The following is a 72089-nucleotide window of genomic DNA, read 5'->3' as shown; positions in this document are numbered from 1 at the left end:
TTTGTTTCTTTATAAGTCAGATTGATTTGATCTATAGTATATTTTTAAAAGAGAAAAAAGTAAGAGATATTTTAGCTTGGGTATAGCCACTTATGTTTGGCACCTCGCAGACTTGAAAATCAAGGCCAAAATACGTGTTGTCCGATTTGCAATGACGTGTGATAAAAACCTGTCAGAACAGGCGAATACTTTGTTAACTATGAACATATAACAATTTATACCCTGACTTTTGGCGCTTTTTTTTTTGTTTAGGCGGGCAACATAGATCGAAATAAACACTGTTGACATCAGGTTTGTTTCAAAACCAAACTTTTTAATCCTAGGTAGGGAATTTAAACAATGTAATAGTTTGACACATGTTTTTGCCGACAAAGATTATGCATAATGCAGTCGCTAAAATAGCTATCTTACAGGCACTTACAGGCACTTCAAATCATAATGAATTCCTTGGATCATATTTAAGAAGTAAACAATGGCTTTTATAAACTGATAATTGAAAACATATGCTATCCCGGTACCAATAACAATCCCCCAAACCAAGACAACAACAAAAACCTACCGAAGTCTAATAAATGGATGCCCTGAGAATGTTATAATTTAGTATTGTTAAAATTCTACATTTCCTCCCGTTTCCTGTATACTTTATTTTCGATTAAAACATCTTCAGATTTCGAACATAGAATTTACCCTTGTCGTTTGAAAGTCTTAAAAGTTAACGTTAATTTCTCTAATGCTGGAATTTAAAAAAAAATAGCGGGCTGTTTTTCTTCTCTTACTATACTGGTGGTGTTTCTCGGTTCTTTTGCCTCTCTTCAGATACTTTCCAGATGGGATAATTATAAATCTGTTTTACCGATCCTAAAGAACGTTAGGAAAGACCGGTGACATCCATTAATACAATGGAGGATACATTTCGTTTCATGGTTGATTGTTTTAATCTGTCAAAATCAATATGATTGTCTACGACTAAAAGTTGTGTATGAAAGAATTAACAAAATTCTCACCTCAGTATCTAAAGCCTCTGCCCCTGTGCGTAATGCATAGGATAAATCAAGTAATACAAGCACTTACCACACACGTAGACACAAGACTCTTCGGCAGTATGATTGTTACATTTGTTTCACATGAGTTTTGTTTAGCCCTACACGAATTTCTTTATATGTGGATATATTAAGGTGCTGCTATGGTACTCATTTACATTAACTGATTATTTGTCAAAAATAAGACTTGATCAATACACGTTTGATCTGTAAAATAAAACTTTTATTATACTGGTTTTGTCTTACTGCCTCTACACACTGCTGATATAATTTTCTCAGATGTGGGAGACAGACCTAGACGAGATCATCAACATTTCGTTATCATAACTTCCTTTAACATTATTAATGAGGAATGTTCATTTTAGATCAATTAATAAACAAATATGGCTAATTGCATACATATAATAAGAAGCGACCTTAATGTCGTCTTCTATTGGTTATATTAGACAAATCATTGAACAGATCTCTCTCTATCTCTCTTTATATATATATATATATATATATATATATATATATATATATATATATATATATATATATATATATATGTCCGTGATTTCTGACCAGGCGCGTACGCAATGCCTTCACGATTTTATCTCATTCTAAGTGACTTTATATCTTTAGGGTCATCAAACGGCTGCCTGATAGTAAATACAGGATTAGCATGACGAGACACTTATCACACAAAAGCTGGTGATTAAAACGGTTGAAATTTCATCACCTTCAGTAGGATCTTTGTTTATCATTTAATCACCAATTAAACACATTGTTGTTCTTTCTTAACGAAAACTAATGTCATCTTAAGTTCAGACAAACTCCAAATTAATTTGACGAGATTTTAATATATTCACAAGATACTAATTAGCAAAACTTTTCAGATTTACAGGACACATGAGCTTCCCCTCCGTTCTTTCTCGCTCCCTCTCTCGGTAAGTTGAGCATATACACGCACACACACAGACACACACACACACACACACACACACACACACACACACATATATATATATATATATATATATATATATATATATATATATATATATATATATATATATATATATATATATATATATACATATGCACACACATACACACACACATATCTATCTATCTATCTATCTATCTATCTATCTATCTATCTATCTATATATATATATATATATATACAACGTGATTGTGAAGAAAAGTTGTATTAAATTTTTTCTCTTTCCTAACACGTTGCGGTTCGTTTATGGTGTACTTTGATACTATTTTGGCGTACTTCGTGCATCCGTTCTCCAGTATCTGTTAAATTTATCATGCTCTCATACTGCTCCAAATGGCAGGTAGACACCGATGGGGCAGGATGGAACTGTATGTCACCCTTGAAAAGCATAGTCGGTGCCAGGAATCCTGGTCTGTGAAATCCACGTGACCTAAACGAGAAAGTAGGAAAAACGGCACAATGGCGATCCTCCTGCCAACCGCAAGAATGTCTTAAATGTATCTGATTTCCATCGGCCTCATTCCATTTTCTGGTTGTCACTGATACATTGACTAACCATCTTTGTGGCTAACCCAATGCTGACTCAATAGGATTCAAAATGGTGAGCGTTAAGGCTACAAGGTCAAAGTGACCTTCTAAGTTTTGTATAAAGTTCAAATATGGAAAATGGTTGCCTACTTAAGTACGTAAAGAGTGGTCCTGCAATAGTTAGCCTATATGGATCGGTACGCTTCCAAATAGGCTATAGGACAAGTGCCTTGGGGGGCGGGGCTAGAACATACAACATATATAGGGTTGTCACGAGCTGAAGTGTCGAAACCTTAATGCAAAAACCTTTTCAGAAATTGTGACGAGAGAGTTGCATCAAATTATCATTTTGCCTATTTTTATCTTTTAAGAACAGGGTGACAATCCAATTAAATCTCATCGAATACATGTTACGCCTAAAATGTTCTGAAATGCATTTAGGAAAGTGTAAATTGATCTAGTACACCTTTGGTAAAGAACATCGTGTGCATAGCTTTTTGAATGACTTTAATGCGTTTTTGCTGATGGAAAGAGAAAGAAAATCTGCGTCTCTTTAGTTAGTGCACAGAGCCAACTGCGAAAAGAAAAGTTATTTTTGAAGAAGTCTTTAGTAAACACCTGAAATCATTAAAGTTAGCAGTGAGTGAATTAGTGTCAGAGACAAAAATCTATCTTAAATTGTATGGATCAATTATATGTAATTTAAATGTATGGTCCATTTCAATGACTTTGTATCATTGGACTTTTTAAGATGCAGAATATTCTTTGTTGATTAAGCGCGCCATGGAAAGGGCATGATTGGTTATCATTACTAGGGGAGAGAATTCAGTCGTGTCACGGAATGGTGTAAATGTTGTTAATTAAATACATGTACTCGGGTTTCGTTTCTTTTTCTCTGTACAACGATACCCGAGGATGATTATAATATGGTCTATGTATTTCGAAATCGTGAGTACGATTCGTCCTGTGCCACACGTGCAAGGTGCCTTTGATAAAGAATAACGAAAATTCTAAAGGTATAAATACGTTACTACATGTAAAGGACCTTTACAATACTAATGATTTTGTCAGCAAGCGGCCTGCTTAAAGGATTCGCACAACTCCAGCTGTAGGGGTAGGTAATGTTTTGGGTTTTAAGTGATAACTAGTGTATTACCATATTTGCCTTTGCATGTTTGTTATAGTTTTCTTTACATACCATAATGCGTGCATTTTTTATTCTTGTTGCGACGTAGTGCAGGACTTACATTGGTAATGTAAAGCTACATTTTTTAAAAGAATTGTTTACTATTGTCTTATCAAGCAGGGTTAGGTTTACTATTGAACCTCTGTTTTGTAATTGCCATTATAATATAATCTTTTTAACTTACCATGTATAACGTCCTTACGTTATGTCTGTATCAAGTTTAGTACACTGTATCGGGTATATTTTCAGCTGAGTTTTGATGGTAGGAATATCCGGGGTGTCCGGTGTTGTCAGAGTGTAGAAACGTCCGTGTGTCCGGAGCGTTTAAGGTGCCGGAGCGTCTAATGTCTAGCGTCCGGAATGTCAAGAGTGACTAAGGTGACCCAGCTGTAGAGCCGTCAAAGGACCAGGGGGACCGGAGGGTCTAATATTTCAAGTGTCCGGAGGGTCTAATGTTTCAAGTGATCACAGTATTCCGAGGGTCCGGAGTCTATATTGGTTGTGAAATTGATTCGGAGGAGCTGTGGAGCGGATATGGTGCACGGGTGACGGAGTGCATCTCCACACATGTAAAATTAGCTGTATGCTAATTTTGGGTTAGTAAGACCCAGTGTATTATTCAGGACTGGAAGGATAGATTGTATATCCGTTCTTGTTTAGTGACATAATTTCGCTACCTGAGCGAATACATTTTTTTTTACTATGTGTAAACGCTTACATTGTTTACTATTTGAGTGAACTATATTCATCTTTCCATTATTGAATCATTTGTGAAATCATTTATCCTGTGTTTTAGGGTTACTGACCTAAATTTATTTGTACATTTTTTCCATCTTTGAAACTGTGCGTTTTTTGTTAAATAGATCCAATATTTGGATTATAAATACGCACACATCTTCATCATCCACTACTCATATAAATCGCCACATTAAACCGTATATCTGTGTCGTCAAAACGTGTTCTGTTAATCCGAAATATCCCACCCGGTTATCTTGTTACAAGTCGATGTGTCCAAAGTGATGTTCTTATATAGCGACCAAGCCAGCTTATATATGTTTGATTACTTTGTATAGCAGGTATTTAAATAAACGTTCCAGCGCACTATTTAGATGGGCATAATTGAAAAAGCTGGAAAGTGATGTGGGTGTCAGATCGCATAGGTTGTTATCTCTTAGAAACTCGAAATGTTTTGGCGCGAAAGGATATCAGCAAGTTTTTTATGGAAACTAGTGCGTTTTGCCTTGGAGAAGATATTTAACCTAAGGCAAGAGAGTACAAATTTCCGAATTAACGATATCATATGTGTGTCCTTAGGAGATGTTAACAATTTAAACTAAGGCTTAATTCTCAGTTTTGAATGAGATCCATTTACTGGTCAAGTGCCCCAGACTGCAACTGTCAGAATAGTGGTGTTCATTTCTAGGCGACTGATATTTCGATATGCCCATGTATAATTCCAAAGTCCAAGGAAATACTATGTGCTTTGGACCACGCTGTATCACACAGAGCCAGTGTTATCTGTAGACCAGTTTAAAAGGCCATATTTGCTTAAGCTGCCTAGAAAAACAAATTTGTTCAGCAAAATTAATAGTACCTAAAATGGATCGCAACTCTTTGAGGGTTATTTTATTTGGAGCCAGATATTAGTGGATGAGTGTATTACATTGTTCTTGATTGTCAGTGCGAAGACGAACCTCCGTTCTCACCAAAGCAAATTCGTATCAAGGATGTTGATGGAGTCGTTGTTTTATCCGTAGGCATATGAAAGTCATTTAATTTTGTTATCCACTGAAGACAAATGATAAAGGTCTCAAATATTCTGCAACTTGATCTAATACCCATGCGTAGGCTTTTATCGATGTAATACTCTTTTTGGAACCAAAACAGATGAAATATGATATTGGTAGGGACAGATAGGAAGGAATGCTAATGTATGTGACATATGTGTTAGAGATAAAGAACCCCTACCCTGTAGCTTTGTAAACTTAATAACATAGTGATGCCATCGCACTGATCTGTTGGTTGGTGATTTTAAAATTCCTTCGTTAACCGAATCGCCTTAAGAGATACATAGAAGATGAATCATTCTGAATGACCACTGGTTATTTTGTAAGACCAAACCAATGGTGAAATGTGTAAATAAGAGAATGGTTTGGTATGGAAAGGCCTTGAAAAGAGCGATTCACGATTCAAATGTCCCTTTAAACCCCACGCCAAATCACTTTTGTAAACTCAGAAGAAGGCATTACGGTAGGCATGATCGAATCAGTGGAGCCAATAATGCAAGCGACCAAGTTTAAAAGGGGTAGTGAAATATTCATCTGGAGTGCTTTTTATTGCATGGGGCTGTGGTTCGGGGTAATTGGAATTGTGTGAAACAAAAAGACTGATTGTCTAGTCACAGCTGTTGCGGGCTGTATATATATATATAATCTGAAATGGTTTCGTAATTGGCGTGTTACATCGGATTAGTGAGTGCTACGCTAAACATTTGAAGTGCTAAAACTTGCAGGAACACCGTGTGCGACTAACTGTTGATGATTTCCATTATAATGCCGCCTACCAGCCCGTTTCTCTTCATGTTCAGTGATAGTTTGAGCAGGAGCGGTATGGACCACTGGGTTTCGCTTAATTAAGATACTAGTAAACCTGCTTAACGCAAGAATCCAATTTCATATCGTGCTTTTGATCTTCTTTATTTTAAGGACAAATCTCAGTTCAGGAGTTGTTGTCGTTTGGCAATGAGAGTTTAGGTTGTGGACCATTTTACGCTGCATCACTAATAACAGATCATACTGATCTCCAGACATCTGAGTGTTGAGTCAGCCAGGGTACTATTGCGTTCACAAATTAGAAATATGTGGACCACCCAAGCTACTGCTGTGTGTGTGTGTGTGTGTGTGTCCAAATTGAGGACTTTTGACCGCCGGTGGAGTTGTCGTTCTGGTACTCTTGAAACTATGTTCTACATTGGACCTTCACCTTCGGGCTGAACTTAGGTATCTGTTGCACTTTATATATACTTCAGTACACTAGAGCATTATTAAGTAGATAGAAAATCATCACAAATATTGCAATATTAAGTAGTTTTTTTACGGCAGTGAAGTGGGGAACTGGATATTACAATATGCACGCATACAACATTTTAGTCCAGTTGTAAGGAACCAACTGGTGAAAAATAAAATCCACCTTTAATGATATCGAAAATCATGGGTCACTATAGTAAGGTGCAGAACCGAATTACACCAATAAGAAAAGAAGTATAAAAATGAAGGCCAGTGATACAAAATCAACTGATTTACATCAAAACTTACCGGACTATTTTGAAAATCGAGGTTCACTCCAGTGAGGTGCAGATCCCAACATCAACAATAATCAAACAAGTACATAAAGAATAATTACTGGCCAGTGGCACGGAACTAGCGGAAGGGTTTGGAAGGTTTTGTAGCCAAACAAAAAAGTACGAAAATTTGATATGATATATATTTACACGAGGAAAGAATGACACAATATTTCAAGGAAAATTGAATGTACACAATGAAAACTGCGCCAGTGGAAATCCGCGGATGTGGTGTTTGTGGGCAACGTAGCCGTTGTTAGATGTATCAGTCATGGCGGAAGAGGTACTTGTACGGGTAGATTGGGAAAGTAGTGCGCGCACGATTGAAGAATATTCCTTCTGCTCCTTTGAACGTTTTTAGAGTCGAACGCCATAATCAATGAAATACTTTTGTGTCCTGCGACCTGCATGAATTTATTTGGTGGCACTCAGGATTTGGTACGTGTGGTAGCTGTTGTTTTTCTGACTGAGTGATTAATGATGTCCCTGAAGTTTTACGATTTCAGCAGCAACTTTCATCAATGTCCTTAATGTAATGTGCCCCAATGGTCTTGGTAATCACACAAAATAAGGATTGTTATATATTTTGAAGACACCATATTTCACAAGATTCCATTCGATAAAACAATATAATTCCGAGTGAATAAAAGTGTAACGTCTACGTGAAGCACAACATGCTCAAGCACCTGCTGATTGATACAATGTATCAAAGGTTAGTGACATGCTCTTTCTTTCTCTCAGTTTGTATTTTGTCTTGCAATTTTTAATCTATTGATGTAGATCTATTCATAGGTTCTTCATTTATTACCGGTGTTGGCAACATTAGATACTTTTAAAACATTTGTTTTGGATTATATATATATATATATAAAGTGTATGAAGAACTAAAAAATCATCAGTCTCACAGTCGATTTTCAGGTACTGGTGACAGGAATAGATGGCTACTGTAACTGTTAGCCTGTGGTGGCATCGGCGGCTGTTGAACTTTCTGAAAATGATGATAGGATCCATTTCCTTCTGAATGTCAGCCAAATATATTTCAGCACCTTGGTTCTGAAGTCATCCCATTTGCATCCATCCGTAGTTTTGCTATTCCTTTCATGATACTTCAGGTATTTGTCCCCAGTGGGTGCGATTTTTAAGTGTATGTCTCCAAACAGCTCGCTATAACTGTAAAAGACTGCATATTACAATGCTTTTAGAGTTTTAAAACGTATTTGTATGCCTTCAGAAAGCTTTTGTTCATCTTCTTTAGAGTGCACCCCCGTAGCATTAGCTAGACTTCTTGTAAGTGAATTTTCAAGCTCAATATTGTCGCATTCATTGCTTGTCGTGCTCTGTACAATTTCCTATCGCAAATTAAGTGTGTGTATCCATTATCTTTGAGATGTCATTCAATATAATCTTTCACTGCTTCAAGCGAGGTAGGTTCATATTCCGAGTCGTCACATTTGTGTATAGAAACAGAATGTTTACTAAGATAGTCATTCAGTAGAGTTGGGTGGATTTTATCTATTGTCTTGGGTTCTCTCTTTACGTGCCACAGCAATCGATGAACATTTCTTTACATCTACTTGCATCGCCGTTTCGGTAACTTGCTTTTTTCAATGAAATTTTTCACGTAATCCTGGATTTTTCTGTAGATATCATGCTTTCTCAATTATTTCGTCCTTAAATGTTAGAAGAAACACATATATTTCTTCTAGACTGATCTGGGTTAATACGTTGGAAAGATTAAACGGTCAGCGATTGTTGCCATGTTATATGTTACGGTGAAAACAGAAGTTCTTTGAACGTAGGCACGTGCTTACAATATAAAGATGCGGCAAATAGTTTTACTTAACTCCGGTCTATACTGGTCTTTATAGACATATACCAACAATCATTATGAATTATATATTAGATAGGTGGTTATTGACCGGCTTTGATTGCTAACATCTATATTAGCAGCATTTTGAGTGATTTTGCTGAAGCTGCTTTGCCCAAGAAGTGATCTGTCCCCACGAAAAGTTTGAATGCAAGTTCTAGCTTTCTCAAAAATGGAGAATTTATTATCGTGGTTTCAGAATGCAAGATAGGTTTATCTCTCGGCCTCAAATCACAGAATCGCCTTAGATTGTTTCTGTTATGTACTTTCATAAAGCGCTGCAACATGGCACAAACGAATACAGTTTATATTTACGCTGCACGAGAGGTGCTTTTCCTAAAAGAATGTAACCGGCATCCTCTGACGAAATCGAATCTTCCAAAATAATTTTATTTTCCTGCCAAGAAAAACTATATCAGGTTTAAATTTACAACCGAAAAATCGCGCCTGATTATTTATCGACAGTCTTCGCCCCTACGCCGTGGATATTGTTAGTATATTTTTATTGGGTGCTTAACTATTGTTCATGGCTGTAAGCTGGAAACAATATGCCGACACTGCTAGCAATTTTATATGATTGCAAGTTGTAAACAACATGTTTATCTAGGAAGCGTTCAATGTCAGACTTGTTTAGGTTTGACTCATTCATAATTCATTCCTGTTTTAAATTAGTATGATAAATATTAAAATATTAATTGCAATTACTCAAGTGTGAATTCACGTTTGGGATTTATACCCACCATATTCGATTTTGTTGAGCGTTAACAGACATTATGAACTGAATGATTTGTGAAACATAATAACTTTCCAGACTAGTAAAATTCATTCGAAACATTCTGTATGCTTTTACTTGGGATTTGATTCACAGTAACGTGTCTCTTGCATTTTTACTTTGTTTTACGGATCAGTAATTTATTTATTGAATATTTGTTTGCTTTCTGTATGTTACGAAAGTTAAGACCTAGTGTCCTTGCAATAACAACTATCGACTTACGCGGAATATATAAGAGTACACATTTTGCGTCTTTTCGACACGCAATGGATAGGTAAGGCTATACACCCACCTAATATAATTCGTCATTTTATGAAAAGGGAATAAAATGGTAGAGTTTCATAGATGTAATACCCGTAATATTAGCTAATGACGTGACAGGGAAGGATAATTCATTTCAGTAGGTATGAGCTATCTATATATACAATGATTATTTGTCGTGAATCAATAATGGAAAATTATAAATGAGCACACTTCAAATAAATTTATGATTTGGGGCGAATAATTTTAAGATTTTGCTTGCCAAAGCTTGCAAACGATAGTACTTATTAGACTCGTTTAATACATTTAGTTAAAATACAAATGCCAACTAATGTAACATCAGTTATTTATCATATATACTCCAGCCCAGTTGATATATGTTGTGGTGTTCCACAGGGGTCTGTTCTTGGACCTGTTCTGTTCATTCTATACACTCAGCCGCTCTCAAGTGTCATAGGTCATCATCCAGTGGCTCACCAATTGTACGCTGATGACATCCAAATATACAAATATAGCCACCCAACTGAAGTTGATGCTACCATCCAAGGTGTAGAGAGGTGCATTTCTGATGTGAAATTATGGATGACATGTAACAAGCTGCAGATGAATGATGAAAAATTTGAGATCATTCTAATTACAACACAAAGGCTTTCTCATTCACATCCTTTACCTCAAACAATAAATATCAGCAACACCGACATTAATTTAACACAATCAGTACGAAACCTATGTGTTACTCTGGACAGTACTCTAACATTGCACCAACATGTCATGAACATATACAAGGCTGAATATCTTGAGCTGAGACGCATCAGCTCCATTAGCAAATATCTTTCAGCTGATGCCACTAAAACACTTGTGTTTTCATTAGTACTTTCAAGACTGGACTATTGTAACTCAGTTCTGTCTGTTCATCTCAATATCTACTCCACAAACTTCAAAACGTTAAAAACACAGCTGCTCGGATCATACTTAGAGTACCAAGATCAAAGCACACCTCCACGCTGCTCTGTACCCTACACTGGCTATCCATTCGATCCAGAATCAAACACAATCTCTGTGCTACGTTTCACTGCCGGACTCTAGTCCAACATACCTATCCGACCTCACACCAGCAAGATACTTACGCTCCTCTTCTGACAATCGGTTACTCACTATTCCCACTATGAAAACAAAGTATATGGACAGCGTTCTTTTGCATACCAGGGCCCAGCAACGTGGAATGAATTGTCCACTGAACTTAGACACAAAGACACAGTGATGACATTCAATAGTGCTCGGAAAACTCACTTATTTCGACTGCAAGAACAAACTTAAAGACCTAATAATGTTTCCTACCTTAAATATTCTCAGCATATTTTTTTTGTGTTTCCTAATTTCATGGTGTTTGTGTTTGTACTCATATTATTATATATGTTTATTTTCTTATAGGTGTTGTCTAATGTTGTAAAGCGTTTAGAGCTTCTAAAGATTAGGCGCTATACAAAGTCCTCATTATTATTTTCATTATTATTATATGGCATTGGCCATTATAGCGTCAAAACATCGTTGCATCGTAACGTAACACTTAGCAAAGTCACACAGCTACTTAGCCGCTAAGTCACGTTCTTTTACGTCATGTAATAAACATAATATTAAATGACTATTCCTTTGAAAAAATTCTTCAGCAGCGTGTAATTACAATTTTACGCTGCAAGGTTCGAACGATTTCTTACCATATTATCACTCATTTGAGATTCTATATTTATCTTCTGATTAGAGGTATTACATCCTTGAGGGGGAAGGTCGCCAATGAATCGGAATGGGCAGCTCAAAATACTCAATGCTAATATGATTAAGGAAAATGTTACTTTACTAGACGGGGTTTAACTTTCCATGGGCCCGTTGAAATCCATCTATGGTAGTCCCAGACCGTTTGCCATATTTGTCTTCTTTTTAGATGATGCTAACATTAAATAGTTTCAAAATATATGAATATAACCATGAATCAACAGAAAACTATTAGTGTCGATATGAGCAGTTGCAACCTATTCATTCTTTTCGCCAAGATGAATTCAATTTAAATAAATAAAACAAATACGTAAGCAGTTTATATATGGGAAATTAGCTTTCTAGGTAAAATTAAATATTTTTTTTAATAACGATTTTAGTTTTACCCATTTAGGTAATACTCAGCAAAGGTTCCTGTCTTTTTAAATCCCAAATATATCCTTAAAAATCAACAAAAAGTATATTAAAAAACAAAATCTTCTTCTCTGCTCTCTTTCTAGCCCTAACATGAAAGACAGCCAAGGTAATACTGAGGCCTAATTCTGTGATACAGACCATACTAATACTAAAGCAGCACATATTGTTTCATCCAATGCAACCTAGCTCATTTTTAGAACAATTTCAGACACAAGAACCAAAACTACAAATTCGTGCAAGTACATCCAATTAGACCAGTGCCCTGGAATGGGCGGACTCCTGCCTGCAGATAGTCGCCTGACTTCCTGGTCACTACCGCCCTAGCCTCAGTCGGACACAAATACCTAACATAAATAAAAGCAAAAATAAATGAATAGCGAGTGACACTATGATGTCAGAGTCCTTACACAATTCTGTCAAGAGCCTACAAGAACTACACAGTCCAGCAGCTAGTAGAAGAAGCTAACTACATTTTTACGCTACACAGCTACCAAATTCGCGAAATTACCCGAGTGGGAAAAGGACTGCGGAGAAAGGCAAAGAAGCAGAAGAAAAATATGGAACTTTTGCTTAAAAGCCCTTCTAAGGGCTGCCAATATTGTCCCTTATCCAGAGAAACATTTTGGCTTGGTATCCCGTTTCGATAAAACTATTATGTACACTAACTTGATCCTTCAATCCACCACTTCAAACTTCAAACCTTTTATGACCTAACAGTGACCAAACGTTTAATATGTCGCTCAGACATATTTGTTACTAAAAATGTGTAGGGCATCTACAACGTACACTATGTACCAGAATGTTTACGATTGTTAGGACGTAAGAAAATTTTACAACTTGTTTTCATTTGACCCAATTGCACAGGTGGCTAACACATTATTGACATTTGTTATTGTCCATTAGTACAGCTAGACTAAATTTGACAAAGTACGGGCTGGCGTTTTTGACAGTGTACGACATCCATGGCCTGGCTTGCCGAGTTCCTTGCCCTCTTGCCTCTCTCGGACATTTTATAACGGCGGAGATGTGGAATAATTTCCACCTGCCTAAAGCTAGGTGTCCCGATGTGACGTCATCGTTGCGACCAATCGCAAAGGGCGCTACAAACTGTCTGGGTTGACACTTAGCACAGTCAATAACGGACTGAAATCCACTCTTTGTTGACATGAGTGTGTGTTGGGCACATTCCCATTCACGAAAGTCCTTCATTCAGGTCGTTAGAAACATATAGTCCTACGACCTGACGGCTAAATTAGCAGTGCTCCTTGAGCAAATAAACGCCTTGGGGATGTGGCACTAATTCCTTCCCCCAGGAACATTTAGCATCCCGCTGTGCGGGAATAAACCCGTCGCACATGCCCTTTGGTCGCACACGACGTAAATCAAAGTAATAAATAAATAATAAATAATAATTTAGGCAAGTTGTTATTCACATCAATAAATTATAGCAAATATCACATGTCTCTGGTTTCAGTAATGAATCTTCTATACATGAATGTTCAATTAAATATAATAATTTAAATAGCGTAAAGTCCAAACATAATTATCTTTTTATAGATGCTGCTATGGGTTGTCATAACTCATGACATGGTGGCAGGGATAGTTACCTAAATTTGTTAACTTACGGATATGTTTTGACTTTTTCAGCTGATATTGGTTATTAGCTAAAGATATGGATATATTTGCTAAGTACGTGCCTCTCTCTTTTGTCTTTCTTGAATCTGATATGAGGCATATACACCTCCCACACCTTTGCACATTTAAGAGAAACTGCTAATTTTATTGGTACAGTCAGCTACTTGTGTTAATATTTTCTGTTTCTTTACACGTATGTAACTAAGTTTTATGCATTAGCTTCATTATATTGCCTTCCCTTTTCTACATATAGGTTTGTGTTGTATGCAATACTCAGTTGCTAGGGAGGTAAATATTTTGTACCTTTAAGTTAACAATATTTGCATCATGGCAAAGTAGAATAATTTATGCTTAACTTACTAGATAAGGGAAAATTGGGGATTATTTGTCTTTTCGTGCTCTTTATGTAGGAGTCAAAGTCTGTACACCTCATTTAGTGAATGTTATTCATAGTACAGTACTTACGCAAATGCATGTCACCATGCATTAATAAAAGTAATTACATCCAAAGAAGATTCACTTCTGAGAAACCATAAATAAACATAATTGTGAATGGCGGATGCCACTAATGGAAAGGGTTTACAAACAGTGACTGCATATTGGAGGCCTATATTTTGGGCGAGAAGAATGAAAGGTTTAGAACACCGACTTGGTATCTACCTTCAAGACCTCACTGTGAAGCTGACGTGAGAGATTCAAACCTGGGCTATTATAAGAAATTTGTCAATGTTATTTATTCATCTTAAACAATCTAGATTCATTTATGAGAGCGAGTAAGCTTAAAATTAATTGGCGTAATCTTTTTGGACAAAATGGTTGTGTTAAATGCATTCTTTGAGGTACATATGCAACTCCGTTTATGCCATATGTATGTGCATTGCTTGTCCATTGTTCATCAGTCCCGCAAAATGAACTTGCATACAAATTTAATGTTACTTTGCTTCTTTTGAATGGTGCACCAGGATTTCTTTGTACCAAAATTTTACTTTCCCTAGTCGAAATCAGAGTTTGTTTGCCTTTATCAACTAAAGAGAAAGGCATATGATCTGTGGTTGAGGATCTTCACAATAGCAAACATATTTTCACATTTATGGGATTAAAAAGTCTAAACTTGCATGGATAAACATTATGATTGCTTGGTCAATCATGCTGAAGGAAGCAATAGCTTGAACCATACCAAGATACTCATTCTGATCTGAGTGCATGTTTTTAACGGACAGATGTAAACACATTTAGCTTCCACATGAGGTGTAGTTTATGGAAAGTGCTTATTGAAAGCCAAGGAGTTGAAATGACATTTTAACCTTGAGCTAAAGATTTCACTGTAAATATTGTTACTGTTATTTTGTAGACACCTGAAATCATCAAAGTTAGTTCTAAGTGAATCAATGTCTGAGAAGAAATTTACCTATTAAATCGCATGGAGTAATTCTATAGAATGAAATATGTATGTATGATCAATTTTAGTGGCTATGTATTATTGAATTTATCTGATATGTTACTCTGTAAGCGTACCATGCATCAGTATATCAATATTTCAACATGGCCTTATTCAATTTAATCATCTTTGATGTGATGTGATTTGGACTTTGAACGTAGCTTTAGCAACTTTTTAGTCATATCGCTACGATATCTGCAGTGTGACAGTTTATCGTGATGTCTAGCACTGTGGCATCATGCCGCAGACAGGTAGCATGATGTCCCACCCAGTCTCATTATCCTGACACCATGCAGACCAGTCCTAACACTGACCTCTTAATGATGAGCGAAAAGCGAGGCAGCTGTTAGTACCATTTTTGTAAGTCTTTGTTATGACTCGGCCGGGGATAGAACCCACGACCTCCCGCATCCGAGGCGGACGCTCTAACCACTAGGCCACCGGAGCGGTCAGTCACTTTGATACCTCCTGATTAGCTAGACTGTAGTGGTTACCCCCCCCCCCCCAACATACACATGCGCGTCATTGCTGCCGCTGTGAGCACCACCATAACAACAACACTATTTCTTTTATATCCAGCTAAATTTACTTCAAAGGTACATTGTTTACTCGATTTTGTTGTTTCGTGTTCTTACGTTAGCTAGAACAGTTCAGAGAAAGTTTTTAGTTTTGTGACTGACTTTAACTAAGACAGCATTTCTGTAATTGACTTGTACAGATCTGCAACTCAAAATAAATTCTCGGCATTCAAGCAGCATTATAAATATTTTTTTGACCTTGTGATATAGTGGTAAACAAACATAAAAAGCATATGAGGTTGCACACCATTTCAAATCTTTGAAGAAGTGAAGTTAGTAATAACTGCCAGAGCTCGAAATGCAATGCATTGTGCTTAAATTTCGTCAATGTTTTAGAGAATAATATCATTATTAGCTTTGCACACACATTTGTTTCCCTAATATCATTTTGCTAGCTAATATCTATGTAATCTGTACAGAACTTTGGACAAAAGCTATGTTGAACCAAAGAATTAAGGTAGCAGGGGATAGTTTCGTAAATTGCCCCCTGTTAAATTTGTAACTTAAGGCTATGGTGTGACTTTTTCAAGCTCTTATTATTTGATAATTAACATTATGGAAATGGTTGTGGAGTTTGGGAATTGTGTTTATCTTGAAATTGATGCGAATCTTGTACACTTCTCTTAGTTACATGATAGTATGTAGACAGCATAATACGAATTCTCAGCTGGAAGGTACAGCTAGCCACCCATAGCAGTAGACATGCGGGTTCAGGATAAGTAGAAGAATTCAAAATCAAATTCAACTGACACTATTTTAAATTGCATCAACCATTGTTCTACACAATGTTTTGCATAATTATCACCAGGGAAAAAGGCTTTTGTTTGTAGTTTGAGCATAACATTATGTCCAAAAAATGACCATCGGACATGAAAATAAATGCAATTATAACTTTGGGGTTGGTGTGCATAAACCTCTTTTATTAAGAAGTGCCATTGATGTGTCTGGTCAGGTGCATAGTATTATAATGCTTTGTTTAAATATTGCTATCCAGTTATATATACCTTTAGACCTCATTTACGTATTTTATTTTGTATGATTTTGTGTATTAGGATGGTAAATGCGGCATTAAATGTATACTTCAAAGCGGTCCCTTGCACCCTAAACACGCTTAAAAGCAGTCTCTAGAGTTGTGTACTCTCATCGATAAACAAAATCTGCTAAAAGAGTGTAAACGTATCAATAGTTGCAAACTTCGTATTTTTACGGCCACGATACGGCATACGGGTCTTTAAATAGGTTAAAGAGACCTCATGCTGTAGTGTAGGTCAAAATGTGTCTTATCTTTCGTAGATATTAGAATCGACCAATTAAAGTCCCGTTTTAACAAGGAAGGGAAATTCGCCACTCCCGCAATGGTTTAATTGAAGTTGCTAAAAATGCAACAGTTCAAACATGGCAAATGCATAGAGTACCTCAGACAGGAAATAACTTTACATCACCATAGGAACCATACTTGATATAAATAGCAGGAACGAATGATCTCTTCCAGTAATACGCTTCACACAAACCTCTATAATTAACGTGTTTTTAACTCTCCATCACAGAAATGAACTAACATATATTTTAAATTTGCCTCACATTCGGAATCGGGAACCTCTGTGAGCAAGAAACTCATTTCAGTATTCAAACACTTTGAACGCCTCTAGGTTTAAATAAATGTTTGTTTCAGTAATTTACATTCTGAATTGTATATAATGTTGAACCCTTAAAACAAATGTATTAGTCTCATAACATGAACTGTTGTATTTATCCGATTCCGAACACACTGAAAACAGAAATCTTTTAATCTAGAATCCTAACACGCTTGTATATTGTATAATTAAAAGTCCTTTAAAGAGCTTAGCGAGTTTCATTAACCCACATGTGATGCAACTATCACTTAATTTACCTAAGTGTAAGGTGTGTTGTTTGACCCTAAATTTCGTGCTAAAACTAATATGAGGTAAACGGGGTTTGTAACCGTTAGTTCTACCAAATACGCCACAAATGACAGCATTTGGTAACAATAAGTGAAGTCAAAAAGATCAGAGCAATAAGGCTAACAGTAAAGGTTCATCGATAGAAAACGTAAAATGCATATTTGATAGAAACACATATCATATCAATTTTGAAATAGAAATGCACTGGAAGTAATAAGTAAAACGCTCAGAGACACACTTTGAATATTAACTGTAACACAACTGGTTAAAATTCTCTAGAAACGGGAGCCGGGTATGGATATTGATGACAATTGAGGATATCAAAGTCCTGCCAAAGTGACAAGTTCTTAAAACAAAACACAAGAAACGAACAAAATCAGTTGCATTCATTACGCATAAGGCTTTCGTCCGAGGCTTGCTAACAATAATAATAATAATATGGTTTTGATCCTGCTACATTTCTCCACATCTCAAGCTTGTCTAAAAACGTCGTTTTCTCAACAGTTAAATAAAGAATAAATAACGGAAAGTATTATTATTGATAAAGTTCCGTTTCGGCATTTGAATATTTTAATATATTAACACCAAGGGAAAGGATGCTCTACTAATCCAAGATCTCAACAACATGATATTGTAAGCACACTCATCGATTTTTTTTATAGCTTTCACATACATGGGAGTATATTCCATTTTCTCATGGTCACGGAATTTAGCTTTTTATAAATAAAGCTAATGTTCGCTTCAGCTATAATCGACTTTATCAGTGCTCAAGGTCTTTGAAATCAATCAATCAATCATTCATTCATTCATTCATTCATTCATTCATTCATTCATTCATTCATTCATTCATTCAATCAATCAAAGCATTCTTTTACATTTTTACTCAATCTTATACTGGATTGTAATAAGGTTTACCTTCTCCGCAACTTCGGTTAGTTCCATCGTGATCTTTTATTTCAATTTATGATGCCATTTTGAAGTTGCCACCACATGATTCCTCAAATGATTCACGTGGCTTATCGGTACTTTGAAACGATAATGAAATATTCTTGCAAAGAATATATGAAATTAACACTCATAATGTGTTTGTCCCTAGATACATAAATCACTTTTGCGGAGATATATAAAACACTTTTGACCAGAATTGAGGTTTGGTCAATTAACATATATAACATCTGCAACATGACCTGACACTCGAGTGCAAAGGTGTGTCTGTTTACGCGTTTCTGACAGGGCATTCTTTCCACTAAATGAAAGGTGATACTTATCAGTCACGCGCTGTCGGTGGGAACAGAACCATATGACCTTATCGCTGTGTATAAGGTAAGCATCACACACTGGAGAGGACCAGTTTTGCATTAAACGCTAATAAAATCAACTTCGGACATATACAGGTAAGTACCGTGGTAATTAATTTCTGCATAACCATTTTGATTTGGAAACATGATACGACCACCAGAAAACAATACTAGTACTAAAGACTCAAAATTTCGATAAAACTCTCGGGTCAGAAAACAAAATAATTTAAAAAAAAATGGACAATTTGAGACAAAAACCTCGAAATAAGTTCGAGTTTTGTCTACGTTTTGTTCTATTTTCTTGAACTTTCAACTTTTCTTTATGGTGTACGTCATCGTAATAGGTTTTCGCATAATCAACTCTTATATGTCACATAGTTTGAAACGAAACCAGGAAAAGTTGTTTTCTATCAAAAATTAAAAAACGTATGGTGCTTATTTCGCAACTAATTCCATTTATTTGAACCAAGATTAATGAAATATTCTGTATTTATTGAATTCGCGAAATAATGTTTTTCAGCTCATCTCTTAAAATATATCACAATGCGCCCTTGCTAAATACGAATAATTTACAAAGAAAGGAACTATATAAAATACACTTTGCCAAAATGAACTATGTCTCTGTTTTATGCTTATAATTTGTTAATATCACATTATTCTCAATTCTGGAACATGATCCGTCAGAGCGACAATACGTTTTACAATGTATTTCGCTGGACAAAGAACTATTTCTGTTCGCTCACACACACACACACACACACACACTCGGGGAATTCTAAACCGTTCATTTTTTGTCTCGGTTCGGATATACTTGTATGACTATCCTATGGTCGTTTGGTTGCCATGCTACCATATTTCAGTACTTCATCATTTACGCAACATGGAATCATCCGTTCTAGAGGCATATTACATGAAATTCTCGACAACTTGTATCTGTTTCATATAAAAAGAATATAAGAACCACGATGTTTGACTACTACATTAAATGTTTACTTCTTGTATACGAATCATTTATACATTCTAGAATATGGAAGTGGACGGTACAAATATTCAATGTATGGATTGGCACGGATACAAGAAATTAAATGTGTTCGAAATAGAACAACTTTCATTGGCACGTTAAGATGATGATGATTATCGAGATGGTGGTGATGACGATGAAGACAATGATGATCTTCCTACATTTCCTCAAGTAATCATACATTATTATATTTACACTGTAACTGTTGTAAGAGATGAAATATATTAAACAAAAATGTTGAGAGATGCATAGCCGTTTGTAACGGCTAGGTTCACGATCTTAAAAATGTTCAATAATTGTCTTTATTTATATTTCTTTAAGTGAACTCATGGCGCAATCTATACTAATTTGTGGTAAGTATTATTTCTTTAGAATTTGGATTAATAACTAAAATTTCCGAAGCTGGGTACAGAATGACACCTTCTACACAGATACAAGTCGATACATACATACATACATACATACATACATACATACATGCATCCATAGATACATACATACATACATACATACACATACATACATGCATCCATAGATACATACATACATACATACATACACACACACACATACATACATACATACATACATACATACATACATACATACATACATACATACATAGATACATACATGCATACATACATACATATATCACATACATACATACATACATACATACATACATACATACATAAATTGAGCTGTCACTTTTAAATAATCCTTAATATAATCAAAGTACGTTGGTTTTCTGTTGTAGCGTATGTCAAATCAAATAGCAGGAGAATGAAAGATAGTTAAGAGAATTATAAAGGGAACATTGACTTTATGAATACATTTGAACTTGTCAAACGCGCAGCCAGATACCATTCTCATTAATAAAATCATTACAATAGGTATTTAATTTTGAAACCAAATTTTGTTAAATAACATTTAACTACTATATTTACGTTAGGATTCAACGATACAGATATTTTCAAATATATTTTATCGAAATAGCAAGGATGATGTAAGTAATTAACGTCAAGTAGCAGACTATTTTCGTATTAAAATTATTTCATTTTTCTGAATAAAATCGGTTTCAAAAAAATTAAACCTGGTCAATATTTGGAAATACACTATTTCGTTCACAACTCGAAAACACCATTCTCCTAAGCAATGTAGATTTTAAAATATTTTAAGTTTCTCTTCATTCCACATAATGTTCAGCAGGAGTGTATTATGTTTATTAAATGTGTTTGTTAAAGGCAATGCAAAGTGAAAAATGTTTGTGAAATCAAACCGGTCCACCAACTGAATATTCCACACGATCTACAAATATGCCTATCCCACTGTAAGATCAAACTCTTTGTCTAAATTTTGTGGGATAGTTAAATCTTGGAATAGTGCCGTAGATACTTGAAAACTTACTCGCTAATTAAACAAATCAACTGCAACAGATTCTGTTTCAAAGCCAAATAACTGTTTTTGCACGTTGATACTTATATCTGACAATTAAGAATATCGATATAAAAGATCTCAGGAAAAATATCAAAGACTGTACAAAGCCATCAAGATTGAATAATTCACATTGTGAATATTAAGAATACACATATGTTGTGTCTCCAATATTTACTCATGTATGTTTCGTTGTTCTTAAGATAGGAACGAAGAAATCTGCACAGAAAATAACTCTTTATGTTAGACTATGTTATTTGTCAAGTAATACGTACACATGATTCAATATTAAAGAAACAAACAGTTGAATCCATTTCATAAACGATTACGTTAAAATAGAATATATCTTGTATTTGAACAATAAGACCAAATAGACTAATTCTGTTTCGAAATCAGTTAAACGGAAGACACTAAGATTGTACCTATTGTTAAACATCATGCCACCCATGTTTTGATGGAAGCCATTTGTTCACGTTAATTTCCAAAATGTATTGATTTCAAAAAACAGAATCGAATATAGTTTCAAAAAAATGCAAAAAATTATACTGGGAAACAATCTCATCCTCTCCGTTTTTCGGTTTCGTTTTTGAGAATATGTACGTTTCTGGATGCCATAGGGCCATTCACTGAAACTTGCTAATACTAATTAATTCGAGAATATTAGAACAGTTGATAAAAGTCCCAAGATCAACTTATCGTAGGTTTTGCGCTTTTGTTCGTTTCTTCTTCAAACAAATTGCTGTAGTAAGGTTCATCGTCTTCCACCCCTGTTGATTTTTGTTTTGACGATCGATTATTGTGGACAACAGCAAAGTTTGTTTCTGTGTTCTAGATTACAAAAGTATATGGTTATTTTTTGCATCTAGAAAATACATTTCTTGCAGGCCGAACATATGCCCCATTCAATGTTTCTCCTTTCCCATGTAATTTTGACAATTTTGTGCATAATATCTTTCGTTTAGACGATATCATCTTTTCAAGGAGTTGCCTTTCATGTCGATATTGAGTGTGTTCTAGAAAAAAGCATATTATATTATAATTCCTATACTTTCGAGCAATTGTATTTAAAACAATAAATTTATATCCCTAATACTAAATATCAGATCTGTATACGAGATTCATATGATGGTTCTACGCTAAGGTGCTGCAGTCTCATATGTTGTGCGGTCTTCTTTACTTTCGTTATGTACTCTAAGGAAACGAACAGTGGATTATTACATTCCAATGAAATTTGCATGTTTTAGTTTCCTTTTGAAAGAATACTCCTTTTATATGCGAAACAGTGATCGGTCTTAAACCCTGGTTCGGTGATTGGTCTTAAATCCAAGTGTAAATAGATTTTCAGAATACGCAGGAAATGAAATACTTCATTTTCTGAGGTAATATTTCCTTTACGTGTTTCTGTGGAATATTCAATGGAACAACTTATCTCTCCTTTGAATTGCTCACCGTTTTATAATCAGTTGTGCAGGTTATTGATCCATGACAAAATTCAATAATGCGATATGTATTGTGGCTTTAAAACTTACAATTGTGTTAAGGGTGATTGAATCAGTTTGTTTATATATTATTTAGTGTGCTTAATATCTTTATATAAAGTTGAGCATTATGAATCCTCTCCCCATTGCTAGATGTAGAATCACCTAATTTGACAATCGTTGTTGAGACGTTTCCATAGTGATTTTACCAACCGCAGTTGGCATTGTTTCTGTTAAAGGTAGTGTAACCGTTTTTGTTGTAGAATACAACTCACTGTATTCAATCTCGAAGCGATTAAGCAGCTTGTAATCCCATATTTTTAATTCGATCCGCGGAAACTATTTGTTTCTGATGATATCAACGCCCCGCATTATAACTTGCTTAGCAATTGGTTCAGCACGTGAAAACAATCCCGCAAGTACCTTTAGAGCACCTGTAAACAATCCACGAATAACATCACTAAGGCCAGTTGCTTAATTTCGCGTTGTTTATTCGCGTTTTCAGCACGAACAGTTTTTACACGTTTATATGCGAATATTATATTTACATACCAAGTCGATTTCTACTGTACAATGCTATCTCCATTGTTTCACCTCGCAAATTTACAGCTTGCCTGTCTTAACCGTAAGAGTAATCGATATCAAATCACCTGGTTTGACCGTTGTTGAAAACTCAAACAGTATTTAACCCCGAACTCCCAGGTCTCTGCTGTCATACTACCACTGACAGCGCCACAGGTTAAACTGATCTGCGTAGCTTAGCTGCTTCTGACTATGTCAGGAGAGGTATTATATTCAGTACATTTAGATCACTGTCGAAAAATGTATTTTTGGAAAGATCTTTTGGTCAACCAAGAGCTCTTCTCAACTACTACAGTCAAATGTTAGCCAACTATTGCGATGGTGGAGGTGAACGTGGGATCGTCTCCATGTATATAGATTTTATAATTTTGACTCGTCAACACCGACATTTTTTGTTGGACTTCATCACTGATTGCTATAATATATACACATGTAGGAAGTTATATCAAACTCCAAGATCTTCCTCTTTCTTGTGAAAACACAAGTACATTATTTTCGTACCACACGCAGCTTCTTATTCGTGTCAGAACTCACCATCGGTGTTGTAATCGTATTAATATCTTCAAAACGTTCATGCATCAGCGCACGATATGTATTTCTGTCCAATATGTCATTAGTGATTAGCTGCTTAGAAATCGATGGATTGCTTTCCTTCATTACCTTTCGAACTTTAGCCAATGCATGTATGTCAACGTGTTCCTCAAACATCTCACCAGAGGAATTTTTAGACCCAGGAGGTTCCTTATAAACCCACTTAGTCCCTACCTTTTTGTAATTCTGTAAAGGATCTTTGATCACTAAAATCTCTCCATTCTGGTGGTGAAAGGAAACTTGCGGAGATGGTGTCTTTCAAAACCCACATGCGACATTCTTTATTAAAATGTTGTTGTTGTGTTTGCATCAGAGATACTAGGGTAGTACTAAAGGTACCTTTTATAAATGGCTCGCTCCTCTGTAAATATTATACATTAACATACGTCTTCTATGACTTCTATGACTTCCTCGATCTCCTCTGACAAGTGTGGAATAATCTCTACAGTTGCTTTTGTTGCTTTCATGATGTTATTGGGGGCGTTTATTTATCTTTTGAATTGGACCTGCGTCATCTGTTCCAGTCAGCTCTTTTACTTGTTTTAATGCACATCCCGTTGATTATTTTTTTAAGTATTCTATTCACGTTCAGTATATTTTATTTTTTATTTTTAATGTGCAAATGTTTGTTTAAAAACAACTGTAAGGTCTTCACATGCAGTCAGTAGCGGCTGTAATATATCGATGACAATTTTACGAATTTCAATGGCACTGAGAATTAATCCTTGATGTTCACATGCAGCGTCGAATCTCATACTCTTCTACTTTTTTCGTTGTTATAATTATTAAATAGACGAGTAAGACACGTGCGTTTCAGAACCCGCTCCACATTCATCCCCTCTACTGGAAGGTCCAGTCAAATCAATGTTTGAGAAAACTATATGGGTTCCAGGTGATCTGATCAAACATGTCATAAAAATCATGCCATGTACGGCACACCATGTCCTATGAAAATTTCCAAGACCATGTGGATCAATGCCACGAAATATCATCAATATGCTTCAGTTGTCACGGATTACTTGAGGCAAATATGTATAGCATTGGGTCAAATAGCATATATTGGTGTTTAGTGTCGATATACTGTCGCGAGATTGACTTGATTTTAAAGTATCACTTAGTAAAGTACGATAAGATTGTTTTTGTTTGTATCCAAGCATCTGTGATACGTGACTCGTTGGTAGTGGAAAAGAAACAAACGGTGTTGTTACAATACTTGTCACGCAATATTTTTGAAATGACTGAAAACAGTACAACACGGTCGATCATCAGGTGACGGCGCTATCACATACAACCGATCCTACGTCAACCATCGTAAAACCATATTCATGAACTCACTACCAACGATTAGTGCACGAACTGAATTTGGAAATATATCACCACGTTTGGACAATTTAGGTGTTGTTTCACGGAAATGTAAATGACGGAAAAGTCTTTTGTTTTCCTACAAAAGTATGCGAATTTCCTGTTTCGTGACGATATTGAAGAATACAGTATAACATGCAGTTATGTCTTCATATTGTCTGCGATATTGCACAAAATCCAACAGGAGTTCAAACACGCAACAGACGAGGAGCGATTATTGGAATATGTGTTCAATGTGGAGCAAGGTAATTCACTTTGATTAAAGAACGGTTGGCGATAATGTCGCGGCTGCATGAAAATTTTAGTGGAAACACTATCAAGTAAACAGATCTTTGAAAAGAATTTCCCAGGATACAGATACTGTAGGCCTGGTACGGTTGCATACACATGATTCTAACAACCAACATAAGCTTGGTGAAGTGACTAGTAATTGCTACTGATGCTACCTGTTATCAACAGTAGCTTGTTTTTATAGCATCAAAAGATATCCATGCAAGTCAACGTGCTGCAGTGGATCTGAACCATGACTTAAATGCAATTGTGTGATGTCCAATTGATGGAGGAAAAACAGCAAGATAGATCATCAAATGATGTATAAAAGCCAAAATTGCATTAGAAGTTATACCTCTTTTAGCCAAACTTTTACTCATTGAAAACACATAATACCGATATAAACAAGCATGATTTCCATGAGTCATTTAAGCTCTGAATAATTTAGTCACACGCACGACTGGATAAAAACCAGCAAACTGGAATCTACAAACGACTGACATTTACTCATAAATTTACTTATAAATTGATTTTACAGAAACCGCTATTGCAACGTCTCGGAAAAAGGTTTATGCATTTGTATGTACCTGAAGAGTTAGAAGGTGGTAAACTTCGTTCTACTAACCCTACGTGATCCATCGATGTGCCTAAGATTTGGCTTCGGATTTATACCTTACATAAACCAGCAGGTTTAGGATGAAGGAGTAGCAGATTCTCAAGGACGGGCAATTGTGTGAGAGACATTGCACGTCTTTCCGACAGATATCGAACTACCATCAATTTTTATAACTGTACAAAAGCATCACAGATGATATACGCGAATATAAACAATGATATGTCCTGCCGCAGAGTTCATATTGTCCAAGGCATGCACCGTTACACTTGTTTCGTACGAATACCATTGGGCTTTCGATAAATGTAAATGTTTATTCAGCTGTAAAATCCACATCGGCGGGTTCATAAGAAATTTCGCAGCCTTTGCCAATTTCTTCAGCCAGATTAAGTATGGATATCACTCACAGCCGTTTTATATTCTCCTCCACATCAATTAATACACTGTTATTGAAGCTGTGCAGATATAAAACTTTGCACAGTCCATTATTTGGCTTTATATTAATTCCATATTATAAATCAGGCTCAAATCTCAAATAAATAAGCTTGATTGGCTTTGATTCGACATAAAATGTTCCAAACATTGATGTAACTTTGTCTGCAAAACCCGTTTAAGATACATTCCAGCTTACTATCACTAAAAACTAGCCATTATTGAGTATTACACAAACTAGAGTACGACCAGAACATGTGCGTATGTATGCAATTACATGAATATTTTAGAGCGTTGGTATGTTTACTCATTAGTTTCAGCTTCCTTGCTATTAATAATTGCTTCAGAAAGTGTTTCCCATGTTTGATTCCCTCCTCGTCTGCTTCGTTGCACCACATTTCATACACATGGTGAAAATTAAAGAGTTCTGCATCTGTTCTTATATAATTACACCAAAAGATTTGATTGATTGATTTACTCAAGGGTATCTTCATCATTACAGCTGAAACAATCTCTGAAAACATCATCAGATAATTCAGTTTGATACCTCGCTTCAGATGTAGAAGTCGAGTCACTTAGCTTCAGGGACTATATTTTATTCGTTGCACAATAATATACATAGTTTTAAACATTTACTACTGTTAGGTTTGGTCTAGTTAATTGTGTTCCAGTTGTAAGTTAATTCCCAAGTTAATCAATTTATCATTGTATTTCGGGTATTCGCTGAAAACGAATATAACGTCTTTCAAGCATCTTTGATAAATCGGTATGATACATTCGAACGAAAGAGCGAGGTAATTTATTCTGCAACATCCTTTACATTCCAGAAGTTTGATAGATTAACCGTACATTCACTCAAAATATTTTTAGAGTAAGTCTGTATGTGCTGTGGCAACTGTTTAATACAAAACGAGATCGAGCAGTCCGAACTGTGCTTTGTGGGTTCGTTCTTGGAACGCGAATAATTGTAAAATGCTCTATATGAAGTTTTACGGTGAAGCCAACGTTCGAGGTATATGTCAGTTACAACGATTCCAGTGGAATCACAGATTAACACATAACGTGCCAACCGAGATACTAGAAGGTTCAGAGGTCAATATAATTAGACACAATTTAATGATTATGCGTGCCACGTATCCGTATCCGTTGTCGCTTTTACGTCATCAAATTGACTTTCTTGTTGTGTTTTTCACCAGAGTAGACTGATACGTCACCCCAAATATTAATAAAACATTTTCTCTGAAACTTGGACTCTACCCAATAATGTTTTATTGGATAGCGGGACGATTTAACTTTCAAGTGAAGCGTCTGTGTTAATACAGATCGGACAAACCACCAATTTCAAGTTAGAAAATGCTTACGAAGATATCGAAAAACATATGGCATTTCAAAGTAATATTTTTGATATTATACATATCCGCAGTCTCGTGTATCGGTAATCACACCATAGTCATAAAATAGTAAATTTACGACTAACAGATATTGCCAGCGAGTTAAAATAAATATTAAGGTATCTCCCTATATTATCAAAATAGACTTTGCTATAACAGGTGTAAATTGTAATTTAAAGCTGTCTCTTTATTGTTATCTCCAGTCAGCAAAAGTCAGAAACAACAAACTACAAACAAATACAGATTATGCCTGGTTTGCAATAAACAGCATATAATAGAACATACTTTGTATATCGCCATATAAAACGAGATGATCATATTCTCGCGGCAAAAGATGTAATCACTATATCGAATCTCAGATGAATCCGATGTATATGAAATCAAATTTAATCGTATTTCGCATAGGAAAACGCAATGTTCTCAAAACTGAATGTGTTACATATTTACATATTCTTGTATATTCAGTTATTCTCTGAATAGACAATATGCACAGAAGCAAACACATCCACACCCAACAATACTTTACTTTTGACTATAGTGATTCTACCGCATCTTTCCCTTATTATAGCAACCATCTATTTGTAACTAATAAGCCCCACTTGCATCAGCGACTGTATGGTTATTCATTCGTCTGCTCTTTTGTACATCGCTATTGTGTTTCTCAAATGTTACTGTTTTCTGTAAACTAGTTAGTCTTTTAATTTGTTTTTCATTTATAAGAATGCTACTTTTAAACTGTAAAGGTTAGCTTCTGATATTTATTTCGCTTCCGTGATAAGACAACGTGTCAGTTATTTACCTCAATTGGCTATAAACTTCAGTATGTTAAAATATCAGAAATCGGACATACATTATTGATGAACCTGATATGTTGTGTCTAACTAGTATTCATCAAATGAGTGGAAGCATATAGAGATACGGGAATAATTACCTTTCGAGGTATATTTACAAAATTAATGATCTTTATCAACCATAGCTTTGCAGTGAGCGCAAAAAGCAATCCCACGGTGGATTCCATATAACTGTATCAGGTGAAATCACATAGGTTGAATGCGTAGCTAAATGAGTACTCTTACGCTGCTATTGAGCTTGCGTAAAGCAATGTTGTTTCTCAAAGCACAATTCAATTTTTAATGTCTTCGGTAGTGTGATTTCAGCTCTATCAATAGTAAGGTTTAATCATAGTATCATCGTATCGAATTCAGTTCTAAATGCATCTATATAAATGTTGACGTTTTTTATTAATAATTAAAATCATTTTTAACAACAATGTGTATGCCATGTCGGCCTATTCTGCGCGCCGGGTAATTCTGCGCAACGATACGTCATTTCTGTAAACATTTGATCACGTGATATTTTGGGTCAAAACTCCATTTTGTATCCAGAAAGAAGAATCGTACATTAATTTAGAAAAGTAATATTCATAAAGTGTGCAAAAATGTCCCACATTTAGACTCGAAATGCACATGAAAATGTGATTTCTAAATGGTAACGTTAATACCCGCTCCATGACTTTCTTGAACATGTAACCCAGAAAATCCGATTTACTATGCATCTTTTAAAATCATACAAAAAATTCATTATATAAAAGATGGAAATGTGTACCTTAAAACAATACTGCATTTTAATCCAAGTTTCCAATTTTGCAAGTTGTCCCACACGTACAAAATCGTCTGCTACCCAACGTGTCTACTTGCCGCTAGAACATAAATTCTCAACAAATTCCCCGTCGTGTAGTTCGTTTCTAAATTATGTAGTAATTTTTCCCCATCAACAAGACATTGTAAACACATTATATCCTATTCATTGTTGTTTCTCTTCTCGTAATAGCTTATTTTTCATAAAATGTTGAATTTTACTAACTTGTTTACAAGATCGGTTTAGTTTGCTTAATACCTCTTGCCATTTATTGGCATGTTTTCGCGGAATTTTGTAAAACTAGCTATAAACCCGACCTAATTACTCGACTGAACTGCTGACAGAAACAGTCCAAAGTAATATATTTCATTTCTATAGCAAGATTGATAAGCATTACATCTTTTCAAAGATATGCGCATAATAGGCCGAAACATCGCGAGTCTAGAAAACGGGGTGGTGGTATCTACTGTGTCCAAAATTAATATAATTTTGAATATAATATTCTGATGACAATTGCATCTTTTCAAATATTAAGCATTGCGTTATGCTTCAATATTGGAAACGAAAACCTTAGGTGCGCAGAAATGCCCGACAGCAGTGTAAGTGTTTCCCTAATTTACAAATACTATTATTTACCACGTCAATGTTTTTAACATTTTCTTGGTCAACATATAGGGATCAGATCAGGGATTCATTTCGTAGGAACTTAGTTTGAATATATTGAAAAGAAACATAATCTTTGATTTATATTTGAATGAAAAGCAAAGTTGATCCCGTGCATTAAATTTGTATCGTGTTTCTGCCTTCATGAACAGGTGTCCTGGAAAGTGTTTTCTTTTAGCCTTTAATTGCTGTGACTGGCACAAAGAGTTCATATACCTTTTTATTCAGGAGGCACCAAAAGGACAAATGTCAACCTTAAAACAAATGTTGTTAGTTATATCACATATAGTTAATATTATGAAGTTAATAATGGCAAAATTAAAACCATTTACTAGCGTATGTGTAGATCTAAAAATGTTAATTAAGCAACATTATATTACCCTTCCGATAGACTAGGTTGCCTGTCTGAAAAATAATTTCTCGATACTTATGTATTAGTTACAAACTGTGCCAATAATTAGTAAACTATTTGCAAAATTAAAATAAAAAAATGAATAAAAAAATAAATTACTTACTTTATTAAATTCTACTCGAATATAGATTTTACATGAAAACTGTTTAAGTCCACTCGATCTATCTTGATATCCAAACACACCACTGTAATAACCAATAACCAAGCATAATGCTCTGCATGTGCAATGTTGCATTTGAATTTCTTTGAAATAAAAACTCGCTTTAAATATGCCCGCATACTCACACACACACACATATTGATTTAGGTTCTTTTTGTTTCATTTATGGATGTATATATGCATTTATCTTCCTTCTGCATGTGCATTTTCCAGGTATTTTCCTTGCGTGTGTGTTTATCTCAGTGGAGGCACAAGGTTAGTATACAGGCTGGGACTAAAAACGACTAAAAATGGTGGGGGCAGAATGAATTTTCTTTATCTCATAAACGTTTTCAAAAACGCAATGGCAGATATTCAGCCGACACAAATACACTTAAGTTATATGATATCAATATTTGTTTCACCTAATTGTTGCAGAGATAACATTTATATTACATGTATAATACAATTACATTGATGATTTCTACACCAGATCTAGTTAATAAATGTAACGATTGCATTCTTTAGATCAGCACAGATTTAATGATCTTTTGTACGTAAATGTTAAACAACATATTGACAGCTCGATATTGTATCAGAATCTTTCCTTCATAAGATTTAATTCATAAAATGCTTTTTCGATGTAATGTTCACATCAAGAACTGTAGACCCAGAATGTGCTAAAGAAAATCATTAAACGAGAATAACAATATGTATCTACATAATATGATACACTCAGGCACAATATGCTGATTATATATGTTTTGCAAACGGTAACTATGGCACAGGTTGGCTGTTGTGGATTCGGATAGTCTTGCTTGATTCAAACAGCAGGTATTTATGGAATATTTACATGTGTTTCAGACAAAGCAAATCGCCAAACAAAATATTCGCATGTTTAACATATACTATGCCATATATTGTTTCAAAAATGGAGCTGACTGCGTCTAATTTTAAATAGTAGCATCGAAGCCAGATGAAGTGCTTGCAGTCAGGAAAAGAATTCTAAACACAGGAGGCACAGTGAATATTGGAGCTATTAGATGTTTACACCACATGATGATTATATAAGCAAGAGTGATTTCTTGCTTGAATCTATATTCTTATTGGTAGGATTTTACAGTATCCCATGCTGCCCAAATTTACTGGTGGTAAGGATTAGAACAATCATCTCTAGAAATTTAAGACAAGTAAACAGATTTTTATACAGATTCGTTCTTCATACAAAAACGTTAAGAAAACAGAACAATAGTGTTACATATGCGTGAAAATAGATGCAGATATGTTCAACCCTAAACACAATTAAAAAAGTAATGCATTGAAATTTAATTAACTCTTCCAAACTATATTGGTAGATTATTACTTGATGAATGCATGTATTTAGCATGCATTTCACAAATACAATAGCTATTTAAGGTTGTATAGACTCACAGAGGAAACAGCTAATGGAAACAAAGCAACAAAAGAAAACATACTAGCACAAAATGAAGAGATGGTAAAGACGGAGACACAGAGAGATACAAACAGAGAGAACAAGATTCTTTAACATTAAAATAATATTTCTAAGGAAAAGAAAGAAAATATGTATTATAATTTTCAAAGTGTTCAATTTATTTCATTTAAGCAGCATATGTAGGCAATTTTCCAACAGTTTTATAAATATTGTTTTCAGCATACTACAGTGGAGATTACTGTGTATTGAAAAGCTTCAGTGAATGTTCCGATAAGCATGAGTAAAATATATAATTGCATAGTTTCCATGTGCAAAAAAGAACACAATTGCCATCCGTTATATTAATTCTTGGCAACACATTATTTCAAGCTAAATACCAAACGCAGTACCTTAGATTACAAATCCTTCAAATTATTATTTGCATGATAATTTTCTACAAGTAAAGATTTATCCAATCCATAGTTTCGATGATATGTATTTCACTCTAACTGATTTTCAACTTCGAATATACTTCCTATTTCTAACAATTTAATAAGATTGTTTGTTTCTGATTTCAGTTCATTTAAATTTCAACTACGTTTGCTAATTGTTATGTGGTTCACATTATCTACATTTTGAATTCGCCTATGAAAATAGTTGTAGCCTACCTAATGCTGAATTCAATGCATCTACCTCATGTGAACAAAACGTTTAAAACTAGAAAAAAATTGTTTTGAATTTTTAAGTTACATATCATGTTAAAAAATCTAACTATCAATATCCCAAAGAATCTTTGAAAGATAATTTATGCTGTTCCAAATAAAGTTAGGATTTTGATGTGGTATGATTTAGATCCATAACTGTTAAAGTTGAGAACAAAGTTGGGGTGTCGAAATGAAAGAGTGAGGACACATCATAATCAAAACACAATACAATATCTTGCTCTCCGAACCATAACAAATTGGAAGGTTTGTTTTTCTTGTGGCAAAAACGATAAGTTAATGCCGAATTATATATTTTAATACATAACAATTTCAAAGTTTGAAAAACAGTATCTAAGTCTGGGAAACGAGGACATCGTTTACAAAAGTATTCATTAGTCACTATTGTCTAACATTTTCTCTTTTGCCATTTCAACATTCCAGAGAGTCTAAAATCAAATTATCAACCATTGTATAATCGCTTCTGGTACCTTAATAGGCGATGCAACATATGCCTTTACATACAAATAATTACTTAATCAATCCGAGTTTTCCGTATTGATGATAAATGTGCATTCGAAACGAATAAATATTCCTTAGTTTATTTTAGATTTTAACTATCAAAGTAAATATTTAATAGTTTAATGCACATTGTTCCATTAGCTGGAAAGAATTTAATTTCTGTTCTCAAAGATTCAATCTATATTTATCTAGTCAATTCTTTATGCACTTTACGATCAGAATCATTTCAAAGTATGACAAATACTGTCCAAACCTTGTAGAACTGATTCAATATCTAATAGTAGTGAATTTGTATCATCAGCAAATGAAACACAAATCATGTGTGCATTATATAAACGTATTCCTTTTGCAAAGCGTGAACAAATAGACAAAAGAGACAATGGTGTTCTAACAATAATACATAAATATGGCAAATCTGGGTTTCCTTTTCTTACTCTTCTTGCTACGTAAGAACACATGATCTATACCCAAATCCGCCCCCCCCCAAAAAAAAAGCCCACAAAAGAAACTAAAGAAAACAACAAAACACAAAAATATCAGACACCCTCCACAAGAAAACACCCAAAGAATACAAAAACCGCGTTGCTATTTCTTCTAAGGTATCTCATAATATACATACCCTATACTGAAATCCCAAGTTGAATCTAAAGAAATTATAAGGACAATTCGTTTGTTTTGTTATATCCATAATGTCTAAGATAGTTTTACTATTATATCCAATGTAACGTCTTTGTACAATGTCAGTCTGATTTTAATGTATTAGATATACTAGAATTTATTTCAAACGAAAATCAGAGCCCCTGGAATAATTTTACGTTTATCGGTGAGATTGAGAGTTTATATTTCTTAATTTTTATAGTGTAACCGTATTCAATTTAGCCGTCAAAGTTGGTATAGTCCGTTTTTGTGACGCACATATTTCTCCAATTCTATAAATATGTCTTTGTAAGAACGTAATAAATTAACAATTGTCTAAAAAGACTATAACATTGACCTGGGAAGCGATTGTTTGAAGGAAAAAAGATGGGTTTTTTTGAAAGATTTACGGAACACGTCCAAAATTTGATTTCTGTCACCAACACGTTTCTTGGTCTTCATTTCAATAGGTAAACCATTTGAGAAAAACACATACGAACAAGTATAGCGATCGAAATTTGATTAGTAGAAAAATGAAGAAACGATTAAAAGATGTTTTTAAAATTAGTACACTACGTGTCAATATTTGTCTCATAATAGCAAAACGTCAATGACAAAAATAAAGTAGAATTACATACTCATCATTCAGACAATCCAAATGTTTGAATAATTGATACACACACACACACACACACACACACACACACACACACACATATATATATATATATATATATATATATATATATATATATATATATATATATATATATATATATATATATATATATTTGCAGGATCTACGCTGCTGGAGTGTCGCATTTGCAGGAACGCTATATATCTTGAGGATTGCAAAGAAACGCAAATCTGCTCACATGATGAGGTATATACAATGCATAATTTTAGGGTTTGATAGAAATTTTACGCCCTTAATCGGATGAACAAACCTAAAATAGATTTTATTTGTAGCGATTTTCTAAAACTTAGACCTCATCTATATAGCTCAATAATTTTAAGAATATACTACTGGCTGTTGTTGTTACTATGATAATTCGTTATAATACATATAGCAGGAGATTAAACCTTGTACTTCCCTGAATATTCGGTTCTCAACGCAGATCAGTATGACATAGATAGCTACAGATTGTGACGTAGGCAAGTCACGTAAAGCAAGACAGTAACCTGCAATCCCTGTTCCGGTATGTATGCAAGTGCATTTTCGTGTTCTGACGGAGAGAGAGAGAGAGAGAGAGAGAGAGAGAGAGAGAGAGAAATAATAATAATAATAACAATGAGGACTTTGTATAGCACCTAATGTTTAGAACACCAATAAGATAAAAAACATAATGATATGTTTACAAAAAAAACCCCATGACATTATGAAACATTAAAAAACATGCTGAGAATATTTAAGGTAGGAAACATTATTAGGCCTTTATGTTTGTTCTTGCGGTCGAAATGAGTGAGTTTTGAGAGCTATCTTGAATGTGATCACTGTGTCTTTGAGTCTATGTTCAGTGAGCAATTCGTTCCACGTTGCTGGGCCCTGGTATGGAAAAGATCGCTGTCCATATGACTTTGTTTTCATAGTGGGAATAATGAGTATACGATTGTCAGAAAAGAAGCGTAAGTATCTTGCTAGTGTGTACACATGAGTGAGTTCTGATGGGTATGTTGGACTAGAGTCCGACAGTTAAACGTAGCACAGAGAATAAATTTTGTGCTTGATTCTGGATCGAATGGATAGCCAGTTTAGGGTACGGAGCAGAGGGGAGGTGTGCTCTGATCGTGGTACTCTAAGTATGAAGTTTCTGGAGCAGATATTGAAATGAACCAGTCCAGTCTTGAAAGTACTAATGAACACACAAGTGTTTTAGTGGCATCAACTAAAGATATTTGCGAATTGAGCTGATGCGTCTAAGCTCAAGATATGGAGCCTTGCATATGTTCATGACATGTTGGTGCAATTTGAGAGTACTGTCCAGAGTAACACCTAGGGTTCGTACTGATTGTGTGAATTTAATGTTGGTGCTGCTGATATTTATTGTTTGAGATAAAGGATGTGAATGAGAAGTCTTTGTTGTGTGATCAGAATGGCCTCAGTTTTATCATCATTCATCTGCAGCTTGTTACATGTCATCCATGATTTCACATCAGAATTGCACCTCACTACACCTTGGATGGTATCATCAACTTCAGATGGGTGGCTAGATTTGTATATTTGGGTGTCATCAGCGTACAATTGGTAACCCCCTTATGATGATCTATGACACTTGAGAACGACTGAGTGTACATAAGGAAGAGAACATGTCCAAGAACAGAACCCTGTGGAACACCACAACATAGATCAACTGGGCTGGAGTGTATTCCATTTGCAGATATAATTTGTGTCCTGTTGACCAAGTAGGACTTGAACCACAGTAAGGCTGTACCATGAATGCCAAATACATGCTGGAGACGGTGAAGTAATATATCATGGTCTATTTGCCAAATGCTGCAGACAAATGAAGGAGAGTGAGGACTATAATCTTTCCGCTATCCAATGCAGAGAGAATGTAATTAACTACTTTTAGAAGAGTAGTTTCAGTACAGTGGCAAGGGCGATATGCAGACTGTACATTGCTGAAAAGACTGTTTGAATTTAGATGAAATACAAGTTGGGATAGAACAGCCTTTTCTAAGATTTTTGAAATAAATGGTAGATTAGAATCTGGGTATTAGTTCTTTAAATCGTTATGATCTAGTGTTTGTTTCTTCAGCAGAGGCTTTACAATGATAGTTTTGAAAAATGGTGGGAATTCCCCGGATGAGAGAGAGGTATTAATAACATCAGTTAGTGAAGGCAATACTGGATCTAAGCACTCAAGCAGCAGTGATATTGGAATTCGATCATGTTCACATGACTTGGTGCACTCTTCATCAGAATTGTACGTACGAAATCCATACAGACAGGTTCAAATGTTGCGATTTGTTGCCGCTCAAATTCTGTATCCCAACTGTATGGTGACGACGAGTCAATTGAAATTGTCATGTCAAGCTTATCTCTAATGATTTGTACTTTGTCACGGAAGAAATTTGCAAACATGTCCGGAAGGTCGACTGGAGATAAAATAGTTGGAAGTGGTGTAGATTTGTTCCTTGACATTAGCTTGTTAGTAATCTCGAAGAGCTCTTTACAGCTGGAACTTTCCATGATCTTAGTAGTGTAGTTTGCTGATTTCGCTGCAAGGACTATATTTGTGACATTCTTCTTAGCGACTTCATAGATTTGCTTATGAATAGTGAATCTGGTGGAAAGCCAAAGCCTCTCAGCTTTAGGGCGGTCTCCTTTGGCTGCGCGAAGCTGGTCCCTAACACTGCTATACCACGGAGAACACTTTTGAATTGATACTTTGCACTTGGTAGCTGGTGCATGTTTGTCAAGCAATGAACGCAGGTAGTTATCGAGTTGTTCTGCGGTAGGAGGTAAGCTAGTTGTTAAGTTAGCTTGGATGTCGTGCATTAGTTTGGTTCGATTTATAATACGGAGGTTTCTCTTAGTTGCAGATAAAGTTGGAGGGTTAGGGACTGATACGTCAAGACGGCATATAATGCAGAGTTGATCTGATGCAAGGTCATTGGATACCAGGGAGGACCGTATAATGTTATCATCAGGTCTATGAAGAATCCAGTCTAAAATGTGACCGTGTTTATGGGTGGGTTGGTTAACTGACTGTTTCAGGTTGAAAACATTAATGGAACCTATGAGTATTTATGTATTTGGGTTTTCGGGACAGTCAAAGTGAAAGTTGAAATCACCAAGAATAACCAGGTTGCTACCAATCGAATTTCCATAGTCCAGGAGATTCGGAAACTGCTCCAAAAAGAGAGAGTCAGCCAGCGTGTTTTTTTCTACTAGGAGGAGGGCGATATAGGCAGAAAAATGGACTAACCTTTTCTTCAGTGTGAGTGTGGTTTGGACTAGTTCAAACGATGTGTGGTCGAAGTTGAATGTTGTGGTGTGGTTAATACGTTTTATCATGGTGTTCTTTGCGATGATAGCAATTCCACCTCCGCGAGATTTACGGGGGAACGACTTGATACAAATAAAAATACAAATAAGGAAGACATAAAGCATAATGTAATTCACAAAGGTTAATTTAATACCCCTTGTTCGTCCTTACTTCTATAATAGCAGTACTATATAGTCCCATAGAAAAATCAAATTTATGATTCCTCGATTGCGGATGATTGCATACACTCCTTTTCATTTTGTAAAATCTAGAATCACCAACTGAAACATTGAACAAGCAGTGTTGTTACATTTCAATGAATTTAAATTTATCCCAAGGCTCTAGTCTGTATCCATGTCTCTTGTTGAATGCAATCTCGTTTTTATAAAAAGAAAGTTCCTTTTAACATCAGAAGATATTACTAGTCAGGGATATATATATATATATATATATATATATATATATATATATATATATATATATATATATATATATATATATATATCAGATTAAGTAATATTTGCTTGCCTCCTAGCTGGATTCTTGGTTATGAGTATTTGATGCTCTGAGGTCTCAGCTGCTTGGGATGAGATCCAACGTTTGTCAACATACTATTATACTCAATTTCAGGTTGTAATGGAATTTTCGTTTCCTAAATGAATTACTTCCTTGTATCATGTATCATAAATTTTATGTCTTTGGAGAAGGATTTTCTGTCACAAATTAACAATTACAAGTGTCGCATAGACCAAGAGAACTCGAATATTTTTTGACGAAAAATAAGGAATATGTTTCGTCTTTAGACACACACCTACAATCTTGATCATAATACGTTCGTAAATGCTGATGCATACATTGTACAAAATATTCTGCTCTAATACTTCACACTAGCGTTTCTTGCAACACTTAAAACTGAATGGTCACTTTTGATCTGAACAGAAAGCTTAATGTTGTTCGCTTTACAGTTTATTAAAATGTCAGAACAACATATCGTAACATATTTAAAGCTAAACGAAGAACAGTCTGAAAACCGTTTCTGCAAAATTAATTTTTTGATATTAATCATATTTCTGTATAAGTTTACGTAACCGAATTTGAAAAACGCACAATATCACATTAATTAAATTGCAAATTTTTCGTGCCTAAGTTTTGTTTTGGCTCATTTCATACATATTACAACAATGACCATGTGGATAAATATATAGATGTATAATTTGTGGCGTCTACCCAGGATTCCATATCAACTAGGATGTTTCAAACCATACATATATTCAACCATACAAATACACATAAATTAAAAATGCTTATTTAACTTCATGTGCACGAATGTATTCATGCATAAACACACACGAAGCATTAGAATACTAGATTGACCAACGAAATGTTGGACTGATATTCTTTTAAAAACAAGGAATATTGCACAACGGCTAATAGCATATGCGTTTCCACTGCTAGTTACAATACTCTTATTATTCTGCAGGACTGCTACATAGAAGAAATAATCACACCACAGCTTCAGATTATGTTCAATGCTGGTTGTAGATCGAGAACGGTGAGAAGTATAATTTGTTTTACTCTGTTGCAAATCATAGGGAAATAAACGATTTGTCATTCATAGTTTCGCGACCCCGATTACTTGATCACATCGAGTTGTCACTATTAGAATACCTAATCTTTATGAGACGTGAAGCGTCGGATCATGTCCATATTTATAAGCTGACACCCTTACGCGACCTATCGAAGAAATTAGCATTACTGTGATAATCGTATATTTGTTGTATTCATATCTATTTTCAGACATTTATTATTTTTATAATTTCAAATTCGTTATGCGGGAAAAACACCAATGTTAGCAAGCATTGAGTTGCGTAAATGGATTGAACTGTATAGGAATGGTTTCGTACGCTGTTTCAAATGAATCTTTTTCTATCACATCTATAATATCTATTTAAAAATCAATGACTATTTTATTGTTTTTATTGTTGTAATGACAAAATGGTGGTTTCACCCTTCAAGATGTTTTACATGTAACATAAAGTTTATTGATTAACCTTGCCATGATAGCTTCTTTTACTGTTATTGTTTGTATTTCATCGCAAAGACTAATATTATCGTTTTCATACTTGTCGAAATGACGCAAAATTCGTGTTGTTACTGGGACAGAGAACTAGTAGGGTATATACTTCTCGTTGTACTAATATTTAATTTCATATATTTTTCTCATGTATACAAAATGTTGAATTGTTAAAAAACATAATGAGTTTTTAAAACTGCGTTTTCATTCTTTTAAAAGATTTGCATGGCATCAAATAGTCACACCAGAAAAAGAGCAGATAACGGATTTCTGATTGCATGTACTGACTGCTGCAATACATCCAGGTCTGCGAACTCAACTGAATGCAACGTTAATATCTGTGGGATCCAAACAAGTATGTCTACGTGTTTCATTGCATCTTTAACTATCAAGTGACTATTAAGTGTTTTCATAGGGTATATTTAAATGCGAGGGAAACTCTTCATTATTGGAAATTGTGGTTTCCACCCATTATTGAAACATTTCTAGCAAATGTCCTCACTATATTACGGGACCTGATTATGTAACTTTGGAACAAGTAATGCCCTTGTTATCGTAGGATCTGAGACAATAACGTCTTTACCCACCCTGTGATTCCTAATTTGATTGCATCTTGCAACAGATGAAAATGATGATGGTTTATTAATTAAAATATTGGACCAGGCTAATAAATCCTGAATTGTGTATGTCGAAACATGACTTTGGGTTACAACTAATTTCTATATGACCATTATCCTAACAAAAACAAAATTATAAGTAATGTGTCATTTTTCAATGTGAAATATACCTCGATTCCAATGGAAATAGTTTCACACAGTGTGGCACTATGATAAATTTCACTTGTACCATTGAATATGTACCAGGAGTATATATTTCTTTTCAAACTTAGGACATTTATTCTGTGTCTAACTGTTCTAAAGCACACAGTTTGCCCGATGTAAAATATAAAATAATAATGTTTATTCTAGACTGTGTATGAATAGATCAGTTTGAAGAAATAACAATAATTCACCGAAGTGATATACGATAAATAAGTTTTACACTGTCCATCAAAACACGTTGATAACGTATGTTATGGCTAACACAATATGTGGCCTCATGTCAGGTATGGCCGCCTCCCATTCAGACGAATTTAGTTCAAATCGAACAATATAGCACATATACTTTTTCTGCAATGTTTTAACCTGAATTGGGAAGGATAATTATGTTATTATTGTATTTTGATGTGCACATGTACTCAAAACACAGAAGGGCTTAAGCGGAATACCGCCGACACCTCGCTGTCTGTAATAAGACATCTGCTAATTAAATTTGTTATACATATTGCTAAACAATAGGAATACAATTTGCCTGCTTCTATTTAGTACCGGAAATATTTCGTGTTGTGGGTAAAACACTTCATTATTGGAAATCGTTGCTTCCACTCATTATTGAAACATTTCAAACAAATGTCCTCCCTATATTACGATATCTAATTAAGTAAGGCCTTCTTTTACGTAGGATTAGAGACAATAACGTCTTTGCCCATGTTTTCCTCCTTTGTGATTCTTAATTCGATTGTATCTTGTAACATATGAAAAAGATGATGATTTATTAATTAAAAAATTGGACCAGGCTAATAACTCCTGAATTGTGTATGTCGAAATATGATTGACTTTGGTTTACAACAAATTTCTATTGCACCGTTATCCTAACGAAAACAAAATCATTAGTAATGTGTCATGTTTCACGATCACACATTTTAGGCTAGGTAAACTTCCAATATAGTCATTAGGTAATTCTATCAAACTGTAAACTGTGGAAAGGGAGACGATTTAACACATGCTTGTGTGTTAATTTATTAGCTTATCTCTTCTCATCTCTTGCTGCTTAGTAAATAGAAGTAGCTTTTACATTAGAATGTCTTTGGTGTATTTCTTTTGATTTTGATAAATGTCTTCAGTTTTAATTGTTATTGCTTACAATAACCAGGAAAACAAATTCCAATTAACTTGCGACTCTGACATTAAGCACATATTAACATTCCGAGCGATATATTGCAGTTTTATTTAACTTGTGTACTTTTATGGCCCAATATGTTGTGGGGCCAAATGTGTTATGAAACAGCTTATATCTTATTACAGAGAGCGATCACAGCAACCAGTGCTATTATTGTGGAGAAGACGACGACGCAAGGCAATCAGCTGTCTCTGATCCAAAGAAATGCCGAAAAATCAAATTCTGTGCGGACGATGAGGTAACTATATAAAATCAAAAGTCAAACATCGTCATCTTCAGTCAGCATGCTAGACTAGTAGATTAATTCTTTGATTGTTTTAAATATTACTTGACTGAAAAAAGAAAAACAATAATAGGTAACATATGTGCATGCTTGCATATGACATTATATTATTAAAATTGATAAGCACATGGAATACAAAGCCTACATTGGGAGTTTTATATATATATATATATATATATATAATATGTATAATCCTCCTAGAATGGGATCGTCGAATTTACAATTCGGAAGTTAGCTCTAGTATAAGGAAACTAATTTACAAATTTGAAAAAACACTTTTGTTTCATTATCTACGAATTGAAATGTTCATTACAATTAAATTTTGTGTGCGATAGGTGTCCATTTTCATCGTATAAAGTAATTGATAACAGTAAACAGTACGTACAGAATTCAAATGTATTACCGAAACCATTAGTCAGGAATCAAACCATTTTCTCTTGTTGAAACGATAGAAATGCTTAGACCATAGGCGACGTTTTGTTTGATTTACAATATTTTGCACCCTTCTGTATTTATACGACATAGTTTGTCACGGTCATTGGATTGCTGTTTCTAATAAACTTAGTTCAATTTGACACAGTTGTAAAGACATGGGATGGACAAAACGTACGCAAATCAAAATGCAACGTGGTTTGGTGATTCGGGGCTGTGATTGGGGATTGTTTCTGCAGTATTGCTTTGCTTTACCATAAATCATCATGAAATTTATCCAATTGAATCTAATTAATGGGTACATCAAAATTTTAACATTTTACATGACATATTGTTAAGGTTTATTGTTTTGCTTCTTCTTTGTGTATATAAACTTTCAAATCTTAATTCTATAGAGAAGTCCTCCCTTTAATTGTTTACGGTTAACTGCAATCAACCAGTTTTTTGTGCTTTCGCTACTTATCCTGTTACCTATTGTTATACGAAAATTACATAAATACGAATTAGATCGGATTTGTTGTCTATAAATTTCAAATTGTATCATACTATTTAACATCAGTTTTGATTTGTTACAGGCTTGTCGTGTGACAACACAAAACACCGCTGGAGTGCTTACCCATGAGTTTGGTTGCCAAAAGTTGCTAGTGAGTAAATGTACCAAAGGAATTAATTCATTTACATGTGAATATAGTAGATCAGATAGGTGTCTGGCATGGAAAGACTTCACGTTTCATAACTTGTATATGATGTTTGTTGTCAATCTCAGTTTGGTGAAAATAATTATGCCAGTATTGTAATATTGTTCAGGTATTTATCAATTTGCTAAATAGCGATGTTTCGAGTGGATACATTTAAACAAGCAGTAGACTTAAACATACTTAATTCAATGCACATTGAAAAGAAATAATCTTGATTTAAAATATGTGGAGACTTTCCTTAAATAACTCCTCAATCAACAAGTATAATAAATCGATTATTTAAAGAGTATAGCTGCTGAGTCAAAGTTAGCAACCGTTTATACGATTTTAGGTTGGTGTGCTGCTTATAGTAATAGGCTCTGCCAAATTGATATCCACTAATAATTAACCGTGTATATAACGTTTTATCTCATATTCGGCACAGTTTACCTATATTATGAGCAGTTTAGTATTTTGTATATAAGAACATGTGATGATATCACTTTATGTGATTCGGAATGGTCCCTATAAATAAATGACATTTTTGTGCAATATTCTCCTTACTGTTTGGTTGCGATAGTGCTAATTATCCTCGTTAACATTTCGTTTTTATTGTTGCAATAAACTTTTTCCGGTCAGTTTTCAAATTGATTAACCAAAGGGCATTCGGATAAATGGTCATGTTTGTATGAATATGGCCAATTGACCACACATGGGATCATTGGAAATGAAACTAAGGTTTTGGACAATGTATATAAGTCTGAGGGATGCATGTAAGATGGGATACACCCTGGGGCAAGCGTGGCATAATTATAGGTTATAGGCGTAAATACACATAACAATTCTAGCTTAAAATTTGTCTTTTCAATTATTGTTTAAATCAAATAATGCAAATATCCCATCAGACGTATATTACATTAAATATTGAGTTTCTTTAGGCGGTAATCATTCCATAACTTAATATCCAACAATTTGATTGCTTAGAAAAGTAACATACTTTAGGTGGACACCTTGAAAACACTCTCATCTATCTATACAGATCTTCTAACCTAACCCGAGTCAACCGATAAGACGTTACAAGCATTTTTTTGTATATGTTACGAATCTAGACTCTTACAAAAAATAACAGAAAAGAGTGAAGGAAAAAGCTTCGTAAAATTTAACAAATAATTTATTCCCTAGAATATCAAGTGAAAAATGAATAAAAAGATCTTACGGTATTACGAATCAAATCCAAAAATAATTCAAGAATTCAAAAATAGAAGTACTAGTAAAAAAAGTCCTGAATGAAACTGAGTTCGAATCCCGATGAAATCCAAACAGGAAGACGATGACGACTGTTATAACCTGCGAAGTCCTGTAGTGTCAACACTCTCGTGTTGAATCACAGAAAATATTATTCCAGTTTTTGAATTCTGTATAAATTTCCATAAATATCATTGTCCAAGAATCAATATATAGCACAAGTATTTCCAAAGAAAACAATCACTTGAATTCAAAATAATTTGAAAAAAAAATAAAATAATTAGCCCAAAATGGTCACAACATTAAACACCTTGGCGTCTCAAGTGTTAAGGGACGACTGACAATTCTTTCTTAATGCATCATTAATAAGTCTAACTAAGACACAAAACAGATACCCGGATGCGGGTCAACCTTCTAGAAATGGAAGTTTGTTACATGATAAATATCACTTAGTCCATGCATGGCCTTGACTTGACTTAATATTTTTTACTCTGAGAAAGAATCTAATAAATAAATAAAGTTTTTTACTAAAACTGTCACTGATTCTGAATGAAGGTCAGAAACTAGATACACTGTTTCTGTTATTAAGTGTTTACCAATAAATATTAAATAATCAGGTCAAACAGAACTGAACTTTATTCTTAAAAAAATCAAGTCCAATAAAGGATATTACATTGCAATAGCAGGTAATGAAAGAAATAACATATTAAAACTAACAAGCAAACATTTAAATTAAATCAAACATACATACCATTTGGATCAACTCACAAATGATGTTTTTCCGTGTCAAATGTTATTTTGATGGACAATCGCTCTTAGAAATATAACTTGAAAGAAACCTATTTTTAAATATTTATATTTAGAGAATTGCGCATTATTAATTGTAGTAGCGTCTGGTACTGTACTTTGCTCACAACAAACAAAAACTGCACTGTCATAGTCAGAAGGGACGAAATTATTTCTTCTTCTTTCTCTGAAAACAAATTCCATTACAATCGGACCTATGTGATAAACATTCCCAAATGGACAAAGATTTATTATACATTTATTAAGCTCGTTGAATAATGTAAATTTTTTACTAGCCTTACCCAATCGAGATCCTCGATATAGAATTTATTTGGTCAAACTGCACTGGTTTAATATAATTGTTAGTTTAATTTTGAATGGCGATAACATTGGAATAATATTGAAATATCATGACCAATCTAATAATGTAAAATCCCATTCGTTCTTGGCCATTATTGGGACATCTTGCCTATTCATTTTACAGTTTTCAAATCTAAATCTTTTAAAATATTTGTCCCGACATTTATGTATCATAACAATTTTATCAAAGAAGGAACAAACAATAAACAATTACAAATATATGAAATGTAATACAATTTACCAGGCGCTTAGAGTGTAATGGTTCCATTACTTGGCAATCATGACAGTTCCGTGAATGGCATGGCTAATTAACTACAATAATATATATGTGCCGTATCCTCACCATAATTTGGATCATTTTATGTAACAATAATTATATTCAAATGGTTTACATTAAATTTATTTTCTTGCTATTTAAAACGTATGGTTGAATACTATCGTGTTGCCTAGGTAAAATAAGTTGCATTACTAAGCACGACGTAATTATAGCATAGCCAACTTGAAGTTATGAATTAAAGATTACTATAATTTAATCTGAATATCTGATTAGAGAAGAAAACAAATTTTGCAGTTACCCGGTAAACCGATGATTAGTTGGTGAAATATGCACACAAAACGTAACAACTTCACTATGATTTTAATACATAAAACAAACATGAAACACCAGATGTATAGAGGGTAGACTATGGCACTCAGTTCCCATTACAAAGCTTGAAAAAACTATTAATTTCTTTCTGATTTAAAGCTATTTTCAAGCAACGTATAAGCCTAACCGAATCTGACATCTAGAGTGCTCGGTTTGGTGATCTTATTATGTCGAACTATATTTAATAGGCACAAGCTATAATTTGTACCATCATATTGACAATATTAGCAGGGCCTGTACGCAGATTTATAGAATTCGTTTTCGAATTGTTATTTCAATTTTAGAAATAATGTAATTTAAAGATGATTAGTGCTTTGTAAAAACAACCGTACTGAATGACAAATGTACATCACTTGTAGAGGCTAGGTGTTTGTTAATTTCAGGCCTGTGATAAGTCTGATAACATTGCTTTATATCTCTTATGCAGATCAACGTTTTACGGGATTGTATGACATTTGTATTGGCTGCCTAAATGTGTAACATATTCACCTCAGTATTATACTTTGTCACATTTACTGATCCTTTTGACTAACGTAGCCTAAGTTTATAAACTATTTTGTTAATTAGCATATAATGTCTCTTGAACCAAAGTGACACTTACCTTTGAGTGTAAATCGATATAAGGTATTATAGTCAAACGTGGATGCTAAGAAGCTCTCTATTACACTTATTTCAAACAAGGACAAGAAAATGGATATTATTTTTCCATATATTTTTCCTTGTTACGAATGGTTGTCATATGTTATTTCAAATCTGTATTATCTATAAATGGGAAAATGCTAATCAGTATATGTTCAGAATACACGTTTACTGAATGTAGAAACGGTCACATTATGTGACGGCAGATTTATAATTTATAACATTTGCACATGTTTCGAAATGTTTTCGGTCAAACAATATGTTTCTAATAATACTTTTAGAAAAAATACATACGTCTTCAATCAAGGATCCTTACTTTCATTGAAAGATGCAGACAAACGTCGTATGGGATTATGATCCACGTGCAAATTTAATCCTTAATGGTCGTGTATATTTGCGAACTTTTCTAAGTTTCAAACAAGGTTTCTCAAGTACGAAACAATTTAAGCGCCTTTTTAGGTTGCTGAGTTACACCAAACTCATCTTTATATAACAAGTGCCTAATTATTAATCCAAGAGGCATTCTGGACAACTATGACAGGGCTCCCTGTTATAAATATCTCGTATGATTGTTTTCAAAAGCGTCTTGAGGCGTGTCTATGTGACATTAGATGCTATACTATTCTGTGCATTTATATTGTGTAAAATATATTGACCCACATAAAGTAATTTCATTATAAGCTCTGAACTGTCAATTTTAGCAATGCAAACTACTTACGATACTGGCACTAGAACAACGTGAACACGTCCCCACTCACGTGAATCTACAGCATCTTATAGAAACGGGTGACATAGTGATCAAACCAGGAAGAAAAAGGCAATTAGATATTTGCGACATTTGCTGTGGAGATGGTCTTTGCAATGATGCTGATTGTGTCTCAGTGAGGAGTAAGTACATATAAAGTGACTATATAAGGAATTGTTACTGCATGTCCTTTTAAAGAATTGAAATTGAAAGACAGCAGGGTCTACTGATAATTATTAATATACGTAAAACTCTAGCTCTTCTTTAACGTAGTGTAGGCAATTATTCCTATCCGCTGTCATATATGATGAAGAAAGTTTCTATACCTTACGCTTTGTTTTCCATGGGGAATGTTTCCAAATTAGTAAACAGTAGTAACATGTTCAGATATAAGGTACACATCAAATCGTATCCCAAGATTTGAAACGTCTATCCGAATCTACTTTCCCCTAGCGCAAGGATATTTGGCACACATGCAGGTACCTTGTTTCGTCTGCATTGTATGATGTATTGTTGCAAAAGTTTATGTATTCGCCTGGGCTATGTTTGTTGCTTTCAAAACTTGTATCCAGCATTAATTTAACTTCGAGCTTTTACTTCTAATACCGTTGATATCATCGTTACATTTATTGTTTTGTACTACTAGTATTACTACTACTACAACTATTACTACTTATTATTATTTTTATTATTATTGTTATTATTTATTATTGTTATTTATTATCATTATTATTATTATTATTGTTTCTATAAATAGTAGGCGTAGTTGCGGTAGTAGCAGTAATAATAGTTGTAACATTACCATAAGCAGAGGCAGAAGGTTTATACACTATTCATTCATTAACAATAATTTTCTGCTCTTAATATCATTAATGACCAGTATTTGATAGTAATGTAAACTTAATGACAAATATTAAATGTTATATTAGCAATACATTACTTATACTTAATTATATCTTTAATTATATCTTATTTTTATTGCAGAACGACTTGCCACATTTGCCAAAGCAAACAGGTTTAATTACACTACCTTAAAGATCATTCCATGAGGTGAATGGGACTAGAAAAACGTTTCCAGTTATCTTGTCTGAAGACGCTATACGTAAATAAACACCCTATATTTCAACGAGTTTGCTCCGTTTTCGTTTGTGAAGGCCGTTTAAGTCATGAAAATAAAGTATACACTATTCTATAAGATGTATGACAAAAACAATTATCGTAATGAAAGCAATATAACAAATAAATAACAATGAACTGAAAGCATTGATGTTCATACACACCACTGTGATATTTATTCATTATCAACAATGTTTCCTGCAAAATATTGAAAAGTAACAAATCTATAGATAGTTCTTGCGTACCAACATATACATACAATGATATACACTATGTTTTGCATCAAGGAGTGATAACCCCAAAATTGCCTTGTAAACTGCGAAATTTCCTTTTAAATTTTAAATATAACCAACGGAATACTGAATAATGATGAATATCCATTCTGAATATGCTATTCACATTTTCATTCTGACCGGGCTATTTTATTATTGTGCATGAATTCATTAGAAATTGTGACCAATATCCGCAAATATATATAAATATCCAGGCAGTCTAGTACCCACTGACAGTAAAATCAACATACACGCAACATAAAAAGTTTGTTGCGAAACTCTTTGTTGATATCGTCATATTGTGATTCAGTTTGATATGCACTAAGTTAAAGGACTATCCACAGATATACAAACTCATACACGCGCTCACTGACAGAAAAGTTCTTGTTTGTTTAATAACCTCATAAAAGAGATACATGTTTACAAATAATATTAGAAAAATAATTTTCTTGTTTGAAAAAGGGAGAATTGTTGGCTCACAAGAATAAAAAGCAATCTAATGAAATATCAAATTATTTGACCACGTAAAATGTATGACTGACTTTAAAGTTCGTACGATGAAGACTGTTCCTCTAGATTAATACATTCATCCTGAGCTTGCTAGATTTGTAGGTAATGTTAAAATGACTATATGTTGTCCACCCTCCAGTCTGTCTGTGCGTGTGTCTGTCTGTCTGTCTGTCTCTCCCACTGCCCATTATTTATTTGTTGCTGGATCAAAACTGTTAAATAGTTTCAAACGTTTTTACGTCGGGTTAAGAATTGCCATTCATATAATTTGTGTTGTACGCATTTCCCCGTGAAATTCGCGCAAAAAATTTGACTCTTACTCGAATAATGTTCCAAATTTTAGTAACTATTAATTTCAAAATAACTGCTAAATTGTTTAAAATATTTGCCCTGCGACTTATAACAAAGTTTTCTATGTGTTGGAGTCCGATTATAGCGAAGACGCTAAAACCGATTTCTTGAATAAGATGTTGATTTCTATTATAATTGAAAAATGATTAAATCTGATACCAAACTCATGCCCATACATTCATACAATGTATTGAATACAATGATGCGTACTGAGTTAAACAACCTATAAAAGAAAATGATATTGTTCATAATCTGAATCAGTCATAATACATAACTTAAAAATATGCGCAAACAACAAGTATTAATGATAATAAATTAAGCATGACTGGCTTATGTGTCTATCTCCATATATGATCAATATTTTGAAATGAAACAGAAAGATAAAGAATGATTAATCGATCACGTTTGCTGAGCAAATTATGGATTTACACAGCTATGAATATGTGACTCACCAAGGGTGAATAATATATGAAATGTGAACAAGTACAGATGATATCTGATCCACAAATAGGACCCACACAATTTTCACTCAGATATGGATAATGAGTACATTGAGATTTTCTGTCAAATAGAGATCCGGAATACTTTTTGATTTTCACTCAGATAGTGGTACTGATACAACCATCCTGCGGAAATAAAAATATGGTACATATAACCCGTGGGGTCCACTCAAAAGACTATAAAACGACTCCGCATAACCTACCAATGTTTGTCTGTCAGATCCCTGAAGAACCCTTCTTGTTCTCTGCAGATCATTGGATGCAGAAGCTCTGGTCCCTGAAAACGAAATAACGACCGTCCTCCATCAAATCAACATTGTCAAGAACCCTTCGATCCCCGCGACTCTTCATTGAAGTTATAAGCCCATAGGTCAAGATCAGACATCCCAAACCAGACATTTAAACAGACAGGCAAACCAGCCGAACATATCATGATTAAAGCGTGTATGGCATGCGACACCGTCATGTACAAATAAGATAATGCTCTTTACTCATGCGTCCACGTGGAGTTGTTTATAACATAATAAATCATATCATCGGAACTACTATACAATTGTATCATCATAATAATCAGGTTCATTGGTGAATCTTCATCCGACAAGAAGAATCTTACAGAACGTTATTAACTCTAAAAAATTCCATTATTTCAGGCGTGCATCATTTAAGTAAATTCAGTTCCTCTGTTCAGTTATAACCTGGGCAACATGTAAACATACTATTGTGCATGTAACAACATTGCGTTATACGATATAGGTTCGATTATCTATTGTGTCTACTGAGTGATTAAACGTAAATTCTAAGCTGAAGGGAGACAGGGAACTCTGGGAAAACCCCTCTTAGATCGTCGAACTAATTTACGCTTTCTCACACACTAAGAGGAGGAATAACACTGATCGGTAAAGGCGATCAATCAGCTAAACCGGGTCCCCTAAGTAAAATTTAGCATAAATATTTGAATGTCAGTTATATCAACCAATTGTCTATAAAAAATACATTAAAAAATACAATTTTATAATTAACGTGAACATTTTAAGATTTTGCTCCTTTAAAGTGGACAGCTTCCTCACAAATTCTTTCGTGTTGTGACGTTACTTTCTACCTGAAGTACCTTGGTTATTTAGAAACCAACGACCAGTGAACTCGGGTTATATCGGTTTTGCTACTGGAAACGCCTTGCTCGTGAACCGAACTCATTTTATTTTAAATAATGTAGGACGTAAGTAAACCACTGTCGGATAAACCTGTACGCAGAAACGAATCTCGACTCCATTTATCATTACATAAAACATTATATATGCTAAATTCCGTGATAAACAAGAAATGAAAGTTATGCCTTTAGTGGAACTAGTGAAATCAGATGAATATGCAGTTAATAGGAGCAAAATATAACATAATTTACTAAGCAATTTACAATTTTGTTACCACCGGTGTTTAATCATTTATCTACTTGCGCCTAGTATTATTTCACCGGTGTTTCCGTGTCACAATTGTCTTGTAAATACTCAAATATATATTGTAACAAAAATAATATGTATGTATGTATGTATGTATGTATGTATGTATGTAGATAGGTATCTAGGTTGTTGTTGTTGTGTGGTGTAACGCCATATTTCAGCACACGATAGGCTATGCATGGCCGCCATTATTAACGGTGGGGGAAGAACCCAGGAAAACCCCGGGAATAACCACCGACCCACGAGAAGCTACTGGCGAGCTTTCTCACATACCCACGTTAGCCGAATCGTAGACTCGAACCCACGCAGACAGAGGTGAGATGGCAGTGATCCGTAACGGAGAGCGTTTTAGACCACTCGACCACTCGGGGCCCCAGGTATCTAGGTATGTATGTATGTATATAACGCATGTAAGTATAGTTGTATACAGTTATGTATGTATGCATATGTGTAGTTAGGTAGGTAAGTAGGTAGGTATGTATACTTGTATATATGTATGTTGTTGTTGTTGTTATAGGGTTTAACGCCATTTTCAGCATAGGATAGGCTATACATGGCGGCCAGTATAATTGGTCGAGGAAGAACCCTGGAAAACCCCGGGAAGAACCACCGACCCACGAGAAGCTACTGGCAGGCTTTCTCACGTACCCACGTTAACAGGGCCTGAGACTCGAACTTACGCAGACAGAGGTATGATCGCAGTGATCCGTAACGATGAGTGATTTAGACCTCTTGGCCACTCGGGGCCCCTATATATGTATGTAAGTATGTATTATATGTATGTATGTATAAACGTATGTAGGTATATCTTATATGTCTGTCTGTCTGTCTGTCTGTTTCTAATCTCCCATTCATATAAAAAATCTTAGATAAGATTGTTCTATCCCAGCTTGTATCTCATCTAAATTCAAACCGTCTTTTTAGCAATGTACAATCTGCATATCGCCCTTGCCACAGTACTGAAACTACTCTTCTAAAAGTAGTTAATGACATTCTCTCTGCGTTGGATATCGGAAGGAGTACAGTCCTCACCCTCCTTGATTTGTCTGCAGCATTTGACAAACAGACCATGATATATTACTTCACCGTCTCCAGCATGTATTTGGCATTCATGATACAGCCTTACTGTGGTTCAAGTCCTACTTGGTCAACAGGACACAAATTATATCTGCAAATGGAATACACTCCAGCCCAGTTGATCTATGTTGTGGTGTTCCACAGGGGTCTGTTGTTGGACCTGTTCTCTTCATTCTGTACACTCAGTAGTTCTCAAGTGTCATAGATCATCATCAAGTTTCTCACCAATTGTACGCTGATGACACCCAGATATACAAATCTAGCCACCCAACTGAAGTTGATGCTACCATCCAAGGTGTAGAGAGGTGCATTTCTGATGTGAAATCATGGATGACATGTAACAAGCTGCAGATGAATGATGATAAAACTGAGGCCATTCTGATCACAACACAAAGACTTTCTCATTCAAATCCTTTACCTCAAACAATAAATATCAGCAACATCAACATTAAATTCACACAATCAGTTCGAAACCTAGGTGTTACTCTGGACAGTACTCTCACATTGCACCAACATGTCATGAACATATGCAAGGCTGCATATCTTGAGCTGAGACGCATCGGTTCCGTTAGCAAATATCTTTCAGCTGATGCCACTAAAACACTTGTGTTTTCATTAGTACTTTCAAGACTGGACTATTGTAACTCAATTATGTCTGGTTCATCTCAATATCTACTCCAAAAACTTCAAAAAGTTAAAAACACAGCTGCTCGGATCATACTTAGAGTACCATGACCAGAGCACACCTCCACGCTGCTCTGTATCCTATACTGGCCATCCATTCGATCCAGAATCAAACACATTTTTTTTCTCTGTGCTACGTTTCACCGACGGACTCTAGTCCAACATACCTATCCGACCTCACATCAGCAAGATACTCACGCTCCTCTTCTCACAATCGTATACTCATTATTTCCACTATGAAAACAAAGTCATATGGACAGCGTTCTTTTGCATACCAGGGCGCAGCAACGTGGAATGAATTGCCCACTGAACTTAAACACAAAGACACAGTCATCCCATTCAAGAGTGCTCTCAAAACTCACTTATTTCGACTGCAAGAACAAACTTAAAGACCTAATAATGTTTCCTACCTTAAATATTCTCAGCATATTTTTTTTGTGTTTCTTAATTTCATGGTGTTTGTGTTTGTACTCATATCATTATATATGTTTATTTTCTGATAGGTGTTGTCTAATGTTGTAAAGCGCTTAGAGCTTCTAAAGATTAAGTGCTATACAAAGTCCTCATTATTATTTGTATTATTATTACATGACATTGGCCATTATAGCGTCAAGACATCGTTGCATCGTAACGTAACACTTAGCAACATCACACAGCTACTTAGTCGCTAAGTCACGTTCTTTTACGTCATGTAATAAACATAATATTAAATGACTATTCCTTTGAAAATATTTTTCAGGAGCGTGTAATTACAATTTTACGCTGCAAGGTTCAAATGATTTCTTACCATATTATCTCTCATTCTGAGATTCTATATTTATCTTCTGATTAGAGGTATTACATCCTTGAGGGGGAAGGTCGCCAATGCATCGGAATGGGCAGCTCAAAATACTCAATGCTAATATTATTAAGGAAAATGTTACTTTACTAGACGGGGTTTAACTTTCCATGGGCCCGTTGAAATCCATCTATGGTAGTCCCAGACCGTTTGCCATATTTGTGTTCTTTTAAAATAATGCTAACATTAAATAGTTTCAAATGACGGATTCAACATCGTTGTTTCAAAATATATGAATTGAACGATGAATCAACAGAAAACAATTATTGTCGATATGAGCAGTTGCAACCTATTTATTCTTTTCGCCAAGATGAAATCAATTTAAATAAATAAAACAAATACGTAAGCAGTTTATATATGGGAAATTAGCTTTCCAGGTAAAATCAAATATTTTTTTAATAACGATTTTAGTTTTACCCATTTAGGCAATACTCAGCAAAGGTTCCTGTCTTTTTAAATCCCAAATATATCCTTAAAAATCAACCAAAAGTATAATAAAAAACAAAATCTTCTTCTTCTTCTTATATATATATATATATATATATATATATATATATATATATATATATATATATATATATATATATATATATATATAATCGTGTAAATCCATTTATGGAAGATGTGATTGGGTCGACGTGATCCCGCCAAATTTGGTGTTTAACACGCTGTTAATGGCCATTACATATAAAGTTTCGTTTCACATGTTCTTTCATGCATCCAGTCGCAAGGCTTGCTCGCCAGTAACCTGCTTAGGGATTATACTTGCTAAGGTCCTTTAGCGTAATTCAAGCCAATTTCGTTCTGCCGTAGAGACGTGTTTCTTTTCTTCTGGAATATTTTTTTTTGTTTGGATGTGTTATTATCAAGCTTAGAGGTTTTCTTAGTTCAACGGATTTCTTCCCGACAGACTGCCCTGAATGTTGTGTTTTGTTTATATGTTCATTTTGCATTCCACATTTGTTTCACTTTCATTTTCTTATATCCTACGCGACACATATACTGAGCCATTCCATTTGTAGCTTGTTACACCGTCAATTGAAATCGCAAACAAGCACTAATTTGCGTAATGCTTTTAATATTTCGCGTCATTCGGGAATTTAAATTGTTACTGCTCTAGGTCTTCAATTATCTAATAGAAAGAAAGTAAAACCAATAATGTAAGTAAAATCAGCAAGCAATTTATTTCTTAACAATATAAAGCGAAAAGAAACTTACATCCAATCCTGAATAATCCTAAATATCCTAAATCCAGTCCCAAGCTAGTGAATGTACCGCGCTAATTCCAATATTCTTGTCCTGATTTATCACAAAATAAATAAAACAGTGTGTATAAATCTAAAATAGTGACTAATCATTAGAATGGTTCCAGTGAATATTTAAATAAATAATCCCTCTTAAATTATATCCGACACACTAAAAGAAACCGGTTTTTAGATCTTTTTTGTGTACTTGATCTATAATGTAAAAGAATGTGAAGATTTCTAACAGACCAATTCTATCTATAATGAGACTGACCTTGACCTATTGATACATGAACATGTTGCCTACAACGTTGATTCATGGACAGAACGTAGCTACGTCAGCATGTTGTTTAAACTTTCCGTCATGGACAACGGTTAAGCATACAATATAAATTAAACATGCATAACAATATGGACGGGGTTGGGATTAGGGCTGCGGAAATATGATCAGGCACGATCTTCCAGTTCTACGTAAATTTAAACCTGACATATTTGATCTCTTGGTTGGGAGAAACGATTTTAGTTGGGATGGTTCGCTTCTTCAGAGGAAGTCGTTTAGAAGATTTCAGGATTAGTCTGTCTCTTGCAAAGTGATTGCCAGGTCAACAATGCATTACTTTTGCCCTGTTAGCGCCTAATAAGGCATGCCTTGGGAGAGAATTAATGGTTTAGACGATCCAATATACGTATCTTGTTTAGCAAAGGATGATAGCACCGTTTTAAATCGCTCAGAGAAGTTATTATAGAAGCATGCAATCATGTTGCTGACCTGTAGAATGACAACAATAAACACACACACACACACACACACACATATATATATATCTTAGTTTCATAAATTATTCCTTTCTAGTATGAACTTATTAGCTAAGATTTAGGATGATTACACATATTTGAAAATATAATTTAAGGTGGACTTAACAAAACCCAGTGCTTCGTTGTACTTCTTTTTTTCTAGTCACATAGTTATCTTTCCTGAAATATTACATCATCCGTACCACTGGGTCCTGTTTCTATTATTGGGACCGCAACTCTGATTTTTTTCTATGTGTATTGTTCATAATTGGCCATATGTTTGTCTTAACTTTATCAGGGATTAGAAAAGAGCACACGAATTGTGACTGAGGAAGATCAGTGGAAGCAGGACTCATTTGAATAATTTATTGATTAGAAACGTTTTCTCTATATACAGCTGTGGATATAAACAAAATTGTGGCATGAACAATGCCACGATAGACCGCAGATGGGATTGAAGCGTAATCGTTTGGCATGGAGATTTTCCTGTACGATATGTGACAAAAATCCAATGTTCAGTACCTTTCTTCCCCAACATGGAAACTGTAATTTAACTTACTGGCGTTAGTATGATGAAAACTTTCGACTTTTAATGGCACGAGGTGCACTCGCAATATCATATTTATATTTTATTTTGTGTGTGTGCGTGGAATCGGGCTTTACTTCGATAAATGGATATTAGTGGTATCAACATAAATTTATGTGGTTGATTTATCGGGCTAGTTCTTGGTTAGTTTATCGGAATAATACTTGAGTAGTTAAGTGAGGCACATTAGGGACAATGGGACTTAGCATTAAAAAGACCCCTGGGTCAGATTAGGGACAATGGAAATTTAACATGGAGAGAAATCGTGGGTCACTTTAGGGACAATGGGAATTTAACATAGAGTTTGGGTCTGTCTAGGGACAAGGGAAATTAACATGGGGAATAGAGTTTGGGATTTTTTTTTTTTTTTTTTTTTAATTTTTTTAAATTTAAATTTAAATTTAAATTTAAATTTTAAAAAAGGGGTAGGCAATGGAAAGGCTATCTCTTTTCGAGAAATATGGCTGGCCCTGAAAAGGGCCTTTGGGTTTTCTTCTTCTTCTTCTTCTGCTTCTAGTTTCTTCTTTTTCTCCACCAAGTTCTTATTTTATCTCCAACACTCTTTCTCTTCTTTTCTTTCTTTTTTTTCTCCTGCTCTTCTTTCTTCTTCTCTTCCTCCTCTTCTTTCTTCCTCTTTTCATTTTCTTCTTCTTTTTCAATTTTTTCATTCCATGCTCTCATCCTTATCCTTTCCTCTTCATCCTCCTTCTCCTCCTTTATTTCTTTCAACAGATCACTGATGATTACCTTCATTTTTCGTAAATTGTTTATCTCCATCTTCACTCGATGGGGACTATAAGAATAGTGATCCTCGTTTAGGTTAACCAACATTTGCTCTATCATTCCTAAATTGTCGAGGACGTTTTGCAATTTTTCCATTTTGTCCATTTGGTTAGAAGCCATCTTCTTTTTTTATTCTTTGCAGAATGGTTTGAACGACGAATACTGTGGGTTCTTATACGAAAAGCGCGGACGTGAAGGAAAACATCCCCCTACTTTTTCATTTCATATAATAAAACCCAAACTATACTTTCTCATTTCATATAATAAAAACCCAAACTATACTCTCCACATACGCTAAGAAACAATAAACAAAATCCATAATCTACTATCCACACAATCTTACGTTAGCGCTTACAAAACCCAAACTATACTCTTCACTTACGCTAAGAACAATAAACAAATCCATAATCTACTATTCACACAATCGTACGTGAGCGGGTACAAACACAAACACAAACACACAAACACAAACACACAAACACAAACACACAAACACAAACACACAAACACAAACACACAAACACATACGCTAAGAAACAATAAACAAAATCCATAATCTACTATCCACACAATCTTACGTTAGCGCTTACAAAACCCAAACTATACTCTTCACTTACGCTAAGAACAATAAACAAATCCATAATCTACTATTCACACAATCGTACGTGAGCGGGTACAAACACAAACACAAACACACAAACACAAACACACAAACACATACGCTAAGAAACAATAAACAAAATCCATAATCTACTATCCACACAATCTTACGTTAGCGCTTACAAAACCCAAACTATACTCTTCACTTACGCTAAGAACAATAAACAAATCCATAATCTACTATTCACACAATCGTACGTGAGCGGGTACAAACACAAATACAAACACACAAACACAAACACACAAACACATACGCTAAGAAACAATAAACGAATCCATAATCTACTATCCACACAATCGTACGTGAGCGGTTACAAAACCCAAACTATACTCTCCACATACGCTAAGAACAATAAACTAATCCATAATCTACTATCCACACAATCGTACGTGAGCGCTTACAGAACCCTAACTATACTCTTCACCTACGCTAAGAAACAATAAAGAAACCCATAATCTACTATTCCCACAAACATACCTTAGCTCTTACAAGCACCAACACACAAACACATACCCTCACACTATCTTAAAAAAGAGTTAGTGTTTATAATCACACTACTCTACCTACACACATTGGCAAATCGATCGTTATTTCTTTTCTAGAGTATTGGGTAGCCCTGAAAAGGGCTGTTTTTTTGTTTGGAACTTCATGGACACCTGGTTAATGGTGGCACCTTCCAGGCCTGGCGCCGCATACACATCTTGTCCCCCAGTTACTTTTTACCTTTTTGGGGGAGAGAGCAGAGGCAGGATATGTCGCTTCAGAATCCCAATTTTCGCTCTCTGGGATTCTGAAATTTCTTCTTCTTCTCTCCTTTTCCTCCTCCTCCTCTTCTTTGTATCTTCTCTCTTCCTCTTTGTATCTTCTTTCCTCTTCTTCTTTATATCTTCTCTCCTCCTTTTCTTTGTTTCTTCTTTCCTCCTCCTCTCTTATCCTTCCCTCCTCCACAATGGCTTCCGCGGCCAGTTCATTTAATATGCGCCTGGCATATTCCAGATGCACATGAAGTTCCAACAGTTTCTCCAGTCTCGTGTTCATTTTTGGTGTTGATCAATCAACAAGGGTAGCTGGACTGCCGAACGAGTTTCAATTTATAGTGAAAGCGCGGACGTGAAGGAAAACATCCCCAAAAAACATAAAATTGATCTTACCTACATCATGACCAAAAAACAACAACGCGTGGACCTAAAAGAAACACTCACTCACTTTTTATACTACCCATCACTATTTTAAAATTTTTTATAAATCACTTCAATAGACTATCCACATACGCAAAGCAATCCAATCTAACCCCAAATTTACACCTCAAACACCAAAAAAACAAAAAAGACATCATTTTAATCTACTATCCATACCAACTTACTTAACCACTTACAAACACAAACACACAAACACATACCCTCACATTTTTTTTAAAAAAGAGTTAGTGTTTATTTTCACACTACTCTACCTACACACATTGGCAAATCTATTGTTATTTCTTTTCTAGAGTATTGGGTAGCCCTGAAAAGGGCTGTTTTTTTTGTTTGCTATGGCATTCTTTTTAGTTTCTAAGAATGCGATGTCCTCTGAGGATAGACTTTCTGGCGATAGGTCTGCTTCTTCGGAAAGAGAAGAAGAACTCTTTGGTGTCGATACGACAATCGACAAAGCCTCTGTCAACTTCAGGTTGCTGCTGCTGCTCTTGTTGTTGTTGTTGCTGCTGTCTCTGAAGTCTGTACTTCTCTGTCCATTCTTCTTTTTCCCTGTTCATTTCTTCTCTGAAGAGCTCTTCTATCAGGTCTTCAGTGATTTTTAACATTCTCACATTCTCTATTTCTTCTGGCTTCGGTATCAGACTGTGTCTGACCCTATGCAAATTCACGTAGGCTTCGTTGAGTTTAGCTAGTTTGGAGCACATCTTCTTAGGAGGATGAGTCGACAATGGATGGTCAGACTGGAAACAACCCGGTTCTTTAAGTCAAAGCGCGGACGTGAAGGAAAACATCCCCCACACGGTTTTTGAGTCGCAGCGTTTAGTGAGTGTCATGAGAGGGATAGTAAGAAATGAAAGAGCATCAATCCAACATTCTTATAGCTAAACAAAAGACAAAGGCATTTTTTTTCAAAACACAACATTTTTTATTCAAAAATCACTTAACACTAAACAACAACTCTAACATTTTTAACAATAATCCAACAATATATCATCAAACAATTTTTTCAAAACACAACATTTTTTATTCAAAAATCACTTAACACTAAACAACAACAACTCTAACATTTTTTAACAACAATGCAACACTAAAAGTTTCTCCACTAGGTAAAGAGGGATAACGGTCTTCCATGGTTTCTAGTAATCTAGGATGACTTCTCTCAAACTGTTGATTTCTATGGTATTATCGAATTCTGCATACAGGATGACGTTCACCGTTTCATCAGGGTCTCGGTCTTTAAACTGAATTTCCACACGAATCTGGCCGGATTTTATAGGGTGGAAATGTCCCTCGTCGCTGCCTTAGTCTGGAGTGAAATCGAAAGCCCACAAAGCGTAGCCTCCTGCATAATCCTCGTACGTAATACCGTGACTGGTATTGGTTCCTAACTGTCCGGTGGCTTCGTACAAGGACAAGTACGATCTCAAGTAATTCTTCTTTTTAAAGTCAGGTTCGAAAGGTCGGGTACACAAGGTCTTGCCATCGCGACTGACTTCGATTTTGGACACGCCAAAGTGTTGAAAGTAGAAAGGATTTTTTTCGGCAGCTCCGTTGAAGGCTGTATTCTCGACGATACCAACGATCAAACGTTTGGGTAACTGTCCTTGGAACAGATGATCTTCGATCATGGATCGCTGTCCCTTGGGAATGGTGAAGGTTTTCACTTCCACGCGTCGTATGGGATACTTGGCAGTCGTTCTGCTCAACGTCTGACTGATGTCGTTTCCCACTTTAGGTAACACTTCCACACGGCGTGCGTAGAGTCTGGCTTCTAGGATTTTGGTTTTGTAACCGTCACTATCAGCCATCAAATGGAAAGCGGCACTGCTACGATTCAGTCTCAGGCGGACATCCACCCCGTTCAGCAAATACTTTTCTTGTAACCACATGTCCAAATGCAAGCGATCCATCAGTTCTAAACTTGTGTCGGCTCCCGTGATTCTCTTTCTTCGTTCTACAAATCCATCATTGTTGTCTTTCTTTTCATCAGTTTCCAATATTTCAAAGTTGGTAGGTTCGTCAGCTTCCCATACCACACAGGCATTGAGATGAGTGTTCTTGGCATCTATTCCGTACGTCAAGAGATTTTCCAGGTAGGCACGATAAGGGTAAGTATCCATGCTGCTACTGACCAGTTTGTTATTCAAATACAAGTCCACTCCACTGAACAAGGAATGCATGAAATTGTTGACGGGAGCTACTGCTTCATCGTCTATAGCACCTCCAGTCTTATCTAGAATTTTGATTTTTCAGGTACAAGTAACTGCTATTCAGATCGATGTAATCCTCGGGCTGTCCTTTGATTTCAAACTCGATGGGAGCGGAATCGGTCAGTGAGGAGACGGGGTGAAATTCCACCCAATGGGATTCTTGCATCGTCATCATCGTGGGGGGCATGGCAAACAGATCCAGTTCCGTCTTGGAACAAGCGCAAGATTCTCGGTGCATCATTTTTTTGTCTCTTTTCTCAATAATCGAAAACGTCTAAGTCTCGAACGGTTCTTCTTTTCTTGGCCTTTCTCGCTTGAAGTCTTGTGAAAGGGTGTTTTCTTCGTCGTCTCTTTCTGCCTTGTCCTTGCTGAATGCCTGACTCGGTAGCGTGCAGGGCATTTATAGGTGTTTCTCGTTGGCCTAAAATGTCTTTGCCCGTTTGCAGCAAGACATTTTTGCCTGCCCTCATGAAGGCTTCTTTAGGGTTTTGTTTGTCGATGATGACATTTTGGAGAAATTCTTTGCCTTGCGTCAGTGCCGCATCTTTCAAGGCGTGCAATCCGCGTGTCACCATCGGTTTCAACACCGGGGCCACCGAACGAAAGGCCGATTTTAACATATCTCCTAAGCCGTGTCCTCGCTGTCGAGCAACCCCTCGGTACACTGGATACATGACTTAAGAGTCGTGAGAGAACCGTTTTCGAAAATGGAGTTTCACCGTGACTTTTCCTTTGGTGAATGGAATATTTTGTCCCAGATCTCCTTTTATAGCAATGTTGACCGTGTCCAAATAAGACTTACTGACAGGCAAATAGTGAGGATGGACAAATTCGCGGTGGACGTGGTAAGTGTTTCCACCTTCCTCGTCAGTGTTCGTGGCAGAATCCACTTTGAAAGGAATGACACGCAGTAACGGTACGGAGGTGTGTCCCACCACGTTGTACTCCACCACATCGGAATACACGAACATCAAATTCAGTCCTTGGTTCAGTTCTACCGGGGCACGAAATAACTTGCTAAAAGACTCGTTGTCGTAAACGATGGGTAATTCGTTTTTCTTGATCATGGTCTTTCTCATGTCCATGTCTCCGCCCAACATGTCAAACAATTCAGGACAAAATAAAATGGACAGGATTTTACTCCGTTCAAATTTCATCAAGAAGCGACGAGCTGCTTTGTGGTACTCCATGGTGACATTTTTGTTGACATGCTCCAAAGCTTTCAGAAACACGACATTAAACCTGGAGGTTATGGTGCTGACCAAATGTTGACCACTAAAATAATAGCCTGGGGGAATGAACAAGTGATAGGTGGTGTACTTTTGTGTACGGGTTTTCTTGTCATATTTGACATTGCTATCCATCCACTGTTGCATTTGCTCGTCATGAACTTCCACATCAAAAAAATTTTGATTGGGAAGGACATTGAGGACTTGGGTCGGGTGAATCATTTCTACTAAAGCCACTTCCCAATGGGCTTCGTGATCTAACTGGATGGCTTGAGGTAATTTGGCCGTGTAACAGCACAACGTGTTCTTGGGAAACACCTCCATGGAACTGTCACTGGGTAAGGTTAAGTAAAATTGGTTTTGGTGACTCATAATTCCAGAGTTCTGTGGCTGTCCGAGGGGTTAGTGGACGTCAGAGGCGTGTCTCCGTCTAAAATGGGGTTCTGGTTGTGATTGAAGTGGTGACTGGCACTGGCACTGGACAAAAGGTTCCCGGGGTTCCCGTTCGAGGTGAATTTCAGGGAGGGATTAGGAAGCAGGTAACCGATGCAACTGCTCAATAAAATGGTCCACAATTGTTTGTCTCCTTGTTGCAAACTCAAATTGGCGATGGCTGCCCCGATGACACAATACACCACGAAGATTTGGCAGAAAAAGACGATTTGCGTTTTAGGCACACGTTCTCCACACCACACCCACAAGGGTTGTTTTTGTAAATCTTGCACAGAAGAACTAGGTGAAGGAGGAGTGGTCGACGTAGCTGCGTCTGCTGTGTGAAAGGGCATGATGGTCACTTCTTTTTATAGTCGATGACTTGCGAAGCGTCGATCCAAGAATCAAAACTGGGTGGATATCCTTTCCAACGTACTTTGACTTGTTTGATACGTCGTTTGCCCACTTTACGGGTTCTGCGTTCGAGAATGCTTTCGATGTCGTACACGTCGTCTTCTTTTTTGGTGACACGTTGTAACTCGGGCAAATAAAACGTTCCTTTGAGCACTTCTCCGTTCATGTCTTCCAATTTATAGACGGCAGGATGACGGCCATGCACTCGTCCAGTGACGCGAAACAGTTCGGTCGTCCAGTTAGGTAAGTAACCTTTGTCAAAAGTGCGTTTGGTTTTGCCAATGCGCACCCAATCTCCTACGGCCAACTCTCCACTTTTCTTGGGGACAGCCCTCGTCGGGGACGTACCAAACAGACGCTCAAACACCAGCACTTCGTTGTCGGGAATCACGTCTTGCGGGCACGTCCGATGCTTCGATGGTAAGATTGGTTGTACGCTTGCACCAGGTGCGGTAAGATGTCGATGTACTTCAGAGTGTGGTGATGCGTAAAATATTTCCACACGCGTTCTTTCAAATTGCGTTGAAAACGTTCCACGATGCTGGCTTTGGTTTCGGGATTCTCGGTGGTAAAAAAATGAATGTCACGTTTCTTTAATTCTTTTTGGAAAGCTTGGTTCAGAAATTCGGTGCCTTTGTCCGTTTGCCATCGAAGAGGGTGACGACTTCTTTGTTTCAACACCCGTTGCAGGGCTCGCACTAACTCGCTGCTCGATTTGGAAGTCAAGGGTACGACCCAAGCAAATTTGGAAAAGACGTCGATGACACAAAACAAATATTTGTAGCCACGATTGTAGCTGACCAAATGAGAGACATCGGCTAAATCGGCTTGCCATTGATGATCGATACCTTCCACTCGGGTGCGACTTCTGGCAAACTTGCGCCGAATGGGTTTGTGTAAAGTGTAGGTAGCTTGATCTTGTAACCATCGTTGCACTTGAGGTAAACGGAGACTTTTCAGTCGCGTTTTGGCAGCACGATACAATTTTTGAACTCCTGCGTAACCTGCAGGATGGGAGGGATCGTAGTAAATGCTGGCTAAGACTTTTTCCATTTTTTTGTGTTGGTTGGTGTGTTAATAAGACACCCACTCTTGGAGGATGCTACTCTTTTTCTCTTGGGGTACTTTCTTGGATTGCAATGCTTTGCGTGTGCGGCCAGCAATAGGTGTCGAAGAGGAGAAGGATGTCTGAGCGGGGGATATCGGTTCTTGTTTCACTTCTGTCTTCACTTCTGTCTTCACTTTCTTTTTCTCTTGTGAGGAAGAAGGGGTGGCCATCATCTTTTTAATCCATCCAATTCTGGAGGTAGGTGGTGTTGTTAACTTGCATACTTTTTCTGGTGGAGTTTGAAACCCTTCCTCTTCTTCTCCTTTTTCTGTCTTGGTCACGGGTACTGGTGGTACTCGTACTGGTACTGGTACTGGTGCTGGACTTTTCATCAAGGTCTTAAAATCTTTCAGAGTGGGTAGAGCTGTTTCGTCTAAAGCTTTCTGGTGAAAGAGTTGCAGTCGTTGCAAGAGTTGACCGTACTTTTGTGATTTTTCTGTTTCGGACAAATCTTGGCGATCCATCAAGGACTGCAATTCGTGTTGTAACTGGGACATCTCGCTCAAATGGGGATTGGGAGGTAAATGCGGGGTGTGTTGTTCTTGCCACCGATGGTATTCCATCCATCGTTTGTAAGGCACTAAAGCTAGTTTTCGTCCTTCCATGGGGTTGTCAGGGGTCGATTCTGAGATCTTGGAACTTCCGAGGCCTTTTTATCTTGCTCCCACCAGTCTTCCCAACATGGTTCCCAAGACTCCTTTCAGTATGGGGCCTAACAAGAGAGGTAAAATACCTCCACGTTGCACTAACATCTTCTTCTTTTGACGAATGGGAATTTTCTTTTGAACCATTTGGCGAAGAACGTGACGATGTTTGCCTGAGCATTGTTTCTGGTGTTTGGACAAAGGGATCGTGCCTTTCAAAACGTTCAAACAACATTCGCACACGGTATCGATGACCTCTTTGGAGGCTGTTTGAATGAGTTTTTTTCGTAGGGGTGGAGAAGCTTTGGACAGGACAGATAACATGTCCCCATGTTTGGCTAAATGTGGTGGCAGTCCTTTCCTTTTCTTTCCTTGGGGTTTTCTGGAGGGTGACATCTTTGAGTCTTCAGGAGCACCAAAAAACACTGATACCCGACTTGGTCACAGGCCTTTTTTATATTGGAACGCGTCGCCACTGATTGTCTTGACGTCGTATTAGTTTGAGGACAGGCATGACACGTCGCGCAGGGGTACGTAACGGACTAAATCGAGCCAGTTCTTGCTTGGACAAATCCAGTAAACTTTGTAACATGCCCGATCTTTCTTGAACTTTGATTTTGGGAGAAGGTACTTTGTGAGCAGCAGCCACTGCCACTAAATTGGAAGGTCCTGCCACTGGGGAAGTTCTTTTGGGGGTCATCAACGGAGAAGTTCTTGGTGTGATCAACGTCTCCAAGTACTCTTCAGTTCTGGGTGTCATTAACGGAGAAGTGGACAAACGTGAAGCTGCCGGAGACGCAGTCACTGCCGTGGCAGGTCGTGGTTTGCGAGTGTAAGGTTGCGTCCTGGCCGAAGTGCCTCTCTTGCGGCTAGTTTTCTGTGGACTTTTCTTTTTCTGGGGGCTTCTTTTCTTTTTCCGGGGTGGTGGTGGTGTCTGGTCAGAGGAGGGTCCTGCCACTGGAGAAGTTCTCCTTGGGGACCTGGTCTTTTTCTTCTTGGGGATTCGTTGGACTTTTGTCTTGGGTATAACTTTGGGGGCATTAGGATCCCATCTTAAGAGTGAGCGAATGATGACCCCTCCTAGAGTACCGCTCCCTCCAGGTTTCAAAATGATTTGTTTTTTGGTTTGAGTGTCGATGCGGGGATCGGCCAGTTGGACCAAAGCGACTTTGTTTCGATCGAAAAAGCGTTTGGTTTGATGAGGAATCTGAATGATTCCTTGGAGTAATTGACGTGCCGTCACCGTGAACCATCGTAAGACTTCTTTGAGACTAGCTTCTAAGACACGAGCTCGTGTTTGTGGATCTTTTTCTCGACTGATGCCATACAAGGCACGAATCAATTTGACGGGAAGATGCGACTGAAGGGACGTCATGTTCGCACGGAGAGTGAGACAGACGAAAAAGGGTCTGAGGTTTTTATAGATTTTTTTATGGGGAGTGAAATGAAGTCGAGGACGGAGACGTGTACAGGACAGGCCCTCCGTCTTGGCACCAGTGGTGAAACAAGTGGGTACGAAATCGCAAATCCTCGGGAGTCGTAGGTTTCAAATCGACGAGTAAATAGGCGTGTGGAGTTTGAGTGGCATCGTCGTACGCCTGAGTCAGCCAAGGCGTTCCTAACTGTTTGGCTAAGACTTGCACTTGCGATTTATCTCGAGGGCTTTTAAACAAGACCACGTAATGCGCATTGAGACTGATGGTGCGATGGGCATTACTTTGTTGAAACAAATTTTGGGTGATGTAAACGACACTGGCATTACGGTGATGCCCTTTGCGCGTGAACCACAGTTTAATTTCTTCTTCGTCTTCTCCTAACATGTCGTCGAAAATGACCAAATGGGTTAGACGGGAGTCAGAGACGATGCCGTCGTCTTCTTTAGGAATGCCTTCCACAAACACGATGGAATCGCCTTGACTTTCTCGCAAGAGGCTGTACGCCGATTGCCACTCTTTGTAACACCACACGATTCGTTGAGGGGGTCGATCGATCAAATGATGTTTATGTTCGATCAAACGTTTGACGAATTCGGTTTTGCCTGAACCGCTAGGTTCAGTAATGAGCATGTTAAAGGGATGGCGAAGATACAAAGCCTCCCAACTGGCACGATCTAAGTGTTCGTCGATGACTTTGACAGTAGAGGAAGAGGGAGCAGAGACAGCAGAGGTAGCCATGGTGTGAGAAATGTCACTTGTGACACGAAAAACAAACAAGACAAGAGTTTATATACTTTTTCAGAACACGTTTATTGAATGTTTCAAACATGAATACGAAAGACAAAAATACATAAAAGCCAAAGGCTTAAGTACAAGAATAAAAGGCACATGATAACCATGAACGTGGAATAAACACAAGTGTCTGTACAACATGTTTTGGGTAAAGTTCTAACCAGTTCTATAGTAGGGGTAAGGTCACACAAGTGTCCTCCCGAAAGGGTCTTTCAGGCATGTCCACGACAGTCCTGTCCTGGGTGACGGGTTCTTCTGGCACCGTCACTAACACAGGTTGAAAAGTAACTTTTTTCCTTGAATAACTCTCGTGCATACTGGGCCACCTCTTGTGTCCAAGGCTCAGAACCCTGGTCTCGGTGATGTCCAACATTTGACTCCTAACCAATCTGGTTTCTTCTTCGTCAACGACATGGTAAGTTACTTCAATGAACAATGAACTATCGATCTTGCCTAGGGTTCCTTTTCATATACAGACCAATACCGACGTGACCGTACGGTAAGGTGAAGTGATTGGGAAGTCGCACTCGCTTCTGGTATACAATTTGATAGACTTTTTCCAAGGGTCGACTGACGATGTGGTGAGTGGGTAAACGTACAATCTTGTTCGGTTGATAGGTGGTCACTTTAAAGTTTCCATCCTCTCCCGATTGCAAGGCTTCTTTCAATACCCCAAAGTTGACCACTCGACTGGTACGATGATTCAGAGTCAGTCCTTTCACTTTGCACGTCGTGTGCACTTCTCCTTGTTTGTCCCGGTATTCGTAGCCGTAATTTTTGGGACCACCACTGACGAAACTTAGAATCTTGTCGTCGGGATGCTCGTCTGTCCAGGCTCCTAAACGGTCTCCTTCGATGTCAGGGTGCTGTTGAATCGGGTGATGGATGTAAATGCAACTGTCCGTGTCAAAGTACAGGACGCGTTCTTCTAACAGTTCTAAAGCTTCGTACAATTTTAAGCGAGCATGAGCTGTCACGTAAGCCGCAATGATGACATTTCCAAAAGGGTCGTCTTGTACAAAGTCCAGATCTTCTTCGTAATTGACCAAGATCAAATCCTCTCGAACGACGTCCACGTGTTTCATGTATTTGGTTTTGTCGTGAATCATCTGGAAGTAGCGGGAAGGTTCTGTCAAATATTCCGTCTTGGGTAAACACGGTCGTTGTGCCATTTTACCCCACAAGCAATTTAACATCACTTTGGCAAACGATCGCCTGCCTTCGTTTTTTTCGATGTGGTCTAAAGAGATGCCTTCTTGTGCGTAGTATTTCTCTTTGAATTGTATTTGGTCTTCGGGAGTGTGACACCAGGAAGGATAGCCGCTGGCTTCTTGTTTCAGTTTCAAAAAGGCATCCACGTAGTCGGCGAAAATGCCTTTCTGAGTAGGGTCACCCTTGTGGTACTGTTGTGTCTTGGGAAAGTGGCAAATTTCGTACACTTCTAACAGTTGGTATCCCATGTCCAGAGCTTTGAACAATTCCACGCTGACCCAGGTTCCCGTGAAGGCACGTTCTTCCTGGCTGTGATGGCAAGGTTGGTCCTGGTTGCACGTTTCGGCACAAGTACGGCACAAGGGAAACATCAGTTTGCCTTGACAATGGTGAGGTAAGACGGGATGGTATAGGTTCGTGGGAGGCAAAACTTTACACTTGATCAAGCCTTCGTATTGTCGAATGTTTTTCAGGTCGATGTGTTCCGTGAACAATTGCGGGTGCCCTACAGGAAAGCGACAATATTTGCACACGTAGGGATACAGCGAACACACGTCCAAGTATTTGATTTCTTCTCCTTTCTCTTCGTCGGCTTGGTACAGCAAACAGGTGGCATTGGTCCTTCCTCCGTACAAACTATCCCTCGGGTTCAGCGGGTCCATGAACTGGTAACTTTCCACGAGGCGTTTAAACTCGGGATCGGTTTTCAAACGGTGATCGTACTCGTGTTCCCACATTTCCACCACTTGGTATCCTTGCTGTTCTAACTTTAGACGTCGCTGACAAGTGTCCTGGTACAAGTCTTCCATGGTTCGTTGCAAAAACTGATTTTTAGTGTCACGGTCAGGGTAACAGACGGGACATCCGTGAAATAAGCAACCGTTAAACTCGTACACGATCTTGGGGTTTTCTAAGTCCCAGCCATCGACCGAATACGTTCCGATGGTCTTTTCGCCTCCTCCGTTGCGGGCATGCTGAATCCATTTGTCTTCCTTGTCGCACAAGTAATGTAACCAACGTAGGGCTTTGACCGAGTATTGACGCTTGACATAGTGGGTCGTTTGAGGACTGATGACAGCCACGGTGTTTTCAGGCATGAATCGTTGGCGGTACACTAAGGAACACGCTTTGGCAATGGTGCAAGCTTCTTTCAAAGGATCGACCCCTCCGTGTTCCATGAACAGTTCTCGAAATTTTCCACAGCAACGTCGTAAAATGTCCACGTCGGAACGACAATACTTTAACATTTCTTCCTGAAAGTCGAAGGGGTCAGAGGCATGAGCCTGGTACCAAGCGTAGAAAGCTTCTCGTTGTTCGGTACGCATGTTGTCGGGGTCGTAATAGTGAGCCTCAGGCAAATGGGGTAGAACGGCGTGTTGATTGGTTTCCGTATTGAAAAAGTGTGGAAAGTACCCTTTAGCCATTTCTGTCATTCCAAACGTTTTAGGCATTCGACTCAAAGGCATGGCCAAGTAACTCATTGAATCTTTAAACTGCACTTGTCCCACTTGCATGAAAATGATTTTGGCTCCGTTCAAAATCACTTTAGGACGTTCGGTGCCATGTTCCGTATAGTACCTCAAAAGAAACTGTCCATCGTATCCGGAGAAATTGTGAACCATCACCGTGGCATGACGATGACAATCTCCGTAACGTTCGATGTCCTCTTGGCTCCACGTCTTGTCGATGGGGTTTAAGACCCATTGGGCAAAATCGGCTAACGTGCTCGGTCCCTGAAAGATTTTTTCACGCTCTCCAGGAATCTTGCTGCAGTGAGGGCAATGACTGAAGATAGGTTCTTGAATGCACTTCTCGCACGCTCGATGAGCCACGCAGAAATTAGGAATGTGAATGCCAGTCTCTTGCATGCATTCGAAATCGAAAAAGATGAAATTGCCTTTCTTCTTGTGACCGTCCTCTTTCTCTGGTGGGGGTTGGTATTTTTGCACGTAACATTCGTGTTCCAAGTCCACGATGTGGTGACAAATGTGACATTTTTTCTTTCCTCGACATACGTGTGCCTTGGCATTGTTGGTAAGTATGCCTTGTCCACACGTAGGGCACAATCTCAGGAGTTGACAAGCACATTTCTTCTGTGAACCTTGTGTTTTCAAATGTTGCTGGTAACAGGCAGGGCTGACAAACGTGCGCAGACAAGTCGAACAAGGCACTGGTTCTTCGCTCAGACAGGGTGGAGAGGCCAAACATCCTGGGCATTTCAATCCACAATGTTTGTGTTGCTCTCGATTGTTATAACCATAATCAGATTTCTCACAATAATAACTGTATCCCAGGAATCCGGTGATAC

General features: G+C 36.4%; 1 protein-coding gene and 1 long non-coding RNA gene across 2 annotated transcripts in view; both read left to right on the top strand.

Moving 5' to 3' along the window:
• LOC149780394 (uncharacterized) overlaps positions 1-4670 on the top strand; it is a 5157-nt gene extending 487 nt beyond the window's left edge. Inside the window, exons 2-3 of the long non-coding RNA XR_016414891.1 lie at positions 1919-1969; positions 3992-4670. This is a non-coding gene — a long non-coding RNA (uncharacterized LOC149780394). The remainder of the gene's footprint in view (positions 1-1918; positions 1970-3991) is intronic.
• Positions 4671-19051: 14381 nt separating this feature from the next.
• LOC149780393 (uncharacterized) lies at positions 19052-49363 on the top strand. Its single transcript, XM_089937315.1, has 10 exons — positions 19052-19136; positions 20383-20414; positions 31304-31345; positions 35158-35243; positions 39833-39904; positions 40646-40781; positions 42550-42662; positions 43715-43783; positions 48194-48380; positions 49222-49363. Exons 2-10 carry the CDS (start codon positions 20390-20392, stop codon positions 49284-49286), a joined length of 795 nt encoding a protein of 264 aa, XP_089793441.1. The 5' UTR covers positions 19052-19136; positions 20383-20389; the 3' UTR covers positions 49287-49363.
• Positions 49364-72089: the final 22726 nt, after the last annotated feature.

This window comes from Sinohyriopsis cumingii, chromosome 16 (assembly GCF_028554795.1).
Source record: "Sinohyriopsis cumingii isolate HCF-2022 chromosome 16, ASM2855479v2, whole genome shotgun sequence".
In the NCBI taxonomy this organism is placed as follows: Eukaryota; Metazoa; Mollusca; class Bivalvia; order Unionida; family Unionidae; genus Sinohyriopsis; species Sinohyriopsis cumingii.
Note: the sequence above shows the minus strand (reverse complement) of the source record. Positions and strands in the feature narration are given on the sequence as shown.

Coding starts and splice junctions, on each gene's coding strand:
- LOC149780393 (XM_089937315.1), top strand. CDS start 20,390: ATGGCGCAATCTATACTAATTTGTG. Junction 20,415..31,303: donor GCAATCTATACTAATTTGTG/GTAAGTATTATT, acceptor TGCATTTTCCAG/GTATTTTCCTTGCGTGTGTG. Junction 43,784..48,193: donor TTGGTTGCCAAAAGTTGCTA/GTGAGTAAATGT, acceptor TGTCAATTTTAG/CAATGCAAACTACTTACGAT.